This window comes from Rhododendron vialii, chromosome 8a (assembly GCF_030253575.1).
Source record: "Rhododendron vialii isolate Sample 1 chromosome 8a, ASM3025357v1".
NCBI classification, from domain to species: Eukaryota; Viridiplantae; Streptophyta; class Magnoliopsida; order Ericales; family Ericaceae; genus Rhododendron; species Rhododendron vialii.
In genome coordinates, this window is record NC_080564.1 from 17,356,273 (window position 1) to 17,428,361 (window position 72,089).

The 72,089-nt window shown below is 38.1% G+C and overlaps 2 protein-coding genes across 5 annotated transcripts in view; one reads left to right on the forward strand and one right to left on the reverse strand.

Annotated features, from left to right (window-relative positions):
* Positions 1-15,833: 15,833 nt before the first annotated feature.
* On the reverse strand, positions 15,834-28,344 carry LOC131335832 (putative phospholipid-transporting ATPase 9). Of its 4 annotated transcripts, none has more exons than XR_009202661.1 (12): positions 27,135-28,344; positions 25,162-26,435; positions 21,793-21,903; positions 21,402-21,678; positions 21,217-21,305; positions 21,029-21,137; positions 19,817-20,026; positions 19,534-19,659; positions 19,328-19,426; positions 18,929-19,120; positions 16,029-16,728; positions 15,834-15,992 (listed from the first exon to the last, which is right to left on the reverse strand). XR_009202661.1 is itself a non-coding variant. In XM_058371350.1 (12 exons), the coding sequence occupies exons 2-12, from the start codon at positions 27,528-27,530 to the stop codon at positions 16,081-16,083; spliced, it is 3,531 nt and encodes a 1,176-aa protein (XP_058227333.1). In that variant the 5' UTR covers positions 27,531-27,937; positions 28,247-28,344; the 3' UTR covers positions 15,834-16,080. The 4 variants fall into 4 exon arrangements, 3 of the variants coding, with proteins under 3 accessions (XP_058227333.1, XP_058227332.1, XP_058227331.1); XM_058371350.1 differs by having other exon boundaries at positions 15,834-16,728; positions 27,135-27,937; positions 28,247-28,344; XM_058371349.1 differs by having other exon boundaries at positions 15,834-16,728; positions 27,135-28,154; positions 28,247-28,314.
* A 41,486-nt stretch (positions 28,345-69,830) lies between these two features.
* LOC131335958 (probable isoprenylcysteine alpha-carbonyl methylesterase ICMEL1) overlaps positions 69,831-72,089 on the forward strand; it is a 16,909-nt gene continuing 14,650 nt past the window's right edge. The window contains exon 1 of the mRNA XM_058371521.1: positions 69,831-70,422. Within this exon, the coding sequence (XP_058227504.1) occupies positions 70,061-70,422 (362 nt within the window). The 5' untranslated portion in view covers positions 69,831-70,060. The remainder of the gene's footprint in view (positions 70,423-72,089) is intronic.

Genomic DNA, 72,089 nt, shown 5'->3' on the forward strand with positions numbered 1-72,089 from the left:
ACCAAGAAAATCAATCAGCTCCACATTTAAAAACTCTTGCAAAAGTGGAGATTCAGAAGCAGGGGTGGCACAATCTAGAGCTGAGAGTACTGGATTATTCCATGCAACTATTGACAATGTCTCCTCAAAAGGCATATAATCTAGTGCAACTATAGGCAATGACTCCTCAAAAGGCATATAGCCTTCACTAATGACAAGTAGCTCTATTTCCTTTTTTTCTCTCGCATCAGAATTCTTAGGAAGTGGCTCTATTTCTTCTTTTTCCCCCGTATCAGAATTAATATCCTCAGGAAGCGGCTCTATTTCCTCTCTTTCTCTAGCATCAAAATTGGTATCCTCAAACCTTTCAGTCAACTCACAAAATTGGAGCTTTTGGGTTAATTCATCTAAGAAATCCCAAGCATCTTCAGGGTTTTTATCCAGAAATTCATCAGTGGACCTAAAATCCACTTCGCATATCTTAGGATTTAAAGCATGGCAAAAGGTAGCCAGAAGACTACCAAGCTCACAATTATAACTCGACCAAGAGAATACGACAAATTTAAATCGCTCCCAACACTGTGACAAAGACTCATCATCTTGTTGAGAGAAATCTGATAGATCTTGTAAAAGCATATGAGTCTCATACGAGGGATTGAAAGTTTTGAAAAACTGTATGACAATCTCACTCCATGTCAATCTTGGACTCAAAAAAATAAACCAACTTTGAGCACTACCACGCAAAGATTTTGGGAATACATGTAAAAGAGCCACTTCATCGCTAGTAAAAGCTTTCTCAAGGTTAGCAATATGCGAAAAAGGATTTTCTGAGGCCAAACCATAAAATATAGGAAGTGATACTGAACAATCAAATTGTTTTGTATAACCTCCATAGCACTTTGCAAAATCGGCCATTTTTTTTTCAACAATTTAAAAAAAATAAATAAATAAAATAAAGAACTAAAAAGAAAAAAAAAAAAAAAACTACCCGAATTCTTAACACACGTTACCGTCCCCGGCAACGGCGCCAAAAATGCTTGACGATTTCCTAGTCCTAAATTAATGGGTTGCCCCAAGCGTAGGGCGGAGACCGACGCAGCATAATATCCGGTAAGACCGGAGTCGAATCCACAAAGACGGTGATGTGTGCTGAACAAACACTCGGGTTGTTATAATTTAAAATTAGCTCTTAGGTAGCCACCCTTTGTTGATTGATTGAAATTAATTAAAATCTAGAAATTAATTGTACTTTTCAAATAATTAAAAGAAAGGTACGGTCGTAGGATTCATAGCATTCGCAACCAGTCCGAATTAACCTGCTTCATTCAGTGTGCTTAAAAACGTTTGATTTTAGAGAGAAAAAGATACCCCGAGAGATGCGAACCTTTATGGTCGCCGTTTACCCATGCGCAGCGGAGAATAAGTTTTGGTCCCCCATTCTCCCGTTCACATGGGCTCCGACAATGCCTGGGTTCGTCTAACGAATGTTCTTTACTAACCTAAAATTGCCTTTTCTTTACTATTTGAAAATAGAAGCAGTGCCCGAACTGGTCACAGCGTGCTAATCATCCCGCAACCCTACCTATACGACTACTCACTATGCATTGAACAAGAAACACAAGAAACTCTAACTTGAAACATGTTTCTATTACTTGAGATGAAAAATAAATGAGAGATCAATACTAAACAAACACAAACGAATAACTTTAATAAAGAACATAAATTAAAACGGATTACTAAAATGCGAGTAACTGAACAAAACTTTAAATAACTTGAAAGGAATAAAACTCCGAAGAAAACCTATAGAAACAGAAAGAGATCTCGGCAGCCCCCATTCCGTTCATCGTCCGTGGGAAGAGTCCGCGTGCGTGGGAACCCATCTGATGGCTGCCTCCTCTTTTTTTGTTCTTTTTCACGCCAGCCCCTTTTCTGAAGTCAGTACCACTGAGTTATATAGGAGTAGGTTTTTTTAATCTCCTAATAACATAAAAGCCCCTTGGACTTCATATAATAAGATATTAGCCATTCAACTTCGAAGGACTTTGCATTTTGATCCAGAACTTCTATTAATTCTTCTTTTTACTCAAATTATTGGAAACTGAGCTCGAGCAACCTATAAACATAAAAACATATCATAAAAAATCAGTTAACAAAAATAAAGGACTAATAAATGTAGATTGGATGGCCAAAATATGTATATTTTGGCACTTATCAGCTGGATTAGTGGAGACTTATGCCCTAGTGAGCTTTTGGGCCCTATCTTTTATTGGAGTGGTGTCACTTTAACTCTTAGTTTGTCATGGAAATAATCTATTTGCTGTGGTCTTATTATTCTTGATTGTTGAGTATTGGAACTTGAATGCATAACAATATCCCTTGGGTTTTGGTTCGTCACATGGATGTTACTCCCCTTGGAGAGGATTATAGGCATTTTCTTGATATTTGGGCCAGTTCATTCCTTTGTTTTCACATTTATCCCTTGCAAGCCACTTTGAGCGTTATATATTTAGCCTTTTCTTGGTTAGCTCCACTTTCCATATTTTGTTTGGAGAAAGGCAAAAGTATAAAGGTATAATTTTTGGATAGATTGTGAACTTTTGTGCTTGAATTGGTGGTGTCCCTTAAAAAAAAAGAAAACAAAATAGAAAAAAAAACAAAAGAAAGAGAAAAATAAAAGGGGTGCTGATATAGATGAAAATGAGGAATCGTACTTTTATTGCTGAAAAATGTTAAAAGGTTAGAAGGGGAGATAATGTGGTGTTGAAAAGAGTGAGAAAATGGGCACGCATTGTTAAATTAGCTCCAAGTTGTTTGCCTATTCTCAGACATGTGATGTTTTACCCTAGCCTTTACACACTTTCAATTACCCAACGTTACAACCAAAATTAAAGTCCTATTTGATCCTAGGGGTGATGGAAAGTGGATTGATGGATGTGAGAGAGAGTTCCAATACTTGATATTCTATTCATGAGACTGTGTGTTCACCATACAAAGCGTTCTTTTCGTGTCATAGTGGGCGAGTGTTTTGATTTCATATATATAACTTCTAACCGCACACTTGAGAGTTCATACTATGCACCTTGTTTGGAGTGATTTTATTTGTGAGTGCAAGACACAGTGAGAATTGCAGTCAAGACTCGGTCCGGAGAGAGCGGTTAGTTATTGGACACTTTTGGTTGAGGCCCATGTCATACACACATGCTAAGCCTAGGTGTCATGGTTTATTTCTTGACTTGATAGCGTTTGGAACTATTTGTACTTTCTTATATCTTTGTGGTAACTGCGCATTCTTTACTTGATGGACCAATGAGTTGTATGACAAGTTTTGGATTCCACGTGTAAAGGGATCCGCGGTGTTTTGTGGATGATCACTGCTGAAAATCCTCACGAGACTTCACTCGTCCTACCGGGGCCACTCGGGGGTTTAAAAGATCTATCCCTAGTCAGTTATTTTATTTATTTATTTTTATTTTCTTTGCTCGAGGACTAGCAAAGTGTAAGTTGGGGGCGTGATAAGTGCCAAAATATACATATTTTTGCCCTCCAATCTTCATTTATTAGTCCTTTATTTTTGTTAACTGATTTTTATTATGTGTTTTTATTTTTATAGGTTGCTTGAGCCCGTTATCCGAGACTTTGGATAAAAAGAAGATTTTAAAGAAGTTTGGGGTTAAAATGCGGAACGATTCAAAATCGAATGGTTGATTTATTATTTCATGAAGTCCAAAGGACCTTTGTGTAATTAAGGTTTTTCAACCCCTATTTAAATACTTAACCCTACTGGTGAAAGGACGGCCTCCTGCGTGAAAAAGAGAAAAAGGCCGCTGCCGTGGAAAAAAGGTTTCGGACGAAACAGGAGCACGCCGCGATATTCAATAGTGTTTAGTTTTCAAGTTTTGTTCAATTACTTGCACTCTGGTAACTCGATTTAATTTATGTTCTTAATTAAAGTTGTTCATTGATATTCAATTAGTTGTTATCTTCCGTTTATTTTCTTTCTCCGCAATAGAAGCATGATTAAAATTAGGGTTTCTTTTCTTTATTGCTTAATAATGAGTGAGTAGTTTTTTCGAGGTTTGGTCGTTGGGTAAAGGCGCGCCGCAACTCAATTGGGATTTGTCTCACAGCTATTTCGTACATTAATTTAATTAAATAAATTTAGTTGATGAAAACTACGTCCGTTGGACAAATCCGAGGCATTGCCTGGGCTCATGTGAGCAGGAACAGGGGACCAAAACCTGTTTGCTGCTGTGTACGGGACCGACAACCTTAGGATTCGCATCCTTCGGAGTTTCCAATTCTCCCTAAATTTAACCATTTTTTTAGAACCTTGAAAAGCGAGCGGATTCTGATTGGGTAGCAAGCGCTGAATTCCCTACGACTGTGCCTCTCTTTTTTATTATTTGAGCAAGTTATCTGTTAGTTGTAGTTAATTAATCAAATCGACAAGGGGTGGCTACCTAAGAGCCCATTTAAATTATAACAACCCGAATTTTTAGTCAGCACACATCACCGTCTTTGTGGATTCGACTCCGGACTTACCGAATATTGTGCTACGTCGGTCTCAGCCTTACGCTTGGGGCAACCCAATTTTTAGGTCTAGAAATCGGTCAAGTAAGGAGCCCCATGGCTGATCGAGATGACGAGGCTGGCACAAATGGGTGTGTTGTCATTAGCTTTAATGAATTTGAAGCCTTGCAACAATATTTGCAGTTGACCCATTAATTTTGGGTGGAGAAAAAAGATCACTTGGAAAGGAAGTGTGGTCATTGAGTTGAGCAAAAAAGAAAAGCAGCTGACTAATCCCATGCCATGTTACATTTGTCTTTCGAGAAACAACAATTTTTTCTGGAAAATGAATTCGATTGTGACATTCCTTGTATGTTGATAAAATTCAGAATTACACTATAGAGATTGTTCAAGGGCTTTTTCAACCAAAAACACACCAAGAATTTTTTTCAGTTGTCACACCTAATGCAGAATGTGGCATTTTATCCTTTTAGTATTATTTCCTCAGGGCCTGTTTCGTTCGCTCCGATATAAGGAATAACGCCCCAAGCGTAGGGCTTAATACGTCATTTGAAGCATAATAATCCAGAAGACCGGGATCGTACCCAAGGGAATAATTAATACAGCTTGGATGGATTTGTAGAAGTAAACAAGGTTTTCAGCTTTTAGGCAGCCAACTTTGTTTTACGTATGCGGTGAAAAGTAAAAAGGCTAAATTAAAAGTGAATTAACTAGGATAAAAGGCAGGCTAGGTCTAGGAGATCCTAACACCCGCGACTCAAGTCAAATCACTCTTCTCATCCTACCACTCGGTTTGAGATACACAGCTAAGGTTCCCACCCAGAAGATACATGGTTCGATTACCAAGCTAGCTCTAGAATTCATTTAGCAAACACCTTGAGCGACAGAGCTCTAAGCATCATGTGTGGTAAGTAGGCTCGCTCTTACCTACACATGATCAAGGAGGTTAACACCTTAGCAATTTGACAAATAAATTTGAACTACACATTTTAAACATTTCTTTTATCTTTTCTTTACTTAAATTTATTTAATGAAAATAAGGAAGTATCCCCCATTTAGAAACAATAGCATTACCAGAATTTTGAGATTTCAATCCAATCAAAATGTTGACCCCCAGCTTTTAGTGTAAAACGGAAAACAATACGCTTTTCTATTGAAAAAATGGCTCAAAATATGACCTTGCCTTTTGAATAAAACCTTGCAAATTTGAAGTTGCTCTTAGAAAAATTCAAGGACCAATTACCACCATTTTTTATCTCGAAAATCGATACTTTTTTGAAAAGTCATTTTTCCATACTTAGACGGATTTTTAGGGGCCGACAGGGTCTTTATTGGTTCCTCGGGTACTCGGACGCACTAAGGTCATCCATTACGTCAAAACATGCCTTATTCACACGATTTACCTGAAAACACTAAAAATATACCTTACGTGTAATATCAAATAAAAATGACTAAATAAAAGATTAATTTAAACTAATCTAGAGATTTAGCGCGCCCTACATTGCATTATCGGGTGCTTATCACACCCTCCAACTTGATGTTTGCTAGTCCCTAGCAAATAAAATACAGAAAATTTGAAAACTAGCAACTTTGCAATCCCTCCGCTATCATAACTTAGAGCATGCTCAACATTGTAAACTAACAAGAGTTCAATCAATCCTGCTTTTTATTTCATTTCTACAACTCACAATCTCAGCATCCAATTAAATAGGCTAAGTATCAAGCAAATTAAAGAGCAAGCTAAAAAGGGTTGTGTCCTCAAACAAGGGGAGGATACAGGACACAAAACCTGCGAATTCAGACTAAAACCATATCAACCGAAGAAGTGTTTGACAAACAAGCAACAGCGAACAAGAAATACTATGCCTCAACAACGAAAGCACTTTATTCAACAGAATTAAAAACTAGCAGATGATATTTGGATAACGAAAGGAAAACATACCATGCAACTAATTATGCAAATATCAGACAGTCAATCATAAACGAATCCAAGCCTGCAAAAGATCAACTGAGGACTTTATTAGCTTATAATGACTTTGGTTACAAAGGGAATGGACTACAAAATAGTGTAGTGGCCATATGCTAGTATGGTTCATCTACTATTGGCCACTACCGACCCTAAACTACCCAAGACTTACACGCCGACCAAGCACCAAACAAAGTTACAAAGAAGACATAAAGAAAACTACTAGAAAAGGCCTACTAAACTACTACCACCGACTCCACCACACCTAGTCGCCATCCTCATTCGGCTTCTTACGGTATTGAGCCTCGAGCTCTCTATTTCCATCGGATTCTTTCTCATCCGGAATGAATGCTAGCCCATAAGTCAAACCAATTCTCCTATCAAAGTATTCAACCCTCTTTCAAATTCGTTTTTGCTATTTCATAGCATTTCTTTGATCTCCTTTCTTTGAGGAATATGGTCATTTGAGGTGAGATTAGTAGCGATAGAGATTGAGGACCTAATTTTGGGGCTTTTTGGAAAGGGAGATGAAAATTTGGGACTTTTGCTTTTGTAGTGGGAGAGGGGAGAGAGAGAGAGAGAGAGAGAGAGAGAGAGAGAGAGAGAGAGAGAATCACGTATCAATTCTTTGCCTTTTCGCGTTCCAATCACGTATCAACCGTTCATATTTTAGAGTTCGTCGAGAACATTGACCATGCCAAAAATCAATTTGATCGGATCTTGATATAATATCGAAAGGCATTGATCTTTATATAATTGTGTCAAATGGGTTACAATCCAGTGTTGCACTCTTTTTTTCATACAAACTAAATGCATTTCAACATCTTATCAAACGATATTCGACCAACGTGATTTTTGGCGTGGCCAATGTTCTCGACGAGCTTGAAAAAGTGAACGTTTCCGATTATTACTGTGGGCCTGGAAGGGCCCACAAATGGTCCATAACGGGACCAAACTGGTTGGGATCCAAGCCCCGCAAAATATGCATTAAATATGGGGGTGTTTGGCTTCAAGTCCTTAACTAGAAAAAACTTATAAGTACCTCTTGTCAACAAAAATAATGATATATGTAATTCCTCAAATTCTAAATATCTCATGAATATCCTAATTTTACCATATTGAAGATCATGCTCAATCTTTCCGGATACAAACAATAAATACTGTATCAAAAATATTTTCATTTTGAGATTAAAGTGCATATTAGTAACTTTCTCAAACTAAACCCACAAAAAGAAAAAGGAGAACTTAAATAGGGGTTTTGTAACGACCCTGATTTTTGGTAAATAAAAATTTCGTTAAATATTTAAATTTTATTTTAATTACTTGGATTTGCTACAAAAAAAAATTTATAATCCGTCATAATTAGATTTGAGACTTATAAAATTATATCTTTCACGCCGAGCAATCTAGTCACTTTTCTAAAGACAAGTATACTTATAAAAGCATTTGTATATTTTCGTAACGAGTTAGATAAAATCTTTAAATTATATTTCTTGGCTAGAAATCCTACTTGGCAAGTAGAGTTAGTTTCCAACCGATTAGTTGGAGGAACCAAACCACCGATTCACCTAGTTACAATACCCTAACCCTAATTGGACCTTTTAGACCATCTTTGAGCCTTATGAACCCCTCCAAACCCTATAGGACCATTAGACCATAGGAGTAATCATTTTTACTCCCATGACAAGTCATTTCAAACCCTAATTATTACCAATATTCCTTTACCCCTTGGTCCATAATTGTTAGGGAAATTTTTGTCCTTTGGTTAATAGACCTTTGACTTACCAATAAGCATGACAAGACAAGTCATACATGGAATCTCATCATTTTGCTTCCAAAGGAAGCAAGGCTAGCTTTGCCATGCATGCACACCTATGTTCTAGCCTTAAACCTAATAATCCTAGACTTACTTTCCTAGACACACACATATATACTCTTATATATATATATATACACCAATATATATATATGTACCAGAGAGAGAGAGAGGCCGGATGGGAGAGGGAGGTGGAGTGTGTGATTGTGTTTTGTTCTCCTTTACAAGCAACCTTTAGTCCTTAGGGCTATTTTGCTATTGCCAACCCATTTCTAGTCAATTTTCTAGCATAGAATCCTAGCCTTTTATCATCCTAGACCTAGCTCTTATTACCCTAGATTTTGACTACAAACCTAGACTAGAATTGACCATACATGGAAGGCTATACCTTAGCCTAATCAACCCTACCTTAGACTTGTAAGACTTGCCATGATTACCTAGATTTACCCTAGAAAGCATAAGATCCTAGTTAGTTTATAGCCTTAAGCCTAAAAGATTGGACAAGACAAGACTTGGCATGCTTTCAAGCTTGATTGGACATGACAATGGAGCAAAATCCATGGGAGAGAGAGAGAGAGATATGGCCGGCTATGGAGGGAGAGGAGGAGGCCAAGTTTTGGCTATAAATAGCACCCCATGTTTTCCATTCAACTCACACCTTCACTCCTTTGCTCTCACTTCTCTCTAGAAACCATTTTCATTTCCAGTCAGCCTACTGCCCTTCACAAATCTCCATTTTTCTCCTGCTTAGAGTAGTTTTTAAAACCAACTCCATTCGGGAAAGTTGTAGAGCACTTCAAGACCTTCAAGTTAGACCCAAGAACCACCCCAATCGGTGAAGAAATGACAAAGATATTGGCATCCGAAATTCAGTAAAAATCTCGGATTTCCATTTCCAGACAGCATACTGTCTCCTCCTTTATCACCATTTTTCTCCTACCTAAAGTAGTTTCTAGGATCAACTTCCTTCACAAAAGTTGTAGAGCACTTCGAGAGCTTCAATTTCAACCCAAGAACGATCATATTCGGCCAAATATTGACCAAGTTACTGCCATCCAAAGTTTGGTCCAGATTTGCAAGTTTTACCACCCGTAGAAATCTTCCAACTAGCTTATTCGGCCCCGACTAGTTTCGGATCAAGGTAGATTAATCTTGCTCACTAGCTCTATGTATAACGTAGGATCATCTTAACTCCTATCTCTAAGTATAAGCAGAATATTCTTGAGTATTTCCTTAAGTAGATAAGGTTATCTATTGCTTTAAATGCTATGTGTGATACTTGTATGCATGAGGAACTTGAAAAGAGCTTTCTTTAAAAAGATGAAAAGGAAGGGGAGTATGTGGAATATATTGACTTTATTTTCCAAATAAACATATGTTGCTTAGAATTTCTTAAAAGAAAGAAAGAACGGTTTTCGAAAGATAGAATTTGACACTTGAATAGAGGTATTCGTATTTTGATCTTTAGGATGGTTATGAGCATGATTATTAATATAGAATTGGATGATCTTGTTAGTTCAGTTTCAAGATTTCAATGATTGATTTATGTTTGCGTATGTAAAAAATCCTACCGCGGAGTCTATGCATAAAAACGAGACACGAAAATCAAGAAAATAGAAACATAACACCTAGGGTGTGGATAATGATGAGATGTGTTTTGAAACCGCAGTGTGGCCGGACTTGGTAGCCCATCGTGTGTATGAAAACCCGCGATGAGGCCGGACATGGTAGCCCATTGTGTGGATTGTGAAAACCGTAACGTGGCCGGACTTGGTAGCCCGTTGTGCGAATGAAAACCCACAATGTGGCCGGACTTGGTAGCCCATTGCGTGGATTTGTGAAAACCTCAATGTGGCCGGACTTGGTAGCCCATTGTGAAGATTGTCAATGGGGCCGGACGTGGTAGCCTCATTGGTAATGTGGCTTGGTTATCCGCGGAGAGGAGCCAATGCAAGTTTTGTGTGCCAATGGGAACCCGGTGCGGCGGAACCATTGTGAGGATACTCGAGAACCCGGAACGGCGGAACCGAGGTTGGGTGTGTTGAAAATATTTTTGGAAATGATGAATTGGTATATGAAAAATGGTGACACGGTCTACGATGAGTCGCGTAGGAGAAACTCAGAAAATCATGGACACTAACGATAGTTTGAATAGCGAATGTGGATGTGTGATTGTTACTATTCGTCGTATATGATTTACTGGTTGTAAGTTATGGGTTAGTGGGTACGGTTTATTCTATTGAGCTCTAGTAGCTCACGGTGTTACCTTTGGTGACCCTGACATATTATATTGGTGGCGACGCCGGTATAATGTGTCAGACCTTGTAGATAAACAGGGAGAACTCTACACCTTGGAGGCTTTCGGAGCCGAGGAGTTGGCCAGAATGGAAGAAGAGGCGGAGCAGTAGATAGGAACCCTAGTCTACCCTCCTTTTGTTTAATAAAGTACTCTTGGGAGACTTATGTTGTAATATTGAGCTAGACTCTATTTAGATTTTCAATGAAATTGCCTTCTTTAACGTACCCAAAATTGGGGGCGTTACAGGTTTTGTCCTACGTAGAAACTTAAGTCATCGTCCTAGTAGGTTGGAAAACTTATATTTCGATCCTCAAATTCAAATAAATCATAAACTATACTTTTTCTCTCAAAATCTTCCAAATCTTTCTCTCTCCTAATCTTTCCTAATTTCTCTCAATATTTCTCTCCCCTATTTTTTTTTAAAAATCTTTCATCTTTCCTAATCTTCTAATTCTTTCTCTCCTAATCTTCTCTCAACTACAAAACCATAATATTCTTTGGTATGAGATCATTGTTGATGGTTAACTTACTGTCATGCTTAGAGTCTTATATTTTGTATAGTCTATCCTACCTTGGAAAAAGGAGGAGGGTTGTACGTTAGGTAGTTGACAGCCAACATGATAAAAAACCATGTCAAATTCTTATTTCACAAGGATGGAGAAATTGCTATGATGTAACACAAAGAACCGAAGTAAGTTAGATTATATATGGAGGAGTGCTTATAGCTTGTTATGAGATCGATCAAACCTACAAATCAGAGAAAATATATTTTACGGAACAAATATAAGGCCAACGTTAATATTCAAGACATAGAGTATTGAGCAGCTAAAGAGACAACATAGAAGTAAGATAAGTGTAGCTGAAATGAGGTTGTTAAGATGAATATGTGGAAGACTAAAAGCTATGGGATTAAAGGTGAAATTCTCTTCATTGGTTGGGTAGCACCAATTGAAGATCAGTTGAGAGAAAATACACTAAGGTGAATTGGTCACATGTCACATATAACGGAGACCAATAGATAAATAGTTAAATAAACAATAAAATTGTTGTCAATAATAACGCGAAGGGAAAGAGAGGCCTAACTGCATGTGGTGGTAAAAAATGAAATGAATTTAGCAAATGCAATTAATTACAGGAATCTAAGAAGCATGGATATTGACAAGGCACGACAAACACAACATGCAGACACAAGATTTCTTAAAAAATTAGGATGCCATACATGTGGTGTCTCCATGTCCAAGATTTCATATGTGAGACTGGTAAACATGTCTGTGCTCTTAGATAATCCTTGACAGAGCATACTAGAGAAAAGAAAAAAAAAAGAAAAAGAAAAAAGAGAGATTCAGATAGCCTATTTTGATTGATTGAGAGTTTGAGACACAAGTCTTAGTTTGGTTTGGTTCCAAGAGCATTGTAGATGGTTAAATTGATGTTAAAAGTAACTTGGTTAAAATGTACGAACAAAGTGGGTTTCAAATGGCGTATGCAAAATATTGTAGGAAAATATAACTAAATGTATATATATACGCATTTATATTACTTTTGAATGACCTGTTTATATATGAATCCCATATTTCACAATGAGCGGCATTTAGATTTGAGCTAATTTAAGTACTAACATGGATGATTTTCTCAATAATGACCTAAATAATTAGTTTTTCGTATATGCAGGTAAAACCAAATTACGTACGTACGGTGGACCATATATCCATCTCATACATGCATACAATGGATTTCTAGAACTAACCATACCTTTTTTCCAGGTAATTAACCTTGTGTGTTCATCATCCCTGAGATTAATATATAGTTTCGCTGCCGTGTACATTACAAGGAAAGATCTTGTACTGTTTCAAATTTTGTTCCCTGAGGGAATTTAATTACTTGTAGGCTAAAGATAATAAAAATTTTGAAAACGTTTTAATTTATTTCAACAGAACTTGCATGTCATGACATGTGGAATGCATTCATTCTTATATGCATGTACATTAAATGTATGTCTAATTAATCATCCTTACCATATCCTTTTAATTTATCTCTTAGATTAGATTAGATAGAAGACTACCTTCCCAATCATGCTGTGTATTAACTGACGTGATGAATATTGGATGATAGAAGCGAGGAGAAACCAAAGTAGTAACTATTCCTTGTTTAGTTACGATGGGAAACAAAAATTCCAAGAAAATGCAACTATGTGAAAAAGAAAAAAAACAATTAAACTATGGGTACAGACCCACTGTGCACACATATATTGTGCAAAGAGGGGTGTCTAGTTCCCCTCGTGATCCAAGCAATTCAACTAATTTTTCGAGTAAGCTTGGAAAAAATCAAATTGGGTTTACTGGCTTTTTATCAAAGTTGATGCTTTTTGGTTGGAGCCGTACAGCTTGATATAATCGTAGAGGTCCTGATATTTTTATATTCCTACTTAGTCCAGTGGAGACGAGAAAATTAAGAAAGTGAGAACACTAATTCACAATTATGTAGGCCGTCGGTTTAAAGTCATTTGGAATTCCTTAGCTGCTTTTTTCGATCATTTGACCGCGATTGGAACGACGATCGACATTGCTAGAGCCACGCTAGGAGCCCCATGGCCGATCGAGATGACGAGGCTGGCACAAATGGGTGTGTTGTCATTAGCTTTAATGAATTTGAAGCCTTGTAACAATATCTGCAGTTGACCCATTGATTTTGGGTGGAGAAAAAAGGTCACTTGGAAAGGAAGTGTGGTCATTGAGTTGAGCAAAAAAGAAAAGCAGCCGACTAATCCCATGCCATGTTACATTTGTCTTTCGAGAAACAACAAATTTTTCTGAAAAATGAATTCGATTGTGACATTCCTTATATGTTGATAAAATTCAGAATTACACTATGAAGATTGTTCAAGGGCTTTTTCAACCAAAAACACACCGGCCAAGAATTTTATCAGTTGTCACACCTAATGCAGAATGTGCCATTTTATCCTTTTAGTATTATTTCCTCAGGGCCCACAGCATCATCCTCCACAGCTTCACCCACAGCTTCTGCCCTCTCCTTCAGACCACCACCATCCCTCCCTCCCCACACCAAATTGAATCCAACCCCAAATCCCCAGCCATTGCACCCAACATACGCCTACATATATATCAATACCTGTAGTCTGTACTCTGTAGATATACATGTGAAAATTCTCGAGCTGAACAACCTGCCCCTTACGACCTTCCCACCTCTCTCTCTCTCTCTCTCTCTTATTATACGTATATATACATACATCCTAGACTCGTAGTTATAAAGTTAAAACAAGTACAGCTCCGGCCTATTCTTGAAATAATCAACCTGCACACACTCCCTTTCTATAAAAGATCCATCCACCAATCCATATATACTACTATTACGAACACACCATCTCCGTATCAAACCCCACAGCGAGTTTCATCATCGTCGTTCAACACTTCCCTTGTTAGGCCACCATCGATCCAACAAATGACTTTTGTCCATCGTTCAACAGTCGAACAACCCCATTTGTTTCTTGCTGGTCAAACAACTGTTTGTTTCATAACTGTGATTTTCTTTTACCTGTCGATTGGATGACACGTGGCAAAGATAAAATTGGAAAGATGAAAGGTGATCTCATTTCACATAATAAAGCAAGTCTGAGTTGAATAAACTAATTAACATCAATGAAACTATAGTAAAGTCTTAAGGGCTATTTGCTCGTCAACAGACTGGTTCATGACGTGCTCCTTGTATTAAATGAATATTATATGAATTGTTTCTTCCGTCGATCAAATGATAGGTGTCAGAAGGGAGTACATCCAACTCTTCCCCATGAAGGCCATGATCAAAGGAGCAGTTGGCCACGATCAAAGAGTTAGTTTTTCCAGACGTGGTTTGCTCATTGTACGTGGAAGTTATTTGCCAGAATTGGAAGGAAGAATTCAACTGCCACCTCGGAGGGAAGATTCAAATTCAAACTTAAGAAGGCCTCTATTTATAATCAAGATCAATACAGTTTGAAGGACACACAAACAACGCCAACATGCCTTTATCTTTTCTTTTCTAGGAGTAAGACAGTTTGAAGGACACACAAACAATACCAACATGCCTTTATCTTTTCTTTTCTAGGAGTAGTTATAACTTGTAATTGTTCACTTGATTATCTTAATCGATTGTTCTTCTACTTTGGAGATTAATAAAGTCCATTTTGTTAGTATTCTTTCACAATCCATCAACTTCATTGTTTGTTTCCAAAGAAGTCTTGAAATACGGCAAGGAACCAAACTCCACTTATCACACCCACATTCCAGCAAGTCACGATATCATTTCTCCGTCAATTGGATAGAAATAAGAAAATTAGGTAACAACAACTTTGATTTGTTCGGCGTTTGGGGTCTGTGGAGTCTGAACCGAACCAAATTCACAAAACTAGGTAAAAAAGTACTTACAGATTGACACAGTTGAACTGGATTCTTGGTTGCTGAATTAGTAATCGGTATAAATTTGTCAAAGTTTGAGATCTTCCATTCTACTTCTAAGAACCAGTGGAGTGGATGAGCACGAAGGGATCAGCAGCAATTTCCAGTAGCGTCGGGAGGAGCTTGGGGTTGAAATAAGTGAGATGGTGGCTAGTAATTTTTTTTGATAGGCAAAGCTAGTGATGTTGTCGGAGAACCCAAAAATAAGGGAAGAGAGGGTCGGGGTGTGGCAGCACTGATTGTGTGGGAGGATGGTGAAGGGTGGCAGGAGATCATAGTAGCCGGATATAGTGACCGGTGGGGTATGGGCTTACAGCTTGAAGGTGTAAGTATTGAGACAAGAATACAAGATAGGGTAGTTTGGGAGGTTTTATGGAGAATTTTTTAAATTGGAGTGGGTAAGAGGGGGTTGGGAATAGAATTTCCCAAGAATTGGGCTTATCAGACTAACCAAATGAAAATTTCCAGTATTTTCATAAGGAATGGATCTCCCCTCCTAACCAATTTGTAGGACTCCCAGTATTTTCACATGGTCAACTAATGAATTTATTTTTTTCAATAACCAAGCGTCCGGGCCAGCTTACGTCCACCTCAACTAATGATGCACACAAGTTGTTTGTTTTCTCATTGCAATGTTCTATTTCTTTTTCTAACCACCATTTAGGGTGGTTTATTCCTCCACAAAGCTCTAGACTAGACTGTATGTAGCAACTATGTTGGATTGGAGGACTTTAAATGAAACAACAGAAATGTACAGACCTGTTACAAAAAATTCAAAGTGAGAGTCTGGCATTTGACAAGAAATTCTCTCTTTACTATATTTAAAGGAAAACAAGACGAGGGGAAGCAACAACAGCAGAGTCCACAAGTATAATCAACTTCTCAGGTTATATGATGTAAATACCAGAAATACTGGTGCCTCAGAAGGGCAAGAATCAAAAATTACTAAGGCTCTGCAGTCTTCAGCTAATATTTTCCTCTCCAAACATATGGTTATCCTGACAGTATGGTTCTGTACATCGATATCTACTCTCAACAGTCAGTTCCCTTCATTTATTGTCTGATTGCGAATCCTATCTTCTGTGCTGTTGTTCCCCACTGCCATGCTTGCTTTGGGCCTCACATTCGTGAGCCTTATCGATCCCTGATGCACTATATCGCTATATTTAGGGTCATCTGATTGGCCCTCAAGACTTAACCACTGTATCTTCTCATGGTACAAAGGGAAGAACCTCATCTGAATTGCTGAATATGAGTAGTAAGGGATCAGTGCTGATATCACCACAAAGAGTGTGGATAACCAGAATAAGGGTGATGGGAAAAGGCTCTCAACCAAGACTTTGTAAGCTGTGGTGGAAACCCTAGGAGGCATGAATCCATATACCAGTAGGAAAAGCAACCAGAAAGCTATTCCGCCCCACACCACCAAATGTTGGATCAAGGTGAAGTAGCTAATTGCGAGGGCCATCTGGCAACTCACCACGCAAACAACGCAAGTGTACATTGTGGCCCCCACGATTTGATACCCTGCGACTTTTCCATTACTGTTGAAGGCCTGGGGGTCCAATGTTTTTATGCAGAGGAAGAAGATGATGGTAGCGCTACAAAGCCCATTGAACATCCAACCTAGTATTCGATGCCAGCTGAAGAGGATATTCTTAACACCTTCTTGGTAAAGTAAAGGAAACTGCCAAATGGAATGCATAATCAGGGAACAAGCAAAAAGGAACAAAATCCAACACCTGTTGAATCATTTGTGAGCAGCCGATAAAAGAAATTGTGCCCAAGCAGTACAAATAGAGATTTTGTTCCCAGAGAAGTATCAAAAATGCTATCTCATGAACTTGGTACATGTGTGGGCGCTTGTGCGTATGTAGGCGTTGGATCTGTCAAATTTCTAATTGAAGGGTACGCAGACTTGGCAAAAAAGGATCATGTATTCCAATTTTAATAGTTCTGTGAGATAAATTGAAAGCTTAAGAATGCCTTACTTATTTTATAGCAGTATAGCAACAAAATATGAGTACATGGACGAAGATAAGCATGTTAGTATGTAACAAGTGACTAACCCCAATTTAAGACAAATCCCATACACTTGTCCAGGTGTTGAGTGTCTCGTATGAACTCATAAAATCTTAAAGAGTCTGTAACATAACTAGAATCCTGTGTTGGTGTAACTGCATTTAGTCTGGACAAGGTCCATGCTCAATAAATACGAATGCAGTGCTGCCATAATGCCTTAAGGGAACTTCTCTGCGGTATTTTCTTGGTCCGTATCCATGTTGATTGTTTAATTACCATCGCGATACGCATAACTAGAGTTAGGTCTAAATAGTTCATCCCACTCTTAGAAACACAGAAGCTCAAATCAGTTGTCTGCCATCTTTCGACATTTTGCAAAACTATGTCTTTATCATATACCAGAACACAAATGACATCAGATATAATATGTACTATGTAGCCAGATCCTTCGGAGTTAAGTTCAGGACTTCTATGAATGCAAGCCAAGCTTTTGCATTATCTTGCTATCGAAGTAACTTTTGCTCACATGACTAGGTACGAATCTACGAGATGTGTCTAAATGTTGGAATCATATAATCCTCATGTCATGGACACTGGGACCCGGCAATAACTTTTAATTTATATATTTTATACTCCAAGTTAAATTGGGTTTACAAGGTATCATAGACCATTGACCAATCCATGTAGGCCTGTCAACAGTCCGAATCTCGCAAGGTCCAAGTCTGACCCAGATACGAAATAATACAGATCCCATCCGAATCCGAATTTGGCAAATCCAGTTGAAGTCGATCCAGATTTGGAAAACCGGACAACCGAATCTGAAACTCCGATCTGATCCGTTTTTGTAGCTGGTTCATAGTTACGTAGTTATCAAATCAAATCAAACTTCAGAGTGTACAAACCTAGCATTTCACTTTCAGGTATGACCAATGACTATTCTCCAACTGGCTTGAGACAGATCAAGAGCAAAACAAAAAGTAAGCCAAGATCTGATAAACAGAGGTGCAATGGCATCATATTTTACTATAATCACAATATAGGAAAACAGCAACATTTACAACAACGAACAAAAGCCTGGCTTCTCATCTCATCCTCTACACAGAATAAAGAATTCAAAAATCAAGTTTTCCCTGCCTCCCTAGTCCCCAAGGCTTTTAATGTCCTGAAAAAAGTTATTGGGCCAACAACGGTCTTAAGTTTTTCATGTATATTCAAATCTAGCACTAAAAGATGAAATTGGGGATCTTAAAGTGGCCAGCAACTTGCAGTAGAGCTTGGCAACTTACAGTGAACGTTGTGGAGTCCCAGCCATTGGAGAGAGAGAGAGAGAGAGAGAGAGAGATTATTTGGATTACCGGATCGGATAGTTCATTATTGGATTCAGATTAATGGGAACAGATTCAGATTAAACCCAATCCAATGACAGGCCTAAATTTCCATGCATAATACGAGAGTTCTACCCACCGTTCAGCAATAAACTTGAATTAAAAGTGCTTCCTAGGCAATGTCCAACTAAAAACCTGGAGCATATACCCCATGTCCTGACTCAAGTGGCGTACTTAGTTTGTTTTGAACAGCCCTCCTAACACAGCTTTTACTGAAGTTTTTATTATTGCCCAGGAAGAACATTACAGAACTATATCTTATTCAGTAGCAGCTTCATATATGTTTTATTTCCATGTTCATCAAAGTATCCCCAAAGCCATTAGTTGCGGAAAGTAAAAAACAGTTGGATAAGCATTTATCATAAATTCATAATCATGGCTTTAAACTTTCTTTGTGTTCCGCTGTAAGGGAGCAATTGATAATCATTATGAAGAACTACACATTTTGACCAAGTGTCATAATAGACCTATCAGCCATACCTTGAGACAAAGCCGAGCAGATACATCCTGGTCAAAAACGCCTAAAGCAACCACGGGAAGTGATGTGAAGACAACATTGTACAATGACAAAAACCAATCATTGTATGCAGGTTGCCCGGAGAAAGACGCATGTGCCTCGTATAGGAAAACCGTGGCACCAAACGTGACATCCTTATAGAAGAAGTAGCATATCTGCCGAAAGAATTATATATCCATTGACTATAAAGATGGTCATAAAATTTCATGAAGTTTTTAAAAATGAATCAAACTATTTACAAGGGTCTAGGTTACCATCCAGAAGGTTCAAATCAACAATATTCAAAACCATCTTTCAAGTGTTGGATTTAAGTATGACCACATGAACAAATTTGAGATTTAGACATGCAGGAAAGCCATTACCATGGACGAGATCCTTCTGTAACACCAATGCCCATGCACCAGTAGCAACCGCTCCAAAAATCTGAACTGAGCAATTGCAATATCACTTGACATGACAGCCTGTTATTTGAAAAACCTATAGAAGTTCAGAAGAGAGGAGACCAAAGAAAATAACAGAGAATTTTAACACGGGTGAAAACTCAAACATAATCAGCTAAGTTGAGCACCTGCATTCCTTCAGCCCCACTGATTCCAACACCAATATCAGCTTCTTGAAGCATTCCCACATCATTGGCACCGTCACCAATCGCTAATGTTGTTTTTCCAGTTCCCTCTTTAACAAGCCTAGTGACCTGCGTTTGGCAGTTATCACTTTTTTCAGGATTAACCATTGCTCTGTAAGCAGAGAAATCATCAAAAATTCAAAAGAAAAAAACATAAAACATAAAACAAAAGGAAGGAATAGAAAAGAATGAAATGCTTCTCTGGGGAGGGAACTATTTAACTCACCATTGCCTTCTGTTTCGGTGATGAACGGCAGCAAATAACAGATGCGCAGCCAACTGCAAGTTCTAAAAATAGATTTTTCATGTCATCCTCTAGCGCGTATACAAGTGATGTACCATCGATGATCAAAGCAAATCCATGAGAGCTTCCTTTTGATGCAGTAAGTTGAGCCTTCCCTTTACTTATCTGGTCGCGAACACTCTTCTTTGAAGTCTACTGGACAAAATCACAATACCCACAAACGCCATAAATAGGATATCATAAAATAATAGCTATATTAGTGGCTCGTTTGACATTTTCCAAAAGACACACAGACACGATCTTGATTTTCCCAAGACTAATCTTGCAGTTGGTAAACAAATAGAGATAAGAATTAGAGAAGGATTCTGCCATTTTCCCATTTGGGAATTTGGCAAATCTTACATAGCTATTGTAATTTATACCACTAAGCAATGTTCTAAAAATCGCTAGGCGCTAGGTGGGGCGGAAAAGGGGCGCCTAGGCGCTGACTAGTCGGCCGCCTAGCACCTAGGTGGGGACTAGGCACCCGACTAGTCGGCTGTCTAATCTAGGTGTTGGACCACTGCCTAGCACCCAAGCAGGGACTAATCGGCCTAGGCGGCCGCTTTTTAGAACACTACCACTAAGAAGGTTTTACGTATTTCAATAGAGAACCAAAAGCAACACAATGTCAGATTCTAAAATGTTTATGATCGGACAAGAACACCAAACTAGCAGGCATCTCGGCGATTACCCATAGACTGTTCCAAAAAGCAATGACCGGTGACAACAATTAATTGTTTGGTAATATGCAACAAAATAAACTGGTTGCATTACCAAGAAGTGATATGGTTAAGGCTAATGAAAATTACAAGGACAAGATGAGGGTCACTAATAGTCCTTTAACCAAGCCCCTACGAAGAGTGGAATGCAAAACTTGATATGTGTCACACCCACCATCATTAAAATAGGTTTCCTTGGCTTAGGCACTTTCCTAAGAGGTCAGAGGGGGTGAAGGAGAGGTGCTTAAAATTACCTTAGTGGAACTACTCGAGCAAACATTGTAAGTTGCAGTGAATATAGTCATGCCACCACTCTTTATTTTATCATAAGGCTCTTAAAAATTCAGTCAGCGGTTTTAGATTTAAATGGATTACACCCATTCAAAATATTAAAAATTTCTCCAAAAATAAGGACAGAAGTAAGTAAATTTACCTTGGCAATGGCATCCTTCTCTCCTGCTTTCTCTAGAGATCTAATTTCTGGTGTCTCCAAGTTTATTATTATCTGTGTCATTCCTTGTCTCAGTAAACTACACGCGAAACTGCAAATTTGACCTTCTCAATCAGATATGCCCCTCACTTGATGTGAGTAAAATCTAAAGGCGCAGTATCTAACCGTACCCAATATTGATGGCTGTCTCCATCTTATCTCCAGTTAAAACCCATAATTTTATTCCTGCTTGGGCAAGCTTGTCAATACACTCAGGAACCTATGGCGCAATGGAAAAAGAAGAAACATCAGTTCCATTCAATACTTTTCAAAGGGTCATTCTTACGAGGACTCCTGGTTAAATTTTTCAACCCACCCCATTTTGAAGTTTGTCTTCAACCGCTGTTGCACCAAGAAGAGACAAATCCTTCTCAATCTTCTCGACCACTTCATCGATCAATGCTTCCCGATCTGCACTGACAGAATTCTTTGCCTCTGCAAACTTGCCATTGAACTCATCATACTCTTCCTCATTGAGTTCCCGACAAGCAAGCATTAAGGTCCTCAAGCCTGCATCAGCATATTCATTTACATGTTCCCTGGTTTCGTCTTGAAACTCCCTTCCATTTTTGGCCAGCCTTTCAAACATGACACTGCATGGAAAATAATGAAACCAAAATATAGAAGAAAAATAACAAAAGTACCTTTATCAAACATCCAAAAGTAGTGTAAATGGGAAGGAAGGTTTGAGTTTACGAATTACGAACCTGTCAGCACCTTTACAGAGTAATAATAGCTTTCCATCCTCATCCCTTACTATTACAGACATCCGCTTTCTTGAGCTATTAAATTCTAAAACATTTAGAAGTTTATACAACCTGCAGAAAGAAAAGTAGTCATGTCAAATAGAAGTCAACTCAAGCTGCTGATTACTTAAAGTAGAGGAAGCTAAATCAGCTTAACATGTGCAGTCGCAAATTCAAATACATTCAGTGGAATGTAGATGCATGCATCAATGTGTCTGGATCTAAGAAGCATGGACACGTCTACAAACCTTTCGTATCCGTGTCAGACATGTATCGGAAACGGACATGCTCGGACACATTCCCGACCATGTCCGACATGTGAAATTATGTGTCTGAATATTTAATTATTTTTTTGAGTCAGACACATTTTGGACAAGCTCCGACACATACCCGTCATGTACTCAACGTGTATCGGCTCTGATGCACGGACACGGGGACACGGGAATTCTAAAAAAATGGGCACACGCCACGTGTATATTTATTTATTTAAATAAATAAATACATAAATAAATAAATAATTTTAGTTTGACACCCAGAAATTTTTAAAAAATTACAATTTGGCCCCAATTTTTTTTTTAAAAATTACAGTTTGACCCCCATTTTTTTTTTAAATTACAATTTGGCTCTTGCCGTGTCGCCATCAGTGTCCCCCGTGTCCCAGTAAAAAATTTAAATTAAATTATGGGACACGCCAAGTGTCCCGTACGTGTCCCCGTGTCCAACACTGCGATACTTCGACCTCTAGAGGTGTCGGTGTTTCATACATATCGGACACGTTTTGGTGGTTATGTAATTTTTAAAACTTGAAATGGAGTAACAATGTACTATTTGAGATATGAACCAAATTTAAAGCCAATATCAATTAACTTAACAATGAAAACACAATCCCCTATTCTCATATTTTCATTGGAATTTTAATCTTTAATTTGGAAAAAATAATATTTTTATATATTATTGAATTTCTGTATATAAATATATTTATTTATTTATGTACTTTTGTATCCTCCAATGTGTCCGTGTCCTTGTTTTTGGAAAAATCACGTGTTCGTGTATCCGTGTCGCGTTGTATCCGTATCCCGTATCCATATCCGTGCTTCTTAGGTCTAGATAAATAGAACTGCATCAGTATGCATGCACACGTACTTCGTTTCTATCAAATGCAACTGTGCAAGTATGTGGTCAGGTGTCGAATCTATCTAATTTCCATTTGAAGACCATGGGGACCAGCTAAATATGCACATTCTTTTGTATATTCTTTGTATTTTTAGGGTAAATGATGTTTGCAAGGAGTCTTGGGGCAGTTCAAGCATAGTCTAGGAGTTATGAGCATAGTTCAGGTTTTGAATTACAAAATGTGCTTGCTAGGTAAGTGCCTAATTAAATATGTTGAACATAAATTCCATACTTTTATCTGCCAACATGGGTATTAACAGATTCAGAGGACTCCATGTACACTTTCCAAGCACCCGAAAAGATATTGTCCGGAAACCAAGACATTGCTAATCAGGCATAAACTCTTTAACATATGGTCCACTTTGGAACTTGATGGAGAATGTGAGAGGCTCGAGGAAAAGTGAATGTAAGGAAGCGGCAATATATGGAAATTCACATCATCTCAAGATGGGACCTTAGAAAGCATGGACAGTCAAACAATTCTCGTAGTAGAGTCGTATTCATGTTATTATTGAATAAGAATGTCACTGGACAATTTTTCAGATAGGGGTATTTTGGTAATTTTTAGTTTTATGCACATGGGCTGTAGGGGGTTGCCCGTGGGTTATTTTATGGGTCAAGTTATTTTTAGGGTTTATTTATTGTGACTCATTTTTAGTAACAAATAGATTTGGGAGTAGTAGTTTCCTTTTTCTAGTTATAGTTGGTTTAGGAAGTCTTCAAGTCTATATAAGCAACGTAATGCTTCTACTTTAACGGCCTGTTTGTTAGCTTCATAAGAGAGGGGGATATGGCTTTGCCTTGGATATAGATATCCGGGATGTCTATATCCCTTGTTTGTTTACAAAAGGGAACCGGGACTATTTAATCCCTCTCCACCCTCCTTATTTTTGGACCCCCCTCCCCCCTATCCAAAACATATCCCCCTCCCCCTTTACCGAAATACCCTTGTCGGGCCTTACACCTGTAGATGCAGAGGAAGAGAGGAGAGAGCAGAAATTGCGATTTCTCTCTGGGCTGGCGGATTTCAGACACCAATTTGCCCCAACTATGCTTTCGGACTCCCTGTAAATTGGGTGTGTGTTGTTGGTAGTAGTGAGTTGGTTTGACGAGTTCGAGACCGAGTTTGGTAAGGACTGAGTAGACCACCCTGATGATGGGAATGAGGTTTTGTTGGTTTCAATTTCCTCTGCTGAACTTTGTGGTTTGTCCATTGAAGAAGAAGAAGATTGAGTTCGATTTCATTAACTCATTGATAGGTAGTAAGAAGGAGGTCTTTGGCGTGTCTAATTTAACTCAAGAAGAAGATTTTGTGGGTTTTTTTTTCCCTCTTTGTATTTTTTTCATATTTTCTCGTCAAGTGAAATTAAAAAGTTAAATGTTTTGATAAAAATTGAAAAAAGTTCACTCATAAAAAGTTTGTGTGTGTGTGCGTGGAGAGAGAAATTTGGTTTATTTCAAAACAAGGGCAAAATAGAAATTTGACACAATTTTACATTATCCACCCCTTTATATCCCCTCCTAAAAAAATTAAAGAAACCAAGTAACTTTCAAATACCCCTTTCTTAAATAATCTCCCCTCATTTCATATCCCCCTCTTATTATATCCCCCTTCTCCCCTCTAAAACATAACCCTCTACCAAACGAGCCGTAAGGGAGAGAGCTTTACAGCCTCTTTGATGGATTGTGTAATGCAATCAAACCCTAGGTGTGATGCCTAAGGCTTCAAGGAGTGATTCCTAGACCTATCTTCTTCTATACTTCTCTTTTATTCTCGTTTTAAGTTATTATCAGCTTTGCTAATGTTCACAGTACCTAAATCAGCCCTGTTTTGAGTCCGTTTCTCCTATTTAGCTACACCTCCTTCCATTTGTTACAAAAACCCTAATCCTCCCTTATTGTCCTACATCAGAACTTCAGTGAAAAAGAAACTTTGAAATGGAAAGGTTTGCAGTGCATATTTCTTCAAGGACCTCACCAGCAGATTTAAACAAGAGGACTTAACTCTTTCTCACAGAAAACACGAAGCAAGTGAAAGACCTCGAGTCATGGATATACTCTTCTTACCGATTCCAGATAACTCAATGTCCAAGCAAACGACAATCGAAACATTGATAAAAATTAAAAACATGATGTATCATATTTAGAGAAACCCACCTTTCAACTTTTTTGCCAGACGCAGGATCCAACTCATGCAATGAGACACTTGTTTGAGTCCTTTCATAGAATTCAAAACCAAGTTCTCTTGCTGCAATCACAAAAGCCGCCTCATCTGGTGACTCAGCTTCATACGACACCTTACCGGTGTCTTCATCCACTTCAGGTATGGCAGTGTGACAAATCGCTAGTAAACGAAGAAACTTTTGTAGGACATCCGAACAGGGTTCATTCACCCAATTCCCATTCATGATCCTTCTATCCTCAAAATTGAAGCCCTTAATGAGGGGTTTTGCATCAGAAGAATCTGTAACACCACGGCCATAGGCCGTCCCAGCGATAGAGCACTTAACAAACTCCATTGAATTAGAAGTTAATGTTCCTGTCTTATCAGAAAGTATTGTGTCAACTTGGCCAAGTTCCTCAGTTAAATTTGATGTGCATGCACGAGCAGGTTGGTCAGCTTCTTCATAATACATATAAATATCTCGATTGATAAAGACACTTTGGAGAACTTTGACGATCTCAATTGAGACATACAAAGAGATCGGGATCAAATAAGCATATAACATCACGGCCGTCAGAAAGTGATAAATCGCAGCCACTTGGGCTCTTTTGGGATCAAAGTATACCGTAGAATCATTGGGTCTTAAATACCATCTTTTCATAATTCCGTTTTCAAGGTCATCCCCTGTTGTAATGCCAAAGTAAATTGATCCAATAAAAGCTATTGTAAATAAGACACCGAATAAGAAGTAGATGATCTTATCCATTTTCCTCTCGATTTTGCTTCTCTTTGAAGGGGGGTCGGTAGAGTTTTGAATAACCTTCGTATCATGACCAGTGAAGATAACAGCTCCATATATGTATTCAGTATTACGGAGTTTGGAATCTCTAAGGAGAAGTTGCTGAGGAGTTAGGGAATGCTTTTGCTCTTCAAATTCCATACTTCCAACAAAATAGTACAAATTTGCATTTGGGTCTTCGCATCTAACAAGGGCCTTAAAATTGCTAAACTTGGAATCCTCATGTAAAAATGAAGTGACCTCTAGTGCTTGTTTTAGTTTCAAATTTGTTTCCCCGTCAAGGTTCATTGTTTCCACATAACAGATTGAATCCTCATAACAGGATGAAAGCAAGAGAAGATCTGCTGGAAAGAACCCGTCCTTCTCCACCTTCACTATATCTCCTACTTTGAGATTCTTCCATTCAGTATGCTCAAAAACTCCACCACCGGCATGCACTTTAACCTTTCTATTGTTCACCTCAATATCCTGAAACAAAACTCACTGGATATTTATGGCACTGATGTAAACCTTGGAAGGAAAAATAAGAATACGCATCTTTATCGTTTTGTTTAGCAAAAGAAACAGCTCCATAAAAATCTCTTGCAGTAAGCAAGAAGCACGGTCCACTTTATACTCTTATGATTCCATGCATCAGCCACTTGGCAAGTACAATAAAAGCTTCATATAAAAACCAGCAATATGTTGCGAGTATTCGAAACAGTTTGATGTGCTTGTAATAACCAAGTTAATCCATTGGTGAGAGTATTAGCACCGCAAGCAACTAGGTGATTCAGAAGTATACCCCTTTAGCCTCCAGCTAAATGAATTTATGATGAAAACTGAAAACCATCCCAAATTAGGAGCATATGCGACTTATCTCCGAGCCACCTGCCCAATGAGTCCTCACAATTACCTAACTATCTTAAACAATAAACCTGTCTATGCCATTGAAGCATTGTCCAACCACTCTTGACTACCAATCAGAGAAGATAATTACATATGAATTCCAAGGTTAAAATTTTCATAAGAGTGCAAAAAAGAAAAAGAAAAACAATATACAACTTATTTCAGCTAAGAATTAATCCTCCTGTACGACAATCACCAGTCGTACAACAACTAAAAGGAAGATTGAAAATAAATAAATAAAAAGGCATGCTTATGAAGAGCTAGCAATGAGGGGAATACCTGCTGTTTCCGTCTCCAATCCTCAATACCTTCCTTGATCATGGTGGCCCCGATCACAACAAATAGAGGTAGGATAGCACTGACGGCAGTATAAGGAGCAAGTGGAGTGAAGGCCAAGGAGCCTGTGACAAGGAAGTAAAAATTGGCCACTCTCCTAAACTGCTCAAACAAGGCCTTTGGGAAGAAACTTGTTGCTGTGTACTTTGTGCTCCTAACGGAATTGGCAGCATAATGGCGAATCGCAGCCTCAAAAATACCTGGTTCATTGCAATAAACCACCCTAGAAAATCCAGGCCCCCCAATCTCTGAATGATCATCTTTCGAAAAAGATGCTCTCCCACATCTGAATGAGTAGAGCTTGCTAAAATTCAACTTCCTCCTTCTGCCAGTTTTCATTTCTTTCTATGAAACTAGTACTTTTTCAAAGTGAAGCCCAAATTCAAATCAAGGAGACCAAGGCCATTGACAAACAAGAAAATTTTACTTTTCTGACTTCGGATGCCAACAAGAAATGCAGCTCCCAATTAAAACCACCCAGAACAATTACCCCCCCAGATCAACAAATCCCCAACAATATTTGTTTCAATGAACAGAATTCCCTCAGAAACCCAGTAAATTAGATACTATCATGTACTAACTGCTAGTCAAGTAAATAAGATTGAATGAAAAGGGTGTCTGATAAACTTCATAAAATAAATGTTAAAGGAACACGAACCAGGGATATATGGGAAAATGGGAATTGCCCAGAGGAGGGGCAGGGAGATGGAGACAAATCAGGCGATGATTACAAAAACCAGACCCAGCTGGAAAAACGAGGAATATCAGCACAATTAAAAACCCAAAATCTATGTCATAATACAGAAATACCCAGAAACAGAAACATCTGATTCAGCAAGAACCAAATCAAAGAGGACCAATATTCATACAACGCCTGTATATATTCGGTTACTCCCTAGACGAGCATGGCACGAAGAAATCTCCTAACTTTCGGTTACTCCCTAGATAATATAATACCAACTCCTACAAAATGCAATCGTTGACGAGATATCAAACTGAAACATAAGCCAAGACTATTAATGGGTTTGATTCAGCTATAACGATTTCATACTCACAGAAGAGAATTGGGATTTTCCTCGGGAAATTTTCAGAATGCCAAAGTCATGTAGGTTGTCTTTCTTCGTGGTGTACGATGTTTTGCAGACCAGTAAAGCTAAAGGTACAGCACGTTGTGTGCAGCTGCCACGCACATATCGTTTTTGCGCCTGTTTCGGGCTCCGCATTTTGAAACAAATTTGGATGATTCGTAAACGCTCTTCCCGATATCGGATTGAAGTGATTTTTTACAGGAGCCTTAAACGAAGTATTTTGAACAAAATGAACGGCTCTGATCATCTTTGCGGAGTCCGAAACAGGAGCAAAAATAATCTGTGCACAGCTGCGGTACACAACTCACAACCTGCTATACCTGGAGCAGCGTTGTTTGCAGACCCTCACAAGGGTCTGCTTTTCTTCAGAGATGATATGTGCACAGACTATCTGTGCACAGATTATCTGTGCACAGATAGTGCACTTACGGCTCCGTGGGCCATGCAGGCATGAAATTGATTTTCTAAGAATTACTGATGCCTTCATAATTTGAAAAAAAAAAAATTCAACTCAAAAAATACTTGTTGCTCCTACTTTCAATTATTATTATCATTTCTTTTTTCACTTATCCATATCTCCGATCATTATTCTCAATTCCTTCTTTATATCTCTCATTATCCATATCTCCAATTATTACCCTAATTTCTCTTTCCACTAATTACCCCAAAAAATTTCAAAACATGATCCAAACAAGGCAGCACAAAAATCAGCTCAATCTGATACTTTTAAGTGAGTGATCCAATAATCTAAATGTTTTTTTATTTCAAAATCCAAAAGTCTAAGCGAAAATTTGAAAGATTAGATCAAGCACTTAGAAGTATCAAATTGAGCTGATTTTTTACATGATTACTGTACACATACTATCTGTGTGGGTAACATTTTTGGGTTTTCTTTTTCTTTTATCAACAGCAAGGTCTGGTTGGAACCGTAAAAGCATCTCCAACCAAGTTCTATATTGATTCTCTAACTCTAAAATAGAGAACAGATTCACTCCAATCATACTTTATATTGGGTCTCTATTTTAGAGACTCAAATTTGGGTCTCTATATTTAGATATGTTTGCAACAAATAGAGAATGATCTCTATATAAAAAATTATGTATATCATAAAATATATTGTTCCGATGTATATAAAGTTGGTATTGTTCAACACGTATCGATAATATCTACAAAATGAGACCACTATTGAATATATTTTGTCAACATTTGAAAAAAATAGTATGAGAAATGATTTTGTAACGTCCCTAATTTTGGAACATTAAATAACCAAATTTTCATTGAAAATTAAATGGAGTCTGGCTTAATATTATATTATATATTATAATCCTAAAACAAGTACGTTTATTCAAATAAGGGAGGGAACTAGGGTTCCTATTTACTGCTCCGTCTGTTCCTCCATCTTGGTCAGCTCCAAAGGCTTCCAAGGTGTAGAGTTCACCATGTTCATCTATAAGATCTGACATATTATACCAGCGTCGCCACCAATATTATATGTCAGGGTCACCAAAGGTAACACCGTGAGCTACCAAAGCTCAATAGAGTAACCCATACCCACTAACCCTTAACTTATGAGCAAACGATCATAAATTCAATGCTTTGCACATAGTTCATACATATTTGACAAAATAGTTAACAATGACACATCTGCATTCACTATTCAACTAACGTTGGTATCCATGATTTTCTGAGTTTTTCCTACGCGACTCCTCGTAGATCGTGTCACCAATTTCCACATTTCATAACCATATCAACGTTTTCAAAATCATTTTTAACACACCCAACCTCAGTTCCGCCGTTCCGGTCTCCCGAGTATCCTCACAATGGTTCCGCCGCACCGGGTTCCCATTATCACACAAAACACACACCACACAATGGGCTATCACGTCCGGCTATATTGCAGTTTCCAAAATATTTCACCTTTTCAAAACACGTCTTTTCATTAACCACACCCTAGGTGCCATGTCTCTACTTTCTTGATTTTTGTGTCTCGTTTTCATGCAACGACTCCGCGGTAGGACATTTCATATACGTACTCATAATTCATTCATTGAAATCTTGAAACTAAACTAGTAAGATTATCCAACTCAATGTTACAAATCATGCTCAAATCATCACTTAAAGCATAACGCCATATGTACGGGCGCCCCTGGAGTGATAATCACTTATACTTTACAACAAGACAAGTAATCCAAGCAATTCATGTATGCATGCTCATAACCATCCTAAAGATCAAAATACGAATACTTCTATCAAACGATAAAGTCTTATCCTTCGAAAATCGTTCTTTCTTCCTTTGTGGGAAGTTCAAAACAACACATGTTTATTGAAGTAAAAGTTCATTATTCAACACGTTCATACCACCATTAGCAAAACGAGTTTGTTAACCATCATGCATTCTAAACATTATAAGCGATAGATAACCTTATCTACTTAAAAATATTTCATGTTATATTTTGAACTAAAGAGTAAAGACATCCTATTTTTCAACATACGGTTCTATGCTATACGTTGAGTTTAGTAGACAAAGGGACTCTACCTTACTTCTTGGCGGTTGGTTGGTTTTGAGAATAGGTCGTCGGTTTTGCGAATCGGCGGCGTAACCGCTCGGAAGTGCTTCGAAAGGAAAAGAGATGGATTTTCTCTTCCTAGAAATAACTTTGCCAACTAAACTAGGCTACTTTAAAGATCTAAGGGTGGTTTTTGGAGGTGGTTTGGTAGTAGCTCTCAAGAACTTCAAAAACTTAAAGAAACTTGAACTTTGGTACTTAGAAAGCTTAGAATTTCTAGAGAGAAGTTGGATCAAGGAATGAAGGTGTGAGTTTAAGCTTGGAATGACTTGCCATTTATAGGCCAAGGCTCTCCTCCCTCCCTCTCTCACCCGAATCTCTCTCTCTCTCTCTCTCTCTCTCTCTCTCTATCTATATATATATATATATATATATATCTCATCTTTTTCTCACCTTTCATGCTTGATTGAAAGCTTGATGGGTTAGGTCAAGGGTTGCATGCACATCTCCCACCTAGTTTTAGGCTTGCATGGCTAGATTTGGTACATTGGATTTGATTTTGGAAAGATTGATGGAGGAAAGGAGGGGTTGTACAAGATTTGGTGATTAAAAGATCATAAAAGGACATTGGAAGATAGATTTTGCTTGGAGAAATATATAACCCTAGATTGAAAGGATGGAAGATCAAGGCAAGGTACAATCCAATCTCTCCCTCTCTTCCTCTCTCTCGGCAATCTCTCTATCTCTCTCTCTCGGCCCTCCTCTCTCTCTCTCTCTCTCTCTCTCTCTCTCTCTCTCTCTCTCTCTCGTACAATGAATATTATATAAATATGTATGAGTATGACCAAGTATATATAGATAAAAGTACATAGGTACTATGTGATCTACCTAGATTTTCAAGTCATAATTTCTTATTAAAATAACCTAATGGGCACATGTTCCATTATACTATTATATATATACACACATGTCCAAGTTTTCAAATATAAATGTAGGTACTACTAGGTACCATATAATCTATCAAGATTTTCAAGTATCAAATAAAATATATGGCCAAGATTTTCTTATTAGAATAATTCAAGAAGTACTAGTACTTATATATTTATTAGTGTACTTAGAATCTAGGAAATTAGATATTCACATATCTTTAATGCATATAAACACATGGGAAAATTTAGGAAGTGATTTATTTAATAAATCCTAGTACTAGTTAGTAAGACTAACTTATTATCCAATGGATAATATTTTCCCTTGCATTTTTTGACCAATAGATAAAAGGAATAAGGTAATATATACTTGAATAATATTTGAAATAAGCAAATGCCCTTTAGGCATGTGTATATAAGTCTATATACAACTATATATGAGTATTTTATCAAATCTAGCACAAAATATCCTTGATAGAAAATCTAGGTTTCCTATTGTCCAATGGATAAAAGTTTTCCTAACTTTTATTGTCCAATGGATAAAGGTTAAAAGGTTCATTTAAGGTTAGGAAATTATAACTAGGTAAATTGGTAGTTCGGTTCCTCCAACGAATTGGTTGGAATCTAACTATATTAGCCAAGTAGGACTTTTAATCAAGAAACGAATTTTTAAAGGGCTAAAATCTAATTATGACGGATTATAGAAATTAAAAAGAAATATTATGAAATTAAAAGAAATAACGAAATTTAAATGAAATTTTTATTCATTAAAAATTAGAGTCGTTACAAACTATCCCCCTTAAACAATTTCGTCTTTGAAATTAGGTGCACGCTCGGATTCGAACAGGTGAGGGTAATCTGCCTTCATGGTTTCTTCTCTTTCTCATGTGGTCTCCTCAGAATTGCGGTGCTTCCACAAAACTCGTACCAACTTGATGGTCTTGTTTCAGATTATCTTCTCACTTCGGTCCTGAATTTCTATTGGTTCTTCTTCGTACGTCGCATCTTCCTCGATGGTGAGGTCTTCCTAGTTGAGGACATGTGTGGGCAATGCGAGATACTTGCGGAGTATTGAAACGTGAAACACGTATGCACTCTATCTAGCTGTAGCGGCAGGGCTAGACGATACGCAACCTTCTCGATCTTCTCCACGATGTCGAAGGGTCCGATGTAGCATGGGGACAACTTTCCTTTTTTCCCAAATCTGATAACTCTTTTTTTCGGTCTGATCTTCAGGAATACATGATCTCCTACTGCGAAGGTTAATGGTCAGTTCCTTTTATCCGCATAACTCTTCTGTCAGCTTGGAGCGATCTGGATCCTTTGCCTGATGGTCTTGACTTTCTCCGTGGTATCCCGTACTTTGTCGGGTCTAATCAATCCCGTTTCTCCAGCATCCGTCCAGCAAACTGGGGATCGACAGGGTCGATCGTATAGCACTTCGTACGGTGCCATCTCGATACTTGCTTGGTAGCTGTTGTTGTAGGCAAATTCTACCAATAGTAAGTGTTGCTCCCAATTTCCAGAAAAATCCAAGGCACAAGCTCTCAGCATGTCCTCCAATGTCTGTATTGTCCTTTCCGTTTGTCCATCTGTCTGAGGGTGGAAGGCTGTACTAAGCCTTACGTTTGTTCCCAAAGCTTTCTGCAATCCCTTCCAAAAATGTGATACAAAACGTGGGTCTCTGTCAGATACTATCGAGATAGGTACTCCATGTAGTCGTACGATTTCTCAAATGTACAACAGGCTCAGTTGCTCCACGTTCTCTATCATATTGACAGGCAGAAAATGTGCAGATTTGGTGAGTCGATCCACGATCACCCAAATAGCGGTGTTGGACTTGGCAGATCTTGGTAACCCCTTGACGAAATCCATCGAAATGTGTTCCCACTTCCAGGTCGGAATTGGTAAAGGTTGAAGGTCTCCTCCTGGTTTCTGATGTTCGGCTTTGACTTGTTGACACACCAAACAGGTAGATACAAATCGGGCTACGTCCTTTTTCATTCCTTCCCACCGGTACATTCTTCGTAGGTCATGATACATCTTTGTACCACCAGGGTGAACTGCGAAGTTCGAATGGTGAGCTTCTTGGAGTACAGCTTCTCGAAGGGTTCCAATATTAGGTACGAACACCTTTCCCTTGAATCTCAGGTTGTTATCCTTCTCGATTGTCCATCATGGTAGCGCCTTTCCCTCACAGATTTGATACCGGATGAACTCACAATCCTGCTCGAATGTTTGGGCTAGTAAGATTTCCCGGTGAAGTGCCAATTCCGCAACTAGAGCGTACAATCGAGCGTTCCCGTTCTCTGACGATGGTCGCAGGTTGAACTCGTTGAAGGTGTCTACCATCTCCCATTCCTTAATAGTTGTCTTGACCTTCTGTGTCCTATCCTTTTGGCTTAGAGCGTCAGCTATCACATTGGCTTTGCTGAGGTGATACTGGAGCGTAAATTTGTAGTCCTCCAAGTATTCCATTTATCGGCGTTGTCTCAGGTTCAACTCCTTCTGAGTGAACAAATATTTGAGGCTCTTATGGTCGGTGGAAACTTTAAATTGTTCTCCCCACAGATAGTAACACCAGGTTTTGAGGGCGAATACTACTGTAGCCAATTCTAGGTCATGAGTAGGGTAATTCCTCTCGTTGCGGTCGGAGTTGTAACGATCCGTAGGCTACAACTTTTCCATTCTGCATGAGCACGCATCCCAAGCCATCTCTTGACGCGTCGCAGTAAACCGTATAATCTATACCCCGCTCGGGAATGATGAGTATCGGTGCACTGGTCAGTCTCTTTTTCAGTTCCTGGAAAGACTTCTCACAGGCTTCATTCCAATCCAGCTTCACTCCTTTTTGTGTTAGCCTGGTCATTGGTTTGGCTAGGGTTGAGAAATCCTGTATGAATTTTTGGTAATACCCAGCCAATCCTAGGAAACTCCTGATCTCGAACACTGAGGTTGGCTGTTTCCAGTTCAGCACTGCTTCGACCTTACTCTCGTCCACTGCAATTCCATCCTTGGATACTACGTGCCCCAAGAACTTAACCACTTCTAGCCAAAACTCGCATTTACTTGCCTTGGCATAGAGTTGGCTATCTCGGAGTACTTGTAGCACTATCCGAAGGTGTTCCTCATGCTCCTCCTTGTTGGCGGAGTATATCAAGATGTCATCAATGAAAACCACTACAAATTTATCTAAGTAGGGTTGAACAATCTTGTTCATGAGACACATGAATACTGCCGGAGCGTTGGTCAGTCCAAACGGCATCACTACAAACTCGTAGTGTCCGTATCTGGTGCGGAAGGCTGTCTTGGCGATATCCTCCTCTCGAATCCTTAACTGATGGTAGTTTGATCGGAGATCGATTTTAGAAAAGCAAGTTGGTCCTCTTAATTGATCAAATAAGTCATCGATATTAGGCAACAGATATCGGTTCTTGACTGTGACTTGGTTTAACTTCCTATAGTCGATACACAGTCGAAGTGTTCCTTCTTTCTTCTTCATGAACAATGCTGGTGCTCCCCGTGGTGATGTACTTGGTCTGATGAATCCTTTGTCCAATAGCTCCTGCAATTGGGTCTTGAGCTCCCTTAGTTCTGCAGGGGCCATGCGGTATGGTGCCATGGAAATTGGTGTTGTTCCCGGTTGGAGTTCTATAGAGAAGTCTATCTCTCTTTGAGGTGGTAAACCCGGAAGTTCTTCAGGGAAAACATCGGCGCACTCGCAAACGATGTGCGGTAATCCCAATTCAATCCGGTCGGTTTCTTCCATTTGGAGACTAGATAGCCATCCAAACAGTTGATTCTGCCACCTGGATCTCTTCGTCGTTGAACTTGCCGTTTGTCTATCCCCCTTAAATCAGAAGCGAGTCCCTTCAGAGGTATGAGCCGTCACCGTCTTCTAATGGCAGTCTATGACTGCTCGATGAGTTGATAGCCAGTCCATTCCAAGGATTACATCGAAATCTGCTATGCTGATCACCCTGAGGTTGCAGGTCTGACGCAGGTTGGCTATTTCTATCTCGCACCCTCTACACACTAGATTAACAACTATACTCCCGCCCAACGGCGATTTGACTTTCATACTCGTACCTAGGGGTTCTGTTTCTAGTGCTAGAGCAGTTACGCAGGTAGAAGATATAAACGAATGCGATGCTCCAGAGTCAAACAATGCTTGTACGTAGGTACGATACAATAATAGCGTACCAGTGTTCGGGGAGATTATTCAACGTTCGTGAGTATCACGTGGCATTGATTTTGTGGCTACAAATAGAATTGGGTACAAGGGAGAATTTTTTAGTGATGGGTGGGTACCACGTGGTGCCCGCTCGGTGCATCTGAGCCGTCCATTGTGTTTTTGGAAAGCCCGAATTTGGAGAGAGAAAATGTTGGGATGAAAGGAGAGAGAGTGTTTCAATTCGAGCCATCCAAAAATGTATTGGACGACCCGGATGTGCCAAGCGGGTACCACGTAGGATATACCCACTCGACATCGAAAAATTTATCGGGTACAAGGGACTTGTGGTGACATTTCCTCTTAATTGATTATGTAGCACTAAATCATGAGACATTATTATTCATTTTGTTGGGTAGGTGGGAGACAACAAGTGACCCACAATATGTGGTGGCAAATTTTTATTTGCGAAGAGTACCACATAACAATGCCACATTATACTTTGGAAGTACCAAATAATTGGCTATGTCTGAGTCAGTAAAACCTTACGTTCCAATTGACTTCTCATTCTTAACTTGAGAATTCCCATGTGATTCCGTCTGATGTGTCGTCCATCATATTGTGCTCCCTGCGTATCTAGATATACTCTCTCACGTTGGACATGAGAGGCCTCTTGTTGTGGAATTTTAATGTACTCGTAAGCGCACGATCGTATCAAAATATAGTTATGCAAGTGTGAGATCGAACTTACAGGGACTTGTGTATTTGAGTAGAAAAACTAAAAAACTTAAATTGATTGAACCCTAATCTAGTTAACAAGAGTTTTGATTTGTATTTTAACTAAAAACTATAAATAACAATAGTGAAAACAAATAAATAAGTTGACGATTGAACGAACTTGATGAAAGAAAAGTGACTAGATTTCAGAATCCATACTCAAGTATCCATTGATTAAAAAGAAATTTCCATTGATTAAAAAGAAACTTCAATTTCCTCGGCCTTGCTAGTTTAGTTCATTGTTTACTTATTATTGCTATTTACTTCAATTTTAGTTTAATTAAATCAATCACAATTTTGTCAACTAGGTTAGGGTTAATCGATTTAAGTTTATTTAGTTTTCCTACCAAAAATCACCTAGTCCCTATGGGTTCGACCTCGCTCTTGCATTAATATAATTCGGTACGATTCGTGCGCTTGCGAGTACATTAAAATTTCATATCAATGCGCATCCCAACCAATAAATCTACAAATTGCATTAAAAAGGCTACCTAATTACTTCCATCAAGGCAAAGCATATGCTGCACTAGCAGAATCGACACTTCGTGTCAGCCAATAGAACCCACAAAACGACAAAGAAAAAGGCACTCAAGGGATCATAGATTTCAATCAATGCATAATCCTAATATCATCGTGGATTTTCAAACAACCACAACAAAAACCGTAACTATAAATCACCACGGATCTGCTATTGTAACAACTCCGATTTTTAGTAAATAAAAATCTCGTTTATTCAAATTTTTTAATTTCTCTTGGATGGCTTTATAATTTTCTTGTTGATTTCTAATTGGATTTTAGCCCTTTAAAATTCGTTTATTGATTAAAAGCCCTATTTGGCAAATGTAGTTAGCTTCTAACCAATTAGCTAGAGGAACCTATCTACCAATCCATTTAGTTACCTTTTAACCATTACCCATTGGAAGATAAATGTTAGAAAAATCTTTATCCATTGGACAATAGAAAACCTAGATTTTCTACCAAAAGTACTTACTAGATTTTGTTAAAGTACCCATATATATAGTTATGTATACATGCCTAAAAGGACATATAAGCATTATTTAAGTAGATATTACTTCACTCCATTAACCATTGGTCAATAACTACTAGAGAAAATATTACCCATTGGATAATAGAGATAGTCTTACCAACAAGTACTAGGGTTTATTAAATAAAACATTTCCTAGATTTCCCATGTGATGATATATATATATATATATATATATATATATATATATGTGTGTGTGTGTGTGTGTGTGTGTGTGTGTGTGTACCTAGTAGATTTAATACCCTAGATTTCCTAAGTACATAATCTAATTTTATAATAAGAACATGTGCCAATTTGACCTATTTTAATAAAGGATTTTGATCTTATAATTTTTTATTAGATATTGGGAAATCTACCTAGATTGCATGATACACACTTTAATATATATATATATATATATATATATATATATATATATATATATATATATATACATACATACACACACACACACATACTTATATTATTACAAAGTACACATGTGTTTATTAGAATAGTTTAATAGGAAAATCTTGACTTGAAATCTAGTAGATCACATAGTACCTATGTACTTTTATATATACTTGGTCATACTAATATATATATATATATATATATATATATATATATATATATATATTGTACGAGAGAGAGAGAGAGAGGGAGAGAGAGAGAGGAGGGAGAGAGAGAGAGAGAGAAAGAGAGAAAAAGAGAGGGAGATTTGGTTGTACCTTGACTTGATCTTCCATGATCTTCTTACGTCCTTTCAATCTTGGGTTATATACTTCTCCAAGCAAGATCTACCTTCCATTATCCTTATTAATTAATAAATCTTTGTACGACCCTACTTTCTTCCACAAAATCTTCCAAACCAACCCTAGAAGTACAAAATCGAGCCATGCAAACCTAGAACTAGGAAGAAGATATACAAGTAACCCCATAACCTAACCCATCAAGCTTGACAAGTGAAAGAAATCAAAGATATAGAGAGAGAGAGAGAGAAAGAGAGAGAGAGAGAGAGAAATTTCGGGTGGAGAGGGAGAGAGACAAGCCTTGGCCTATAAATAGCAAGCCATTCCAAGCTTAAACTCACACCTTCACTCCTTGCTCCAACTTCTCTCTAGAATTTCTAAGCTTCTTTTGTTCCAAAGTTCAAGTTTTTTGAGTTTTCTTGAAGTTCTTGAGAGCTACCACAAAACTACCTCCAAAAACCACCTCTAGATCTTTAAAGTAGCCTAGTTTAGTTAGCAAAGTTGTTTTTAGGAAGAGAAAATCCATCTCTCTTCCTTTCGAAGCAAACTGGAGCCGTTACGCCACCAAACCGACGACCTATTCTCAAAACCGACCAACCGCCAAGAAGTAAGGTAGAACCCCTTGTCTCCTAACTCTACATATAGAACCGTATGTTAGAAAGTAGAATGTCCTTGCTCTTTAGTTTAAAGTATAACTTGAAGTATTTTTAAGTAGATAAGGTTATCTATCGATTATTATATTTAGAATGCATGATGGTTAACAAACTCGTTTTGCTAATGGTGGTATGAACATGTTGAATAATGAACCTTTACTTCAATAAACATGTGTTGTTTTGAATTTTCTACAAAAAGAGGAAAGAATGGATTTTTGAAAGATAGAAACTTATCGCTTGTTTAGAAGTATTCGTATTTTTAGGATGGTTATGAGTATGCATACATGAATTGTTTGTATTACTTGTGGTATAATATTGAGTTGGATGATCTTGTTAGTTTAAGATTACAATGAATGATTTATGATTACATGTGAAGTCCTACCGCGGAGTCGATGCATGAAAACGAGACACCGAAATCAAGAAAGTAGAAACATGACACCTAGGGTTTGGTTAAAGAAAAGGCGTGTTTTGAAAAGGTGAAATGTTTTGAAAACCATAATGTGGCCGGACGTGGTAGCCCATTGTGTGGTGTGTGTTTTGTGTGCCAATGCGAACCCGGGACGGCAGAACCATTGTGAGGATACTCGGGAGACCGGAACGGCGGAACCAAGGTTGGGTGTGTGGCTTGGTTATCCGCGGAGAGGAGCCAATGCAAAGTGTGCCAATGGGAACCTGGTGCGGCGGAACCATTGTGAGGATACTCGGGAGACCGGAACGGCGGAACTGAGGTTGGGTGTGTTAAAAACGATTTTGGAAATGTTGATATGGATATGAAATGTGAAAAATGGTGACACGGTCTACGAGGAGTCGCATAGGAGAAACTCGAAAAATAATGGACACCAACGTTAGTTTGAATAATGAATGTGGATGTGTCATTGTTAACTGTTTTGTCGAATATGTATGAACTATGTGGAAATCATTGCATTTGTGATCGATTGTTTGTAAGTTAAGGGTTAGAGGGTATGGGATATTCTATTGAGTTTTTGTAGCTCACGGTGTTACCTTTGGTGACCCTGACATATTATATTGGTGATGACACCGGTATAATGTGTCAGACCTTATAGACGAACAGGGTGAGCTCTACACATTGGAAGCCTTTGGAGCTAGCCAGGATGGAGGAACAAGTAGAGCAGTAGCTAGAAACCCTAGTTCCCCCTTGTTTTGTTGAATAAAAGTACTTTTGTTAAGATTATGATGTAATATTGAGCCAGACTATATTTAGGTTTTCAATGAAATTGTCTATTTAACGTTCCCAAAATTCGGGGTGTTACATATCCAAAAACACCACTCGGTTGCCCGCTCATGACACGAAGGACAACTGTCGATGACAGATCGTTGACGAGCCTACATTGCCGTGAGCATTTGGACACCACCCCGGGGCGAGCCCCTGTTGCCACGGCAGACTCTAGGAGTAGGGAAGAAGACCTCGGGGCGAGCCTTGTAGCTGAACCAATTAATAAACTAACTAGTAACTACAAAAAAACAAAGAAAACTAGCAATCAATCTAAGAGGAAAACCAACAAAGAGGAAAATAACAAACTCCAAAACCAGATCTGAGCAGGACTGAGAGGCTGGAGCAATTGTAAGAGCACTGGAGGGCGAGATGAGGCCAAGGATGACAGGATGCGGCTGCAAAGAGGGAGTATATAACTAATCATGGTATAACTGACAAACTGCAAAACCAATACCTTCGCCCCTAAAGGTATTTTTTTTCAATTTTTTTGAACGAAAAGAATGCATGTTTTTAAAGGCCTAGGTTTTAGGCCTAGACATTTTATTTAGGGATGGAAGGAGTATATAACTAATCACCAAATTAAAAGAAAATTCATACTAAGGCTCTGATTGTTTGGGCAAAAAATATTTTACCTATTTTTCGGTGTTTGGTTATATAAAAAATGAGAAAATATTTTACATGTAAAACTTTTTCATTAATTGGATAAAAATGACTTACCCTTAAATATTCGGTAAGTTATTTGTTGAAATGAATCCATTGTATTTTACTGCCATTCTCACTGCTCAGTTATCTCGATCGTCAATCCTGACTCACATTTAATCCCCCTCTCCCCCCTCTATCTCTCTCTCTCTCTTTATCTCTCTCTCTCTCCTGAATTAAATGAATTCCACCGTTAAGTCCTCTCTCTCTCTCTCTCTCTCTCTCTCTCTCTCTCTCTCTCTCTCTCTCTCCTGAATTAAATGAATTCCACCGCTCCTGAATTAAATGAATCCCACTGTTAAGTCCTCTCTCTCTCTCTCTCTCTCTCTCTCTCTCTCTCTCTCTCTCTCCTGAATTAAATGAATTCCACCGTTAAGTACTCTCTCTACACTATTTCGTCAATTTTTGAAAATATTTTTCATGTGCCCACCAAACACTGAAAAATTAAAGTTTAAAGTTTGTTTTTTGAAAAAATATTTAACATCAAAACAAACGGAGCCTAACTATAAGACTTTTCTGGTCCTGCATATGAACATCATAGCTACTTTTGGCTCATATTAATTCTGGTCATCATTATGTGTGCGGTACATTTTTTTTGGTTATACTAGCGTTGTACCCGTTCGATGCACGGGACAATTAATAAAAGTAGCATCAAACGGGCATAACGCTAGAACGGGTTAGTTTTGCCCGTGCATAGAACGGGTTGAACGCTAGTTTATGAAAAAATATAATGGTAGCATGAGAATATTAAACACAATTACTGGTAGCAATCATGCATGAAATGATAAAGCTGATAGATAATGTCCTTGCAACTTAAAAAATATTTTAAGAAACTATTTACAAACTATGCAACGTACTGAAAGCAACTGGTAGATGGGTTTACTGGGGCTTGAGGTATCCTATTATAAATTTCGTTGTACACAATATTTTGGGTGACATCATCTGGCATACCGGGTTTGTTAACAATCAATATCTTCAAGCCCCATGGAGAGGTGACACGTGACAGAGCTACATACAACTGACCATGAGAGAAACATGAATTTGGAAGATAAAGCCCAACATTCTTCAAAGTCTGCCCTTGACTCTTATTTATTGTCATAGAAAATGCCAACTTGATAGGAAATTGTCTTCTTTTCATTGTCAATGGCGAATGAGTTGAAGAAGGTGATGAGACAGCATGGTGAAGATGGACTATTTCTCCAGCTCTGGAACCTGTAACAACTTTGGCTTCAATTACCAGTGTGCCAACCTTCAATTTCAAGCAATGGTTTGGGAGTCCGGGCAAGTTCAAAGAATGCAAAAGTTTAGGAGGACGCATGTCTTGATCATTACTTTCATGCTCCGTAGGACACAACTTATCAGCACTATTGTAAATCCTCATTTCCCCTGGAAGCATTGAAAGCATAATATTATTGATTTCATCAACATCATCATGCTTAGGGGCTAAAATGGCGCGTTCTTGTAAGTACCCTATATCCTGATATTTATTAGTGAAATCAGCCCGCTGTCAAGTCTATCTCTGTGGGCACACAGGCCCAAAGCAAAAGACAGAAAAATAAGTGAGGCTTGGTGGTAGCCCTCAGTCGTAAAAGTCGTCGTCGTCCTCCTCCTCGTTGTCGTCATCTCTCTCTCTTGGGTCCCTTTTGCACCCAAGATCGCTTGCGGAGTCATCGGAGCCGCTGCTGAAAGGCGAGTGCTCCTCGCTCTTGCTCTCTAGAATTTAAGGCGCTATCTCTTTCTTTTTCTTCTGAGTTGGCTCCTGCTGGCGCGACCTCTCTTGTAGCTTCATCCGGTACTTCGCCTCTGCGCGGGCCACGCTCTCCTATACCCTCTGCAAGTCGCTTGCCGCTAGTCATGAAGCGTTCGCTTGTCTCTGGGTTACAGTAGGAGTTGTAGAGGTGCTTGGCATCATCTTCTTCTGAGGAGGAGGCCGCATAGTCTTCCGCCTAAAAGCTGCCTTAGCCTGTCCCTGCATTGTCAATTTATTCAAACATTTAGTATCTATTGTGCATATTGTATATTTTTAAATATTGAAAACAAGAGTATCTATCAAGTATCAAGATAAGGTCTATCAAGCATATTGTGTATCGAAAAGCAGGCCTATCTAGTATTGAAAGCAAAAATTGAGCAAGTTTCTGGAATTATACTTGAGGTCTCGACATCATGGGTGTAGGTGCTGGATTCACCACTGGGTACTGCAATCGCAGAAGAGTGCCGCCTGCTATCTTATGAAATTCTTTCTCCATGGCAAGCATCAGGCGGACAGCCTCCTTCGCCCACTCTACTGACACCTAAGATACATTTTGGGGAAAAAGTTCAGAATACAGTTCAAATATGGTACAAGCTAAAAATACATCTTACCGGTCCTATGATCTGCACTGGCTCTATCCTGGCTGGCTCAAACTGAATCGTAGCAGCCTCTCCTTGCGCATCGCGCATCGCCGGTATCCAAAAAAGCCGAGGCAGGCCAGTCGCCGCTGTGTAGTCCTCTCCCTCGAGCGAGTTGCCTCTCCTCTAAGTTTCGAGCTCGCCCCTCGTCTCTCCAAGCTAGCCTTTAAGGCCTCACCTACAACAGCTTGGTGCGTCATCACTTCGAGTGGCCCTGTGACGCTCCTGAATTTTGGTCAGTAAAAATTTCATTAAATATTTGAATTTTATTTGAATTACTTATTTTTACTTTCAGTAATCCGTCGTAATTAGATTCTAGTCCTTCGGGGCCAATCGAATTAGATTCTAACCGACTACTTGGAGGAACCAAGCAACCAAACTCACCTAGTTACTAGATAAACCTTTTGGACCTTTTGCCTTTACCCATTGGTCAATAGATGTTAGGGTAATCTTTGTCCATTGGACAATAGGCCTCCCATTTAAATTTTTGGTAAGTACAACATATAGTATTTTAATGGGGTATGTTCACATGTGCAAAATACATATATTCTTTGTTTATTTGGGGATTCTCCCACCCCTCCTTTGTCCATTGGTTAATAACCTTTTCATTATTATATTTTGGTTAAAGTACATATAGGACATGTAGTCTTTTAAGAAATCTTATTTTAAGTATAAAAGTACTTGTACTTCTTTTATCCTTTGGTTATTAACCACAAGGGAAATTATTATCCATTGGTTAATAACCCTAATCTTCCAACAAGGTATAAGATTTTATTTAAATAATCAAGATTTGGATTCTCATGTACTTTTATGCATTAAAATATTGGGGTATATCTAAAACCCTAGATTTCCTAGTACTTTGTTGATTAATTTAATACTAGTACTTTATTATTAATTTATTGGGGAGAATCCTAGCCTTTTATTTAATTGGGGTACTTGGTACCACACCTATATTTAAATATAGTGCATTTGTTCACATGCTTTAAAGGACTTTGGTTATTTTAATATAAAAGTTTCCTAGTTACTATTGTCCATTGGACAATAAAAGTTAGGGAATTTATTATCCATTGGGTAATAGGTTGTTCTTTCAACTAAGTACATGTGTTTATTAAACTAGTCTTTTTCCTAATTGCCCATGTGATACTGTACCTTTATTTTATTAAGTATGTACTTTTGACTTAAGACCTAAGATTCTTAAAGTACTCTTTTATTATTTTATATTGGGATTTTGTACCCAATTGGATTAGTTTAATGGGGAGTTGAACTACCTAGAGTACATTAGTACATATGTATGTATTATATAAGTCCTTGGATGATTTAAATATTGCCTTAGTACACATGTGCCCATTTATTAGTTTATTGAGAAAATCTTAGTCTTTAAGTTTCTTTGATTCAAAGTACCAAAGTACCTACTATTTTAATTATTTTCTTGTACCATTAATATATATATATATATATATATATATATATATATATATATACTTTTGCAAGAGAGAGGGAGAAGAGAGGAGAGGCCGGGAGAGAGAGAGGGAAGAGAAAGAGAGAGTTGGCCGAGAGAGAGAAGGGAGAGAGGAGAGAGAGAGAGGAGGGAAGAAAGAAGAAAGGTTGGTTGTACCATGCTTGATCTTTCATTGTCCTTCAAATCCTTGGGTAAATATTCTTCCTAGCCTAAATCTAACGTCCATTGTCCTTTTATGTTTGTTTAACCACCAAATCTTGTACAATATATCTTTCCCTCCATCAAATCTTCCAAAAATCTTCCATAATCCAATCCTTGGTACAATCCTAGCCATGCAAGCCTAGGGTTAGGCTTTGATCTTCCAAGATTGCATGACAAGTGTCAAAAATTGAGGTATGAAGAGAGGGGAGGGGGGGGGGGGGGCGGCCTTAGAGAGAGAGAGGGAGCTCACGTTTTGGCTATAAATAGCAAGCCATTCCAAGCATTCAACTCACACCTTCACCTAGCAACTTCTCTCTCTAGAATTTCTTTGTTCTTTCTTTTGTTCTTTTTGTTCTTGAGTTCTTCAAGAAACTCATCCAAGACCGCCACTAAACTGCCACCCGACCACCCTTCGATCCATAAAGTAGAGTAGTGTTAGTCAAGAAGAAGTTTCGAGAGAAACCATTCTCTTTCGAAGCTACCAGGAGCATTCCGTAGGAGGTTACTCCGTCCGATAACCGACTAACCTTCCGTAGCCAACTACCGCCAAGAAGTAAGGTAGGAATTCCTTATCTCTATTCCTAAGTATAATGTATGTACCCATACTTACTTGATGAATACGTAGGTTATTTACCATGTGAATCCAAGTATTCGTATTTTGATGTTTAAAGGAGTTATGAACGTGCTTACTTGAATTGCTAACATTACTTGTGGTATATTATAGAATTGGATGATCTTGTTAGAATGTTTCATGCTTACTTTTTTCCTACCGCGGAGTCTTTGCATGGAATCGAGACACGAGAACCGAGAAAGTAAAAACATGGCACCTAGGATGTGGTTAATGAAAGGAAATGTATTCCGAGGAAGGAAATATTTTTGAAACTACATTATGACCGGTTTTGGTGCATAATGTGAGTTGTGTGTGTGCCAATGGGAACTCGGCGAGGCGGAACCATTGTGAGGATACTCGGGCGACTGGCGTGGCGGAACCGAGGTTGGGTGTGTGGCTTGGTTATCCGCGGTACGGAGCCAATGCAATTGTGTGCCAATGGGAACCCGGCGCGGCGGAACCATTGTGAGGATACTCGGGAACCTGGCGCGGTGGAACCGAGGTTGGGTGTGTTAAACAAATGATTTTGGGAAATGTTGATTTGTATATGAAAATGGAGACACGGTCTACGATGAGTTGCGTAGGAAAAACTCGGAGAATCTTGGACACCAACGATAGTTATATAGCGATTGCGGATGTGTTATTGATACTGTCTTTTGTAGCTGTGTATACACGTATCATGTGGAAATCGATGTTTTTTTTATAACCTTTTGATTGTAAGTTTAAGGTTGGTGCGTAAGATTTCCTACTGAGCGTTGTAGCTCACGGTGTTACCTTTTGGTGACCCTGACATATTATATGGGTGGCGACGCCGGTATAATGTGTCAGACTTCATAGATGAACAGGGTAAGATGTATACCTTGGAAGCTTTTGGAGCAGAGGAGCTTGCCAGAATGGAGGAGCAAGCGGAGCAGTAGTTAGGAACCCTAGCTATCTCCCTTGTTGAGTAAATGTACCCTTTACTTATGATGTATTTATGATGTAATAATGAGCCAGACTCTCTTTATTATGTAATAAATGCCTCATTAACGTACCCAAAATTCGGGGCGTTACAGGCCCCGCCAAGTATTGCCTCCGATAGACAGCATAGTAGCGTTCAGGCCTCAGGTAAGTGAAAGGTCTGTCGCCGGAGTAGTGAATCGCTGCAGCTCAGCGAGCATGTACCTACCTGTGTGTGAAGCAAGAGGCAGAGGTGGCCCAGGGACCTTGAACTTAGGCAGGTCAAGTGACTATCGCGTCACCTGGTCTCCCAAGTACCACTGCCCCCCGAACGCCGACTCCAACAACACTAGGCTCGCTGTCACCGCTCTGCTCCTCACCACGAACTCTGGCTCAGGCACCACACTGCGGCCTACGGGTTCCACTCCATCTGCAACACATTCAAAAAGCCAAGACAAAGGATATTAGTAACAACATTAAAGCATTTTAAGGCATAATCTGCTAGCAGAATTCTTGTTTACTTGGGTGATCAACAACTCGTCGAGGTAGACTCTGAAAGTGAGGAGGCTCCCCTTTGACTTTTTTTGGCCTCAGTGCAATGGCCCCCAGATCATTGCCCGCGGGAGGGTCTTCATATCAAGGCATTTATTCTCTAGAGGGTACATTCTTAGCACCTCGTAGGCCTACAACTGCAAGGTTTTCAAACAATCAAAGCATCAGATATGTGCTATCATGGCAAAGCTATACAATTCAAATGTGCTAGTGCGTATTGAAATTGAACTACAAGTTTGAAATCATAGCTCTCACACCCTCCAATAGCCAGCCACTACTTTCTTGAGCCCCGTGAACTCTCCCATGAAACCATAGCACGCCCCTAAAGCAACTCCTTCCCAATCGTACCGAGAGGTTGTGCTAAAGTCTCGCAGGGCCAATTGGTAATACAAGTGTACCTTGCTGCACTTGTTCGAGTACAAGGTGGCACCAAACAAGTACAACAAGTAGGCCCTCGCCATCTGCTCCTCCTCATGCTGGGTGGTCAGAACTTTCTTCAGATAGTCCTTTAATTGCTCGTGTCTGACCATCTCCTCCTCCCGATCAGTCACCCGTCCCAAGAACCACTTCAGTGCTGCCTCATCCTTATAAATCCCCGTGTCAAACAAGATAGGCTCGCCTCCAACCCTCAGGCCTGTGATGACCGCAAAGTCTAAAGGGGTCACTGTCATCTCCCTTGTCGAAAAGTGAAAGGTGTTCAACGTATCGTGCCACCTCTCAGCCAAAGCACTTAAGAAACTTGGCATATGAGGGAATTTGCTTGACTGCATCCATGAGAGGAATGTTGATCTTTACTTGATTGAACAATTCATGCAACTCCGCATTGTAATTTGGTTTCGCTAAAGCCTTTAAACGATTAGGATACGGAGCCAGTGTTGGATTAACTTGAGGGTCCGGTACACTTTCATTGTTCTTGCCTTTACCCTTTTTTTCTTCTTCAAGAGTCTCCTTGCTTGTTTCCTTGGGAGATTCCCCAAGGATTGGAATTTAACGTTCGATAGGCAAGGATAACAAGGTAGGTTCCGGAGGCATCACCACTTGGTTATCCACCGTCTTGCCACTTCGAAGAGAAATAATAGCCTTTACTTGCTCGGGGAAATTCACCGAAGAGCTAGCAAAGTGAAGACCTTGAGAAGTCGGATTAGAATTCGGTTGCGGATTAGGTTGAGGTTGAGTAGGAAACTTCCCCTTCTCTTGTTGTAACAAACCCACTGTAGTTGTCAACTTGCCCAACTGATTTATGATATCATTCATCATCTGAGTTTGTTGCTCATTGATAGCAGTTTGACCTTGCAAGAGAACATTGAATTGATCTTCCCAGGAACGCTTTGGTGGTTGTTGGTGGAACTGGGCAGGTTGTTGTTGAAATTGGTTTACACGTGGGAACGGAGCGGAAGGAGCAAATCCTGGCGGACCTTAAGCTTGAGGGAAACGGAAAGCATTCTGAGGTTGCTTCCATGGTAATTGAGGAGCAGGCGATGAAACTTGAGAAGAATTCCCTTCATTAGATTGATTCCAACGGAAAGCTAGATGTTGTCTTGTCCCCAGATTATAAGATTGAGAATAGGGGTCAAAACGTTGCACTGCATGTACTTCTTCTGGAACAATCTCATTAATCACGTTCTTAAGAGCAGGAATGTTGGGGCACGCTTCAGTAGAATGACCTACAATCTCACAAATAACACAAACTTCTTCCACTTGGCGCACTGTTTTCACTTCTTGAGATTGAGCACTCTTTAATTCCAACTTGTCAAGTTTCGGAGCAATCTCCTCCAATCGAGTTTCAAAAGCTGTATGCTCCGTAATAGAGAATTTTCCTGAACCTGTAGGACCTTGATTGTACATTGCTCTATCTCCTGGATCTGCAAACTGCCAAGACTCTTCTCAGCTAGTGACTCGTAGTAATCCCAAGCATCCTCCGGTGTCTTCCCCATAAAATCACCTCCACCCATAGTATCCAAAAGCTGTTTACTCTCTTGAGAACACCCTGTGTAGAAATAGTTGACTCTGAGATACAACGAAAGGTTGTGATGAGGAACCGACATAAGCAAGTCCTTGTATCGCTCCCAATACTTTATGGTAAGTCTCTCCATCCCTTTGCTTGAAACATTGAATCTGATTGATAAGTAACTTTGTCCTGCTTGCTGAAAAGAATTTAGTGGTGAAAGCATCCTGAACATCTCCCCAGTTACGCAAAGATTGTGGCTTCAAAGAGTTGAACCATTGTTTCGCCTTGTCTTTGAGAGTGAATGGGAACAACTTCATGCGAGCTTGATCTAGTTGCCCCGGAACTGTAACGAAAGAGTGTAGAATATTCTCGAATTCCCGGATATGCAAATAAGGATCCTCCAATTCTTGGCCCCAAAATTCTGAAATTATCCGAAGATACTCAGTTTTGAATTCAAATGCATTCCCAGCGGTTGGAGTCGGAATAATGATAGGAGATACTTGAGGAGCCCGTTCTGGATTCAGATAATCATGTAGAGTACGAAATGGAACTTCTTCGGCCATTGGGCCTTTGCGATTGCGATTTAATTTGTGAGGTGGAGAGTGGGCGGGATACGCCTTGGCAATGCTACGGATTCTTGGCGGTGAAGAAGAACGATGAAGCCAATTAGAAATTGGGCTTCGATAAACAGACATAAACTAGCACAAATACTAACTAACTAGCAACAAACTACTAGATTGGAGGGGCTATGCCGCCACCTCAACTCAACAAATAGAATATGTGAATGGTTATGCCACCACCTCGGCAAAGCAATGCAATCAAATTTAAGCTAACTTAACTAAATTAACTAACTACACTAACTAAGAACAAACTCGATATTTAGCATGGCTTCGTTACACCTCAAGTTTAGTACAACCAAGTTAGAGGTATCCACCAAACTGAATACGAACTACTAACACATAAACTACTAAACTACTACTACTACTACTAAACAAAAGCAGGATACTTACAATGGTTTGTCAAACCTCCAAGAAAGCCATAATAAGAAATCCCCGGCAACGACACCAAAAATGCTTCGTTTGCTCCGATATAAGGAATAACGCCCCAAGCGTAGGGCTTAATACGTCAGTTGAAGCATAATAATCCGGAAGACCGAGATCGTACCCAAGGGAATAATTAATACGGCTTTGCTAGATTTGTAGATGCAAGTAAGGGCTTTCGGCTTTTAGACAGCCAACTTGGTTTTACGTGTGTAGTGGAAATGAAAAGGGGCTAAATTGAAAAACTAATAAACTAAGATAAAAGACAGGTTAGGTCTAGGAATTACTAACACTCACGACTCAAGTCAAACTGCATTTCTCACCCAAATACGCGGTTCAGGATACACAATTAAGGTTCCCGAATCGGAAAATAGAATGGTTCGATTACTAAGCTAACTCTAGAATTTATTTAGCAAATGCCTCGTGCATCAGAGCTCCAAGTATCATGTGTAGTAGGTAGGCGATACTCCTACCTACTAATGATCAAGGAGATTAACACCTTAGCGATTTAACAAATAAACCCGAACCCCACATCGATTCTCGAACCAAAGGTTTAAATTTTATGGTAGAAAATGCAATTCTACTTGAGCCATGAGGTGCTAATCACCCCATGACCTAACCTTGGAAAACTACTCACACATATCTATTGAGATAGGAGCAAGCAAAAATCTACTTAACATAATTGAATTAACAACACTAGAAGAAAATTGGATTAAAAGATAGATCGGAAGATTCACTACAACTTTTATAAAGACGACAATATCAAAATCTAACTAATTAAGACAGAAAATAAAGATTCAAGACTGAAAATTTGAAGAACATTCAAGAACAAAAACAAATCTAGATCTAGATCTACAATTACGTAAGCAAAAATCTCCCCTATTTTTTCGTACGCCTCCTGCATATTCTTCAGGAGATGCTTCAAAATTACCCTCAGAGGCTCTCGGTACCGATAGACTTCTTTAACTTCAATCGATGCCGAACAAGTTATTTGATCCTTGTTGATTGCCATTGAAACCACCTCGGTACCGATGGGAATAATCACTTGGTACCAATACCGAAGGCATTAGCTCGATGCCTGAAGTTACTATAACTTGAGATGCTCGGTACCGATAGGCAACAATAAATGGTATCAATACCGAAGGTGTTAGGGGCTGTTGCTTTGAAGGGTGGTCGGTACCGATACCAAGTATTAAATGGTACCGATACCAAAGAGCTTAAATCCAGCACTTGCCTTTGCTCTTCTGCTTTGGCCGTGCTTCGCCCTGGCGAGCCGTCGGGTTGCCTTCGTCTTGTTGACATGCCTTAGGCCTTAAAACTCCTGCTTATTTGGAAAATTCCTACAAAACGAAACTGGAAATCCCTGCAAGCAAAAGCAGTTAACACAACTAAATTAACGGAGAAACAATTAAAACTAGCCAACTTGCGCACCCTTAATGTCATTTTCGAGTGCTTATCAGGGTGTCTACAGGCTTCCGAACCTCAGATATCAAGGTGACGACAGACTAGTCTACACAATTTTCAAAATCAAACAACGTAGCAAGCGTTTCAAGTTTGGTTCCTTGGGTGGCATACCACAAAAACCCAAGTGGCGACTCTGAAACATACTAACATTCCTGGGGTGCTCTTGATCTTTTTCATCATCGGGGAATCAAATACCGTAAGTAAACTAATCTGGGAAGCCCAGATTGGGGTGTCTATAAACTACTCAAGTGAACAATCAGAAAATTCCCAGTCAGGATTGGTCGAATACAAGGATCCTATTCAATAACCATTTCATTCTTCAGCAGCGCAAAGCTCACTGTTTTAACAGCTTTTACGAGATTGTTCTCAAGTGTATTAAACTCGAAGTATAGACTAATGTAGAGAGTCCCCAGCAGAGTTGCCATTGTGGGCACACACCCCGAAAATCGATCACGATAAGTAGGTGCGCCACTTTTAAAGTGCGACAAAACACTCAATTCAAAGTCGCCACTTGGGTTTGAAGGTTCGCCACCCAAGGAACCGAACTTGAAACATTTTCCACATTGATTTGAAAAAAGGCTTGTAGACTGGTCCGTCGTCACCTTGATATCTTAGGTTCGGGAGCCAGGTTACGAGAGGGGAGAGGTTTTAAGGCACCCCTCTCGCCCAATCCGGAGATAGGTCTTTACTCGGGCATTTGTAAAAACGTTTGCTATTTTTTCTCATTAATCAATTTTAGCTAGTTAGGTAGGGGATCAGTTTAAGGGGATTAAAACTGTAACAAGTTTGCAGGATGTGAAAAAATGGCATGCTCGCTTATTGAAACAATAGCACAGGATGAAAATAGACTCTTGTGGGGATTTTGAACAGACTAGAAAACACTATTTTAGAGTGTCGTGCGCAGGAAGAAATCAGCATGCACTGATCAAGTCACTGCATGCTGATCCAACCTGTGCGCGCTACACCATAACCTGCACGCGCTAGTAAGCTTAAGCCCACAGCTCTTATTTCCAACACTCTGAGTTCTGGAATGACCAGTGTATACCCAGGACAAACCACGCAGTTTGTAGACAGTTATATTATACAGTTATAGACAACTTGAATGGGCTCAGAGGCCACCATAAGAATAAACACCCCATAAACAGTGTGGGGATAAAACAATGACCAGAGCCAAGTTACTCATGCAAAGGCCAGCCACTGGTTAGGGAGGGACCAGCGTGCATGGGTAGTCCTCAAGCATGCGCAGGTCTGAGCCATCCTACCAGTGTTTAGTTTTGCAAGATCTGGGTTCTGGGACATATCCAGAAAGACCCCAAGGGTATTCCATTGCAGTAGATATGAATATTGAACTACAACTAGCAGTTTTTTTAATATGTAAAACAATAGACTGGTTTTTAACATTCTTACAGTGATGTATACAAAGGAGAGTAAGAAATAACAGGATTCCCATCCCCGCACAAGATTTGCGTGCATAGCCACAGAATAGAGCGCCTGTACTATGGATCGGCGCGCGCGAGAACTCTGCAAACACGGTTTTTGAAACCTTGCTAGCTTTAGGGCCAGGACTTGGTATTGATTACGAGCCTTTGCCCTGTCAGCCCCCCTCAGGGATCAGAACAAAGTAATACAAAGGTGTTATACCTTGATTTTAGGTTTGAAAGAGTGATTGAATTTTGAGCTTGAGGAGTGAATGGATGGGTTTGATGGATGATTGTGGTGCTTGTCAAGGGCTTTCTTATGCAAGAAAGTGAGCAACAAGGAATTAGGGATGGAACTTTGTGCTAGGGAATTTTTTGTAACCCTTTGGAAGAACAATGGAAGGGTGTACATATAGAGGGAGATGGTGATAGAGCGGTTAAAACCAGTCAACGGGCTAGTGGCTTTACCTCAAAGCCTTGCCTCTCATAGGATGAGAGGGAAAAGGAAGTTAAAAGGGGATAATGACATCTCCTGTCCGAAGACTGCTTTTCTGGCAAAATGGAAGCTTTTTATGTACTATACAGCCCTAATAATGGCCATTGCATGCTAAATAAAGCAAGTTTGACCAGAGCTTTAACCAGCGCACACAGGTCAACGAGAAGGGTTGAGCAGCACGCGCGAGTTGGTGACCTGCGCGCGCCAGTCAAAGCTACCCTGCCCTGGTCAATGGTCAAGTTGTCAGGTTTAACCAACACTTGGCACTTTGACTAGCACGCTTTGGGCCTGAACCAATGCGTGACAGTAGGGTAAAGGTTAGGTTTGGTTAGGGTTAAAAGGGTATAAAATACTCAAAGCTCAACCACTCGACATTCCTGGGGTATTTTTGATCCGTTTCATCATTGGGGAATCAAAAATCGAAAATAAATTAATCTAGAAACCCAGATTGGTGTGTCTACATACACCATCTATCGTATTCTCATTTTAGCTACTTAGAAATATTCTAGGTTCTTAAACGACCATTTTCCTTCTTGTCGTATTTTACTAACAAATCTCTCATAAAGATATCCACACCATTTATAAGGAAGAAAAATATAAAGGTAGTATTGACACCTTAAATATTACCAGTGACACAGCATTCAGACACTCACACGCACATCTAATTGAATCTTTCGAATCTCAAGTTAACGTCTTTCGTACCCATCATCATGTCTCTTTTATCGCTTTTTTTTTGTTAGCCTAAATCCACCGTTTACTAAATTACTATTTTTCAATTTACGTTATTTGTCTAACATGCACATGCCAGTAGAGACTTTAAACCATGTGTCGCAACTCAACCGATACCCATAATGCATTCGCGCCAACAATCCATCAAACATGGATAGTTTCAAAATAAATCTAAACTCGACGAGTAGACAAATACAAAAGTAACTACGATCAATCATAAAGAAATACTTTCAATAAACTTATCCTCCAAAAGCACATCAACAACACGTAGATACGCATTCCATCATTTTTCCTATATTAAGCCCTTAACTTCCATTTCAACAATAATTAATTCCGTTAAGGCCCAAGATGATATAGTACGTGTCAAATATTTAACTATGTTCACAACTCTTAACAAATGTACACGCATCACACTTTAATCATTTATTGTCCACAATTTATCATAAACTCTGGTTTCAATGTTAATCAAGTCATCCATGTCCAACAAATAAAGCACCAAGTGCGTAACAAGTAATAATATCCATAAACTCAGAAACATGTGTAATAGAATCCAACAGAATGACCCGAAGTCTCAAAAAATGAAAACAGGAAAGTTTTACAAAAACCGTCTTGGGTTCTAAAACTGGCAAAAACAGGAATTCCGGTACTCAACTCGAGAAACTTGAAAATTAACCACTGGACAAAGGGTTTCGAAACTAGGCAAAAGAGGGGTTTTGAAACTGATTTGGGTTTTCAGCGCGAAGAACACGACATGATAGATTACATTCAAGTTCAACAACAACATTTTAAACATGATTTTTGACACCCAATCAACTCATAAATACATAAAAGAAATGAGAAATCCCTACCTCAAACTTAGAAGAGCCAAATTCCAAGATCGAGCAAGCCCTAAAACCCAAGTTTTGAAATCCTCCAAGAACACCTACTCCAAGTTCAATCCTCGCGATCCGAGAGCTAACCTTGTTCGAGCACAACATAAGAGGGAGATGATCTATGTGGGTTTGAGGTATAAACGTGAGGGAGAAAGAGAGAGCTCGAGAGAGGCATAGAGAGAGTGAGATTGGGAGAGTGTGAGAGGGAGAGAGAGAAAACGTGAGCCGAGGGAGAGAAAAGTGGATTCTTATCCACACACTCACACATATATTGCCCTTACACCCCACCACTCTACACACTTCCTATTAACTCCCAAAATTCAAAATTATATCATTTAGACTCCAAATCAATTATTCACCACATATACCAAATTTATCACGACTCAATCACTTATAAAATATTTAATTATTTAAATTAAATATGGGTCTCTACAGAACTATTCATAAATAGTGTGTGTGTATGTGTGTGTATATCGGGGCGGTTCCGGTGACAACTAATTAGACACCTAAAAAATTACCTCATAATTTTCGATCAAATTTTGATGATCCGAGCCGCTCAATATGATCAGAACATGATTTTAAAGGTACCCGCAAGAAATCAACAAAAAAAATGACAAGAAATGACTTGATCTGAGCAGTTTTTAGCTCAGATTTGATGAACGGTTCAATTAAAAACTATACAAAACAAGCACTTTCCGGTCATATTTTTTGCTAATTACTTGCGAGCACCCTTAAAATCACATTCTGCACATATTAAATAGTTCGGATCATAAAAATTTGATCGGAAATTATGAGATTGAGATTAAATATAGGAGGGATGTTTTCAAATCCATATATTTTGGACCTTAGGATCGGTATATATTTTTTTAACGGCTGAGATCTACGGGCAGTATAGCCAGCAACATATTCGGAAATAATTGTACAAATATTTATCATACCTCTAATTTCTGAAATCAAGGATAATAAACCCTTAATTTGAGGGATAAATTTTTTCAGCATGGAAAACAATACAAAAATCATATCCACAAAGATCCTATTCATTTGAACATAACTGAATTCTTATAGGGATAATTTTTCATAAGTCCACTATAACACTTTTCAAATCCATCTAGTCCACTTTTAAGTTTCATAACCCGCTAAGTTCACTAATAATTTTAATGACAAAAATATTCTACTTAAGAAACAAAGGCCTTGTTTGGCTAACACGAAAATATATTTTTTCCATTTTTTTTATTTTTGTTGCAATCAAGCCGCCGCTACCACCGCCGCCGCCACCACTGCCGCCGCTGTCATCACACCACATATAACATTATATGTGTAACAAAAAATGTATTTTTTCATTTTTCTCGAATTTTTTATTGAACCCGCTACATTTAACATTTAACGTTATATATGTGAAAAAATTCTCTTTTGTTTTTTCCTATTTTTCTTGTATTGATTTTTTAACGTTATATAAGTGATAAAAATTTCCTAACATACAACATTATATGGGTGGCAAAATTTTTTTAACATGCAACATTTCTTTTTGGTTTTTCTTGTTTTTAGTCTTTAACGTTGTATGCTGGTCCATACAAAATATATAACATTATATGTGAGTTTTTGAATATTTACATATCTCAAAAAATAAAACCCAGAATATATAACATTATATTTGAGCTTCTGCAACTCTGAATCTCACAAAAAATATAACAGAACATATAACATTATATGTGAGCTTCTGTAGTTCTAAATCTCACAAAAAAATAAAATATATAACATTATATCTGAGCTTCTATAGCTCTAAGTCTCACAAAACATGACATATAAAATTATATTTTCTCAAAACAACATCATATCTTTCCAACAATATTATATATATCAAAAAATAACATTATATGTTCACATATCATGCCACCATTATCCTTATTTTCAGTCGCGCCTTGAATCCCAAGTTTGAATGTTGATGAGGCAATAGTGGGTCGAGCTTTATTTTTTCACCGTTTTTTCATCAAAACCTTCATCGATTCCTTCAAAATTTGTGATTTTCTGCCTCCGAATAGCATTCCCATGACCTCTATATCTACATATATACATATTATATTTCAAAAACGAGATATAATATTATATGTCTAACCCTAGGAAAATCACATATTACACATGACAAAAGTTCACATATAATGTTATATGCTCCGTTGTCCATCACTTATTTAATTGGTCCGCTCAGCGGCCTCTTCGACTTGCTTCTGACAATATATGAATATATCCATATGTGCTTTTGAAAGGCCGCTGCGCGAACCTATTCAATAAGAGAACATATAACGTTATTAGTTCCTCTTTTTTTTTTTTAGTTTTACAGGACAAAATCTCATATACAACATTATATGTTCTCTATGCAAATTGAAATATTTTTTTTATATCAATACAAGCTCATATATATATATATATCGGGGCGGTTCAAGGGACACCCAAAAAAATACCTAAAAAAAATCCCAAATCTAAATCTCATAGTTTCCGATCAAATTTTTATGATCCGAACCGTTTAATGTATGCAGAATGTAATTTTAAGGGTATCCACGAGAAATTAGCAAAAAGAATGACCGGGAAAGGCTTGATTTGAGCAGTTTTTATTTAAATCGTTCAATAAAAAACTGTTCAAAACTGTTCGGATCAAGTCCTTTCCGATCATTTTTTTTGGCTGATTTCTCGCGGGTACCCTTAAAATTATGTTCTGATCACATTGAGCGGCTCGGATCATCAAAATTTGATCGGAAACAATGAGGTATTTTTTTAGGTGTTTTTTTGGGTATCCCCGGAACCGCCCCGTATATATATATATATATGTATATATGGTCACAAATATTCTCATATAACCATATATAATCATATATGGATATATCCATATGTGTTTTTGAGAGGCCGTTGCGCGGACCAATTTAATAAGAGAATATATAACATTATTAGTTCCTTTGTTTTGGAGTTTTACAGGACAAAATTAGGTACCAAGGGCAAATTGTCACATATAACATATATGTCTCAGTAGAGAAGATCATCTATAACCAAACCACATCGCTAACTGATCTTCAAATCACATATTTTCACGTATAAGTCGAAGAGGCCTCTACGTGGACCAATTCAATAAGTGATCGACAATGGAGTATATACCATTATATATGACAGAAGCTCATATGTATAGTTACACGGGACAAAAGGTCATTGTAACGACCCTGATTTTTGGTAAATAAAAATTTTGTTAAATATTTGAATTTTATTTTTAATTACTTGGATTTGCTTTTAAAATTTCTTCTTAATTTCTATAATCCATCATAATTAAATTTTAGTCCTTTAAAATTATATTTCTTGACTAGAAATCCTACGTGGCAAGTAGGGTTAGTTTCTAACCGATTAGTTGGAGAAACTAAAATACCAATCCACCTAGTTACAATTTCCTAACCCTAGATGGACCGTCTTTGAGTCTTATGAACCCCTCCAACCCTAATTGAACCTTTTAGACCTAGAGAGGTCATCATTATGCTCCATGTCTAGTCATTTCAACCTTAGTCATCATCATTATTCCTTTACCCATTGGATAATAAATGTTAGGGGAATTTTTGTCCCTTGGATAATGGAAGCTAGATTTGCCAATGTGTGTATGACTTGGACAAGACAAGTCATGGCCATCATTTTGCTTCCAAAGGTGGTAATCTTATGCATGCCATGCATGCAAACCTAGGGTATAGCCTCAAGCCTAATTTATCCTAGGGTTACTTTCCTAGACTCATATATATACTTATATATATGTATATAAGTACCTCATAAGCTATATTATACATACCTATATGAGCCTACACATGCATAGGTACACTTTCTAGGAAAATCTTAATCATTTCCTTCCATTGAATTGTCACTTGAAAGCTCTCCATAACTTTTTCTCTTTCAACTAGACTTAAGACTACCTAGACCTAAAACTATTTAGTTTTACTCATAGAAAACCATATATGTAGATATATATATATATGTAGTACTAGAGAGAGAGAGAGAAAAGCCGAGAGAATGAGATAGAGGAGAGGCCGAGAGAGAGGGGGAGATGGAGTGAGGTGTGTGTTGTGTTTTGTACACTTGCACAAGCTACCCTTTTTAGCCTTAAGCCTGTTTATGACTTGACAACCCATTTCTAGTCAATTTCAAGCACACTACCTAGCCTTTAATCATCCTAGAAATTGACTACAACCTAGCCTAAGATTGACTAAACATGGAAAGACTATACATTAGTCTAGCCATCATTTCTTTCTTACTTACAAGGCTTGCCAACCTAGGGCATAATTACCTAGGATCTTCTTTAAAGCCTTGGAAAATCACCATGATTACCTATTCTTACACCTAGATTGGATTTGACAAGTGAGGGGAAGATTTAGCATGCTTAAAAGTGTGATGGGACAAAACAATGAGAGGAAGAGAGAGAGAGGGGTGGCCGGCCATGAGGGAGGGAGGGGGAGGCCAAACTTTTGCTATAAATAAGACCCTTGTCCAAGCATTCAACTCACACCTTCCAATTCTCCAACTTCTCTCTAGAAAGTCTTGTATTCTTGCATTGTTCTTGCTTGTTCTTCTTTGTTCTTGAGTTCTTCAAGAAACTCATCCTAGGCCGCCACCAAACCGCCACTCGACCACCCTTTCGATCCAAAAAGTTTAAGTAGTTTAGTCAATATCTAGTTTCGAGAGAAACCTTTCTCTTTCGAAACTACCGGAAGCCAACCGTAGAAAGTTAATCCGCCCGATCATCAACTTACTTTCTGTAGTCGCCACTACCGCCAAGAAGAAAGGTAGGATCCCTTGTTCACTAACTCTACGTATAGCATAGAACCGTATGTTGAAAAGTAGAACGTCCCTAGTTCAAAGTATGAATATCCTTAATCGTTTTTCTTAAAATAGATAAGGTTATCTATCGTTTACAATAGCCGAAACGATTGACAATAAGTTTATCTTGCTAAAATATGAGCATGTCGAATAAACGACTTTTACTTAAATAAACATATGTTGTTTAGAACTTCCCTCAAAGAAAGAAAGAACGGTTTTCGAAAGATAGAACTTAACACTTGATTAGTAGTATTCGAATTTTGATCTTTAGATGGTTATGAGCATGTATGCATGAATTGCTTGTATTACTTGTGATAAAGCATAAGTGATTTAGTTTCAAGATTACAATGAATGATTTATGATTACGTATGTGAAAAGTTCTACCGCGGAGTCTGCATGAAAACGAGACACAGAAATCAAGAAAGTTAGAAACATGACACCTAGGGTGTAAAAAGGTAAGGCATGGTTTTGAAACCCCAACGTGGCCGGACTTGCCCATTGTGTGGTATGTGTGTGTAAATGGATGATTTTGAAAACCCAATGGGAACCCGGAGCGGCGGAACCATTGTGGTATACTCGGGAACCCGGAGCGGCGGAACCGAGGGATGAATTGTGTTTTCGAAAACCCAAATGGGAACCCGGAGCGGCGGAACCATTGTGGGAATACTCGGAAACCCAGAGCGGCGGAAACGAGGGTTTGAATTGTGGATTGGTTATCCGTGGAGAGGAGCCAATACCAAATTTCATGTTTTTGTGTGCCAATGGGAACCCGGCGCGGCGGAACCATTGTGAGGATACTCAGGAGACCGGCGTGGCGGAACTGAGGTTGGGTGTAAAAAATGACGATTTTTTTAAAATGTTGATTTGGTAAATGAAAGGTGAAACGAGTGACACGGTCTACGAGACCTCGCTAGGAGAAACTCAGAAAATCACGGACACGAACGTTAGTGGAAAGTGGGTATGGATTATTCGATTGAGCTCTCGTAGCTCACGGTGTTACCTTTGGTGACCTTGACATATTATACTGGTGGCAACGCCGGTATAATGTGTCAAACTTTGTAGATGATCAAAGTAAGCTGTACACCTTGAAGGCCTTTGGAGCTGAAGAGCTGGCTAGGATGGAGGAGCAGGCGGAGCTGTAGTTAGGAACCCTAGTTTCCCTCCCTTTTGTAATGAAAGTACTCTTATGAAGATTGTGTTGTAATAATGAGCCAGACTCTATTTTGAAGTTTCAATAAAAATGTCATTTTAACGTTCCCAAAATTCGGGGCGTTACAGTCATATATAACGTTATATGTTTTCTTTATTAAATAACATAGAATATTTCTAATTTAGAATGTTATATATAACAATATAACGTTATATATTATTATATCTCTCTCTAACTAAGAATGTTTTAAAAAAATGACATTAAATAACAACAAAAACACATAAAAATATATTTTTTGTGTGACACGAAATACATACATATAACCTTATATATTTTTTCAAAAAACACAACCCGTTCCAACCTTATATGTCTAGCCTTAGAAAAAATACATACATAACCTTATATATTTATTCAAAAAACTCCAAATATATCAGAAGTAAGTTGGAGAGGCTGCTGTGTAGGCCAAATCAATTAGTGATTGATAAAAAACATAAATATAACCTTATATATTAATTCAAAAAACTTCAGATCTCTAACCCTAGAAAAAGCACACATATAATATGAAATTAAGATCAAATTTCCTTTTTTTCTGACCATCAAATGAGACCCATTTAAGAATGATCAGGAAAGAAGAAAACCCAGAAGTGGAATTTACTAATTATCATACAACAGAAAGATTAAGGTTGTTCTAAAAAAGAATCAATCTCCACCATCCGTTTAATCTCTAGAAACCTCCCCAAGAGTTCAGTGGTCCACTTCTACCTTCTTCCAATTGCAAAATAATGAGAAGCCCATTATAAAAATAAAAAAATCCACACAACAAAAAAGAGAAGGAATCTTCAAGGAGTAGTAATTACCCATAACAAGTAAACAAAGATTAAGCAAACAAAAAATAAAAAATGATACCTACCAGAGAACAGCCTGGAAAATTCAGATTCATGGTTCTTAAAATCTACTAGAAAAATGGCAGAAACAAAAGAAGCAGCAAGTTGCAGAGACATAGTTTGAAGAACGGCGCCGCTCACACCGACCCCAAGAACAACAACAAGAAACTAGACAACGATGAACAACAAGAACAAGAACTGGACGGGACAAAGCTATTGACGGAGTGTATATTCGAGTCGAAGGAGGTGCTGCTGTGGCGGAGCTAGCTAACGGTCAGGGCATTCGCGGTGAGCTTCGCTGAGAGAGAGAGAGAGAGGAGGAGGAGGAGGAGGAGGAGGCTGTGCTCCAGATTTATTTTTGATCTAGAGTTTCTCTCTAGCTATATGATGGCTTATATAGGAGGGCACTTTTATCTTGGTTTAATTTCTTTTTTAAAAGAAGTGGACTTAAGACCTTATTAAACTATATTAGTGGACTAGAGGGGTTACAAACATTAGAGGTGGACTAATTGGGTTACAAGTTCTCTATAGTGGACCCTAGTCCAATTTTTTAATTCTTATATTTATGGTAGAAGTAAATACCCCATGTTAGAACTAAATACCCCATGTAACATGAACTTATCTAATATATCAAATTTTAAGAAGAAAATAGTTGATTGGTATTCTAGATCCAATCCGTCAACCTTCTCCGAAATTTGGGCTGCCCCTAAAATGAGGTTTTATTGTAAATTTATTATAATTCTTATCTCCTAATATTTTCATATACTTTCCTATCATGTTTCTATCATTTCTAAATTATTTTTTCTCAGTATGTGTACGTACTCTCTACCAAAATAGAACTTAGATACTCAAAGTTTCAATTCATGGTATGGTCTCACAAAAAGAAAAAATTTGATTAGGTTCAATCAAATATTTTCGACTTTGGATTGCCACTGCAATGAAATTTCATTTTTAAACCTATAAATCTTATATCCTATTATTTTGACGTTTTCATCTCCTCCCCTATCCTGTATCTATCATTTCAAAATTCGACTCTCTTAATCTATATATGTTCTCTTTACTCAAATCGAAGTTATCCTTATAATTGTATTTCATTGTTGCCAATTGTTTCTGTAAAATATGTCTCATACATGTACATTCTATTTGTTGTTCAGGGAGTTCTAGCGAAAATTGACTGCCATGCCAGTGAATGAAATGAACGAGTATATTACATGTCTAGCAAGAAGAGTCCTTGCCGCTAGATCTGCCGTTATCCTGGACAACAATGATTTCCTTAATTAGGCATTTTTTATGCCTTTCTCATGTTAGTGGTTACTGGACTATATCCACAATTTTTACATCATGTTACTCTCTTTACAAGAATAAATAACTTGACTATGATGAAGCATGTTATGAAAGTTCTTGAACGGGTTGCGTATGTGAATATTGAAACCTGGAAGACACTATAAGTGATCTTCAAGACTTCCAACGTTTTGTGGTTTTATCGATTCGAAAAGAATATTGCTGTTGGATCCACTGGCATCTTGAAAAATTGTGATGATCTGATATGTATTTTCGTTCTCTCCAGTAGACCACAATATTCATAATCTTCACAGTTTGTTTTTTTTCTCTGGGAACGCGCGTTGGCACGAGAAATGTGAGTCTACATTTACTCTTTGCAAGAATGAAGAACTTGACTATCAATCATGTTATGAAAGTTCTTGAACAAGTTGCGTGAAGATTTCAAACTAGACGAACAATAAGTGATTTTTGAATTCTATTTCTTATGGGAAACAAGGAAGGAGAAGCTAAAGTGTTGATTTTCGCTCTTTTTTTCTTAACAAATCGAGTCCAGGCCGCCGTACGATTTGCTATTGTTTGTTCTGTCATCGCATTTGCTTTAGATAAATACTTTTTGTTCATTCACCCAATGCATGATCATAATACATCGACATGATCAATGGCGGACCCAGAATTATTTATAGTGGGGGCACATAATCATTCATAATCTTAGAGAAGTTCACCGTCAACTACAATTATACAACATTCCAAAAGTTTTTAAACGTATGCACACATATGTATTCTCTGTAGATTTTTTTTATTTGAGGGGTGAAGTGGCGAAATACGTTTTCCGAAATTTTAATGTTCTGTTCTTCTTAAGTACTTTGTTAATTTTTCTTTCCTAACTTAGTAAAAGGACTCAAATTCCCTACAAGTGCAATTTGTCCACAAGTATATCTCCCGTCAATCTAAACTGTTCATATGATAGGACTCATCATATAAATTGTCCATTAAAAAAATTTATGTCGATTAGACTTTAAATTGAAATAACTCCAAACTCATAAAAAATACACAGTCTAACCATTTTTTTGCATAAATGAAATGTTCTTTTCAAGTTGTTATCAGTGCCCAATCAACTTGATTTTTTGTGTGGACAAATTATTTGACATTCTCTACGTTATACACATCTTTGATAATTGGAAAAAGATCCATAATTGTGCAAAATGTATTTTGCACCCCTAAATCAAACAAGAGAAAACCTTAGTTGAAAAAATTAGTATGAGAGGGTATGGGGGCACGTGACCCCACGTGCCTCTTACTAAGTCTACCCCCGGACATGATCACAGTTAAGAGTTAAGATTTGATTCTAATATTCTATTCTTTTTTTATATATATCATGCAGGTTAAACATTTTTTGACGATTGGGGTTTGTACTAATGGTAAGTAATGGGTGCTCTTGCAAATTCACATCCCTATTGTTGAAAATGCCATGCCAAGGTGAAAAACGGGAGAGGACACCGAATAGAGCAACTAATGTACAAAGAAGCAAATTCAATGCATTGATATTAGTCTAACTGGTTATGCTAAGATAATGTTTGTGTTTCTTTGATTAGGCAAAGCACGAATGAGGAGCCTACGAGAGTATAATGTCAGGGACGAAAACAATTAAAAATTCTTTGATACAAAATGTGCAATTTAGGTGACATGACAAACTACTTTCTTTCTTGCCCTTTTCTTTTTCTTTTTCTTTTTTACTTATTGAAAGGAATCCAGAGTTTTTTTGAATGAAAGGTATTACCCTAATTTTGGTATTACATGCATTATGCTCTTTGTTGCCATAACATCTTTAGAGTTATTAAGGGAGCTTTCTGGCCATTTTAATTCCAGGTAGAAAATAGTCAATACTAGATGCCAATATCCGACAAATTTTAAACATATAGCACTATTTAATTGTTGGGCAGAGACTTTTCGTTGAACATTAGCACTAACATAACATAATTTGGCACTTTAAAATTTCATAGCAAAAATATGTTCATCATGTGCTTATCAAGGGCCAGTTTATTTGCGTATGCTGAATGTTCGAGCCATGTCTTGCGTGTGCTGAATGTTCGAGCCATACCTTCAGGTATGGACATGTGCTAGAATAATGGAGCATTCTCATCAAATCTCTCTCTTACGTGACATTTCCTAGATTTTTTCCTTTTCACTTTTTCTTAAATTTTCAAAAAAATCCACAATCACCCAGTTAGAATACTAGCGCTTGCCATGCACGGAGAGTCGGAGACAGAAATAAAAACATTAATGATAACTTTTTCCTTAGGGTCCGTTTGATTAGCGAGAAAAATATAATGAAAAGTGAAAATGAGAGAACGTGAAGTAAAAGAAAAGAAAAAGAAAATGTATTTTTCTTTCTCGCATTCGTTTGATTAAGATAAAAGTTTTGCAAGAAAATATGAAAGTTATACTCCCTCCGTCCCCTTTTTAATGTCCAGTATTCCATTTTGGGCTATCCCTTAATAAGTGTCCATTTTGTAAAGTTAGTGGGTAAAAATAGGTACATTTCCCATTTTGCCCCTAAAAGTATATTCCATTTTGAAAAGTTAGTGAGTAAAAGTGTAATGATTATGTTTCCATAGAGGATAAGTAGGGAAAGTGGAGGTAAAAGTTGATGTGAAATGTGTAATGATAATGTTTTCTTAATAAGTTGGAGTTACGAAGCAGGACACTTAAAAAGGGACCGATGGAGTAGTAATAAATATTCATTCTTGTAAGAAAATAATTTTTTTTTGCACTTTGTGAGAAAAAATAGGAGGTGTTCTGGATGATCAGTAAAAAGAATTTAAAGAAAAAGAAGGTTTTTCAAACTCAAAAATTATGTATTTATGCAAATAATTTTTTTATCAATATGGATCTTGTTTGATAGATCTTATTGAAATTTTTTAAACAATGCAAAAAAATTCAAAAAATTATTTTTCATTTTCCTAAAGTTCTTTTTATTGCGCATCTGGAATGGCACCTAAAGCACACTTCCTAGCTTTAGAGAGTTGTATGGGAAAGTTTATTTTCTATTACTTTCTAGGACATTCTTGTTAAGTGAACAAAAAGGTATATATATTTTTGTCTTTTTTGCACTTTCTACTATTATCTTGCTAATTAAACAGACCCTTATTGTTCTGTGCATCAATGGCATGTATGACTCTTGAAAGTACTCCGCTTTCTCGCAAAAAAATTAGAAAATTTTCAAAACAATAGAAAAAAAAAGATAGAAAGAAAGAAGATAGGTTTCATGAAAAATAAAGTATATATTTGTTATGTTATTGATTGACCTTAATTTTTTTTAAGTAAAATAAAGTATATATTTAATATTTTGTAAAAAAATATAGAATGATGAATAAAAAGATGAAAATTTAAGAAAGTTCCACAGAAAAAGTTAAGGGGATAGTTTTATTTTAGGCATAGATAAGAAAATATATCAATAAAAATGTAGTACCGGATGCAGGAAGATTCATTACTCGGACATTAAACAAACTAGAGGCTAGGGCACACACACACGATGCATGTGCAAGTTGAATCGCACATTTTTTTTTTGACAACATGGGATCAAACAAACAAACAATAAGTGAGATTCGAGTTGCGAACGCATTGCATGTGCCTGACCTCTAGTTAGTAATAAGCCCCAAGCATTTTTTCAGAATGGAAACAAATTAATCTATGGGTAACACATAAAATAATGGCAGCAATAAAATTCACAAAGATTGAAACCAACAATAGTTCGTTTTTTTGTTTTTTTTTTCTTTCAGTAGGAACCCAATAAAATTTTCTTGGCTTTTCACTTCAGACAATTAATGCTCAAATTCCTACTCTTTAAATGTGGAAAAAACTATCGTAATTAAAAACTATTCTCTGACCCAAAAAATTATAGAAACTACTACTATAAGTTAAAAACTCTAATTAATATATTTAAAGAGCCCTGCTAATGGTACAGATGAAAAATCTGTACCAGCCAGAACAGATCCATTTTGGGTCTCGAAAAAATGATCAAAACTGTTCATTTTGTTTATAATATATATTTAAAAGTCTTTGTAAAAATTCTACTAAATTTGACACCAACAAAGGCGTTTACGAAACATCCTAATTTGCTTTAGAATTTGGGCTTGTATTCTGGAACAAAGTTGGATGTTTAAATCCCCTTAACGATGTCGGATTTAAGGTGGTGTTCCACTTTCTTAGAAAATGAAGTTTTAGAAAAGGAAAGTAATTTCAAGTTCAAAAATCATGTATTTACGTAAATAATTTTTCTACCAATATGGATCTTGTTTGATAGATCTCATTGAAATCTTTTAAACGGTGCAAAAAAAATCAAAAAAATTATTTTTTCATTTTCGTTATATTTGAGTTTAAAATTACCTTCTTTTGAAAAAGAAGGTTTAGAAAAAAAGCAAAACGGGGCCATAATTGAATTTTTGCAGTGATTTTAGAATAAAATAAGCGATTTCGATCATTTTTTTGAGACCTGAAACAAACCCAAAACAGATCTGTTCTGGCTTGAACAGATTTTCCTTCTGTACCAATATCCTTTTCGATATTTAAACTACTGTCCAACCAAATGGGAGAGAGAGAGCCCGGGGGAGGGGGGCAAGTACCTCCTTTCTTTTTTTGATCCGCAGTACCTCCTTTTTTTGGTTATACCAAAAAGTTTTTTGTAATGAACTGTGCTATACACACAGCAATTTGTGCACAGATTATGTACAGATTTTGTTGTGGGGTCAACCACGGATCCCACACAAATCATCCGAGCCGTTCATTAAATGTAAAACATTTTTTTAAGGGCTTCCGTAAAAAATAAGCCCAATCCAATACCTATAGGTGCTTTATCTAACCATCTAACTTTTCATTTAGATTTTCGGATAATGAAAAGTTATATGATTGGATCGAGCACCTATAGGTATCAGATTTAGATTATTTTTTACGGGAGCCCTTGAAAAAATATTTTACATTTAATGAACGACTCGAATGATTTATGTGAGACCCCTGATGGATCCCACAACAAAATCTGTGCACAATCTGTGCACATATTGTATGTGTGTGTAGACTTTCTTTTTTGCAATTAAACAACCGAAACAGATCTCAGAAGTTTTTGCAAGAGTAATGCTACACGCACAGCAAATGTGCACAGATTTTGTACACAGATTTTTTGTGGGGCCCACTACGGGTCCCACACAAATAATCCGAGCTGTTCATTAAATGTAAAACATTTTTTTAAGAGCTCCCGCAAAAATTAGCTCAATCCGATACTCATAGATACTTGATTCAATCATTTAACTTTTCATTCGAATCTCAGGATAATGAAAAGTTAAATGATTGAATCAAACACTTATAGATATTGGATTGAGCTGATTTTTTGCGGGGGCCTTTGAAAAAATGTTTTACATTTAATGAACGGCTCGGATTATTTGTGTGAAATCCGTAATGGACCCCACAAAAAATCTGTGCACATTTGCTGTGCGTGTTACATTACTGTTTTTGCAATTGAACATCAGCACGGGACGGGACGAAACAGAGTGAAGAAGCGTACGTACGAAGGGCTTTGGCAGGCATGGCAACGTACAGAACACTGGTTTGGAGAATGGTCCAGAGTTTGGTAACTGAAAAAGTTTGTACGTGGGTGTGTTTGTGGGGTCGTTTGTGGGGTCGTTTGTGGGTATTGTATTTCACTGTTTTACCCGAGTGGAATTTTGTTCACCCTCCCTTAAAAGAAAGTGAATATTATTCTCTCTCATTGGTTGAAATAGTATCGACCCCATCACAAGTCATGTTTACCATGCAATACATTTTTTGGTAAGCATGTCATCATTTTATGGTAAGGTCCATATCATTTTAACCAATAGAAAGAAAAGTAATATTCACCATTTTAAGTGGAGGGTGTACAAAACTCATCTCGTTTTACCCATATGTTTATTGGGTTTAGAGGAGTAGTAGTACACTCACCTTGTTTGATTTACATTTTTAAAAGTTATTTTTGATATAATAAGTAGAGAGATAAAAAGATAAAGATAGTGAAAAACATATAAAGAAAAAAAAATGAGATGAGTTGAAATGTGAACCAAACAAAATAACTGTGAATCCTTGTCGCGCGCGTGGTAATTTTGAAAGACGAAAATATGAGCCAGCTTTGGAAAATGGTCCACACCAAAAGGTCATTTCTCTTTCAATTCTCTTTAGAAGGTGGTCCACACGTAGTAGCATCTTTGCTTTACAAAAATGATACTCGTACAATAATTTAAATATAATAATTTACATAATTTTTCATATGCATGTGAGCTTCATACATATTATTATGTATGGGCTTCACATATATATAAAAAATTGTGTAAGTTATTGTGTTTGAATTGTTGTATGAGTAGCATATTTGTTTTCTTTATATAATCGTCTCCGATAAGAAAGGGGCACAGCTTATCACAACGCGACGTGTGGCACCAACAGGCCCCGCTCCCGTTCCCTGTCTCTCGGCAATTCAACAATGTCCAGCGCCTAATAAAATAAATGCTCTCTCTCTCTCTCCCCGTCTTTGTACAAGTAGCTACGCCACACCCTCTCTCTCTCTCTCTCCGTCTTTGTACAAGTAGCTACGCCACACCCTCTCTCTCTCTCTCTCTCTCTCCCCGTCTTCACGCCAAACTTGTACTACTTCCAATTCATCATACAGGATCATATTCATCATCTTCTTTCTACACCTACTGATACTACAAATCTACAATCCTTCTATCTCTATCTATATTTTCATACCATAAATAGATGCAGACACAGATTCTCCCTATATCTACCCGATCTATTGCCCAACCACCACCACCACCACAGTCTCCGTCCCCATCGACAACCATGCCGGATTTATCGTCAACCCGTCTTCTCATTTCCCCACAGTTTGACGAAGAGAAAGCAATTGAAGTCGAACCCTTTTTGCCTAGGGCTTCCTCGAGTTACACCAGCACCTCCGCCAGGATTACCAATTTCTACCAGAAACGGCGCCGTCGGAACCTCAGTGAGACCGACGGCAGTGCCACTGGCCGCAGCCACTCGTTTCGTGAGCGTGCAGCTTTCAATTCCGATTCCGATATGATCATGACTCGGCTTTGCGTCAACCTCCTCCGATATTTCGGGTAACAGTTTCTCGCTCGCTCCTTCCTAATCTTCCTAATATCTCATGTTAGATTCCTCTCGCCAATAAATCTTGGAGCCACCTTACTCCACGCGTATGCATGTGAAAAACTATGGGAGAGGCTATCGGAATTAGTTTGAGGTGTGCACAAGTTGGCCGGACCACCCAGACACTTCCACATAGGCATGTGCTTGTTGTTGCGTTTCTAGCACTATTCCTGCTGAGGGAGGAAAGTATTGGGCATGTGGCCACTTGAGCCCAGTTGGAAAAATAAGGGCGTTACCGATAAGCTAAAAGTTATGGATAGCTTCTTCTAATACTTTGTAGTTAAGTTATTTTCACTAAACTATAACTTAACTTATAGGTATATAGGAGAAATGGAGGGGAGGGGTCAAAGGTAGAATGAACATGGAAAAAAGTTTTAGGGTAGAAGAAACAACTTTACTTTGGCAATAAGTAATAGATGAAAAAGATAGCGGAAACGCGACCTAAACCTGGAATGTGAATTATTTTTGGGCTTAATTACGGATTTCATCATATAGTCGTTTTAGTAGGTAAATCTATTTTGAAAGTTGAAGTCAAATTTCTTTGTTATATTTGTTACCCTAAACCAAACCGACCAATCAATAAGAGTATCAATATCCTCTCTACAGGAACCCCGAGTCTCACCGGACTTACTTAAGTACCTTTTGTTCAACTGCCTGGTTGTTGAAGTCATTATTTGGTCCTTCAATTTATTTAATACCAACATATCGTTACGAAGCACAAGATACAAGATTTAAGGAAATTAAAATATTTCCTACCTTCTCTTATCTTTCTTAAAATCGTTCTCTTGTCCATTTTCAAATTTCTCCTGAATAGGATCTTAGGCTCTGTTTATTTGGGCATAAAATGTTTTCCGATAAAAGTTTCACCTATTTTCCGGTGTTTGGTTGTATAAAAAATGAGGAACATATTTTTGTGTAAAACATTTTGCATTAATTGGATGGAAATGACTTACCCTTAAATCTTCCGTAAGTCATTTTCGGAAATGAATCTGCTGCCTTCTATTGCGATTCTCACCAGTTTTCTCAATCGTTAGTCTTGACCCGTGTTCAATCCCCCCTCCACCCCTCCCTCTCTCCCTCTCTCTCTCTTTCCTGAATTGAATTCTACCGTTAAGCCCTCTCTCTCTCTCTCTCTACACTATTTATGGATTTCTGAAAATATTTTTCATGTGCCAACCAAACACTAGAAAATAGAAGTTTAAAGTTTGTTTTCTGAAAAAATATTTTACATAGAAAACATTTTACATCAAAACAAACGGAGCCTTAATTAAAATACATTCCTCTCTTGTCAGTCAGCAGTAAATTTTGTGAGCACCAATAAGGAAAATGATACACAAGCTAAAAAGCACTCCCTCCATCTCAAATTCTGTCCTTTTTGATAATTGTGTCAGTTTTAAATTGCTTATATCTTCCAATATGAATCTCCAAGAATATGCAGTATGGATTTTGTTTAATAGTTTTCGATTAGGTCTATAATACAAAATTTTCAAAATTATGAAAACATTATAGATTGGGACTTATAAGCATTTAAAGAATGTCACGAATAACGAAAAATGACAAAGAAAATGGGACGGAGGGAGTAATAATTCAACAAAGAATGACAAATTGTGCAAATATCGAC

Excerpts from the sequence above, each read along its gene's own strand:
- LOC131335832 (XM_058371350.1), bottom strand. The coding sequence starts at position 27,530 with ATGAAAACTGGCAGAAGGAGGAAGTTGAATTTTAGCAAGCTCTACTCA. Across the intron at positions 21,306-21,401 it reads AAGACAAACTTCAAAATGGG|GTTCCTGAGTGTATTGACAA; the intron begins GTGGGTTGAAAA and ends ATTGCGCCATAG. Across the intron at positions 21,138-21,216 it reads GAGACAGCCATCAATATTGG|TTTCGCGTGTAGTTTACTGA; the intron begins GTACGGTTAGAT and ends TCAAATTTGCAG.